The 60,021-nt window shown below is 45.6% G+C and overlaps 1 protein-coding gene across 1 annotated transcript; it reads left to right on the plus strand.

Annotated features, from left to right (window-relative positions):
* Positions 1 to 26,399: 26,399 nt before the first annotated feature.
* On the plus strand, positions 26,400 to 59,462 carry LOC149306648 (substance-P receptor-like). The gene is made up of 5 exons (XM_089538110.1): positions 26,400 to 26,884; positions 42,571 to 42,765; positions 55,102 to 55,252; positions 55,612 to 55,808; positions 56,564 to 59,462. The coding sequence occupies exons 1-5, from the start codon at positions 26,502 to 26,504 to the stop codon at positions 56,853 to 56,855; spliced, it is 1,218 nt and encodes a 405-aa protein (XP_089394236.1). The 5' UTR covers positions 26,400 to 26,501; the 3' UTR covers positions 56,856 to 59,462.
* The last annotated feature ends 559 nt before the right edge of the window (positions 59,463 to 60,021 follow it).

Here is a 60,021-nt window from a genome sequence, read left to right on the forward strand (position 1 = left end):
GAATCCTCCATTTGCTTGCTTTCCCTGCCTTTCTTTCAGGCAGCACAGCCTAATGGGCGATGTGCGCATCCAGCTTATTCCCCGCATCTGCCTCTTTCCAAAGCACCAGAGAAATCACCTGAGAAGAAGGAAAGGCAGTTTCCATCAGCATTAATTTGGCTCAGCTGAAACAGTTAAGGAAATCATCTCCTCCTGGCAGAAGGCTTGCACTGGAAATAAGTTGTTATTCCTCTTGTTGCCGAGGGACGTTTGCACCGTTGCAATAATGACACGAGGCTTGATTTAGGGTGCGTTGCCTTTACTCAAACGTTGCCTTTGGGGGAAGAGAGAAAGAGAGAACGCAAGAAGGTTTCCTTTAATCAAAATGCAATTGCCGCTTTCAGTCGGATGCAAGGAGACACAAGAAGACTCACTTCCACTTTCAGGCAACAACAACATCTGAGGCCTTTGGACTGTAAATACTGGATGTTTCCAACAGCAATATTCAGTGGCTGCTTTGCCCTTTGTGCCAGGGCTTTAGCTCAGGGAAAAGTGTGGCCTGGAAAGGGGTGTGTGTGTGTATAGAGAGAGAGAGATCAGTACTGCCAACTGCCAAGACTCTTTCTAATTTTTGGAAAGAACGGATTGCTTCTCCTCGGGTGCATCTACACAGTAGAAATAATGCAGTTTGACACCACTTCCAAGAGCTGCATCTCCATCCTATGCAAACCTGGGTTTTGTAGTTTTACAAGGCCTTTCATTTTCTCTGCCAAAAACTACAAATCCCAGCATCCCGTAGGATGGAGCCATGGCTGGCATCAAACTGCATTAATCCTACAATGTAGATGTAGGAACTAGAAGCAATTCAGCTTTTAAATAGGTTGCTTCCACCAAACCAAGCTCTGTTTAAAATGCTTCAAAGTTAGAAGTTGAGATAATTTTGGGGAGAGGGTTAGTAGTCCATGCAGCTCCCATTGGTTCATTATTATTATTATTATTATTATTATTTCTTATCTGCCTCTTCTCCTGGATCAAGGCGGGGGAGCAACAATTAGACACATCACATCAGTCAAAACACATCAATTAAAATATACATCAATTTAAAAGGACACGCATACAGTTTAATCAGACAAGATATACACATATTAAAACAATCCACATTTAAAATCCATCATTTAAAATCGATGCGTTTAATTGTCATGGCTCCATCCTGTTGAATCCTGGGATTTGTAGTTTGGTGAGATATCCCTCTTGGTCGGTCAAAGAGCTTTGGTGCCTCACTGAACTACAAATCCCATGATTCTGTAGGTCGGAGTCATGGCAATTAAAGTGGTGTCAAACTGCTTGATTTCTGCAATGTGGATGCACCCTGGATGTACAAAATCTTTAACTGTTTGAGTGTCTTCATGACTCACTTTGAATCCCATATTTACTACCTTTACATTTCAGACAGTAGGAGTAGCATTTAGTTTCAGGGTAGAAAGGATAGAACGCAGTCTGATAATCTTAGTTTGGAAAGGAAAAATAAAAGAGGGAACGCTAAGAGATAATACGCCTATTAGTTAACCATTGTTGAAATTTCAGCTCTCTTGGCTGGCATTTTCTATTTCAGGTAACACTGAGGCCTGTTCCAGACTGCCAAAATAAAGCTGCTTGGGGTCTCTTTGGAGGTATGCTGTTTAAATGATGCATGCATCCTAAGAATCCAGAAGCTGCACCAAAGCTGCACTCCAGTGCTTAGGAAAGGAGTGTGGCTTTGGCACGACCTCCAGACTCTTAGGACCCATGCATCATTTAAATAGCATACCTCCAAAGAGACCTGAAGCAGCTTTATTTTGGCAGTCTGTAACAGGCCTGAGTTTTGCTATAGAAATTCTGGATATAATGCTCCGGATCCATTGAAATGCAGCTTATTGCATTAAATGTTGAGGCAGACTAACTGTTGTCTGAACTGAATGGCGCATATTGAGTTTTGTAAGCTCTCTGGTGGAATACAAGCGCAAGTGTGTAGGAAGGTGTAATTCTATCCAAGGCTCTTACTCAGTGCTCAGCCGCTAAGTACTGTTCATTGCAAGCATCCTCCTCAATATGCAAAAAGAACCAGCTCTAGCCTTTTAAATAGAAACACACTTGTTGTTGCTATTGCTGTTTAAACATAGTTTGCTCGCTGAAGGTTTTGCTTACTACGGTTGCGCCGGCACTGCAGAAATAATATGGTTTGACCCCACTTTAACTGTCATGGCTCAGGGCTATGGAATCCTGGGAACTGTAGTTTTGTGAGACATTTAGTCAGAGCTCTGGTGCCACAACAAACTACAAATCCTACAGCTCCATCCATAGAATTGAGCTATGGCAGTTAAAGTGGTGTCAAACTGGATTATTTCTGCAGTGCAGACACAGCCTCAGTCTCTTTGACTGGAATTGCTCTCAATGTTTGTGCTTTTCGTTGGACTGAACACTGGACTGGCTTTGTTTAAGCAACTCCTGGTCTAACTCCACTTTGGACTCCTGGCTTTGTGCAATGATTTCCAGACTGACCGAGACTTTTCCAGTGTCCCTCCATCCATCTTCCTGGGTTACCTGCGCATTACCTGGACTGCATTGACTTCCCTGCAGCCGCTTCTCTTACAATAATCTATCTCTCTGGACAGATGCCGCTTGGAGGCACAGGTCACATCGCAGCCCTCAAAGAAGCCTTTATGGAGAGAACCACCTCCTTAAATGTACAGCAATAAATGTCATCGCAAACCGCTAAGTGAGCCTGGCCTGTGGGGCTTATTGTGGACATCTATCCCTGCAAACAGCCATTACTGGACACCTTAAAGAAAGGAGTTATTTTCTCATTTAGAATGGGGGGCATTCAAAGCTAGGTCCCAGTAAACTGCCTTCCTCAGTCTGGCCTCCCAGGCAATAGCAAAATGAAATGATGGGCTTTTTTGGGAAGGATTTCACCCAGAGAAACATGGCATTAGGTACTTTATCCTTCGTGTGAGTTGCTCCTGAGAAGAAGATACTCCTTTGTCTGGTTTGTTTTGGGGTCTAAGCTTTGTCTAACTTTGCCTAACTCCCTCCATTGCTGTTTTTCCTTGTGCCTTTTTGCATTATCACTCCGAAGGCAGATCTATTTTACTACTAGTAATTGTAAGATGCTTACAACTTCAAACCAAACACTTTTCCAGCCCTGAATCCAATTGGGTTACTCCCGGTGTGGGAATGAGGGGTCTCTCCAGATGTTTTCACACTCCAGTTCCCAGCATCCCTTACCATCGGCTATTGCCAGTTAATTGTTAGGAAGGATCGAATCAGGGGAATTTAATTAGCTCAAATTTACAAGAGGCGTGTCCTAACAACGCACGCAGCGGATCGTGTCCCTATGTGTATCCCAGAGGTCATCTAGTCCAACCCCCAGAAACAGAGACTCCAATGCCAACGAGTTGCAATTAAAATATAAACATTTATTAAAGCCACACAACAAAAAGGGATCACACACGCACACACACATTCAATGCTAAAGCAAGGGAGGGGGAGAGTCTGGGAGTGAAGGAGAAAGGATAGAGGCACCCTTGGAATATTTACCTTAGGAGTCCTCTCCAAGCGACGGATGTGAGTGATGGTGGATGGTGAAACACAGCCGCTGGGAACGGGGAAAGCAAGCGGCGACCGCGGTGGCTGGGAGCTGAGTTCCGGCGGGCAAAGCTGACTTAGAGGCCTGAGAGAGGCAGTGAGCATTGGCTTAGCAGCTCAAGTGATTTCAGCGGAGCCCAAGGCTCAGAGAACTCAAGCCTGGAGCAGTAGCTCAGCAAGCAAGGTTTGAGGTTTGGAACTTCAGCTCAACAAGCCCAAGGAGGGCAGGAATCTAGGTCCTATTTATACTGCGAAACATATCCTCAGGTGATGGCTACCTGGTGAACAAAGGTCTTAATGGCTATCTATTGACTAAGTCTAAAGTTAAACAATGGACACACAAAGAGGAGTCTGCCACTTCTTTGGCAGAGGACCACTATCTAGATGGCTGAGTACTTAATGCCATCAATAGGAGAGGCAAGCTTCCTTTGTCCTCATTCTTTCAGGTTGCCTGCGAAACTTGTAGGGCAACTCCCAGAACTGGGTTCTTTAAGGTTTAAATTTACCTTTTCCTATGACCAGGTCCAGCAAGGCTGGCTGGCTGCATGGTCAGCTCGCTTTTAGGGTAATGGCAGTTTGCAATGGGGTCAGTCAGGGGTCATGATTTTTGATCGCTTGGCACCCAAAATTGATATAAAACCAAACTCGGGAACATAATGCTTTTGGGAACCGCAGTCAAACAACATCTGGCCAGCTGTCTGATTTGCACCCATGGGTTTTTCCCTAAAAGGGCAAGACTATTGAATTGAATGAGAGCCGGTTTGGTATGGTCTGAGTTTTGGACTTTGGAGAACTGGGTTCGATTCCCATGAAACCCACTGAGTGACTTACGGAGGCCCTAAGGCAAACGATCATAGGGTTTTCTTGGCAGGATTTGTTTAGAGAAGGGCTGCCATTGCTTTCTTTTGAGGCTGAGAGAGTGTGACTTGCCCAAGGTTACCCAGGCTGTTCTCATGGCTGAGCAGGATTCGAACCCTGGTCTCCAAAAGATGCAAAATCTCAGCCACTGACTTACTTTATTGCATCATTTCCCCATCCTTTTGCCAAGGACAGCGCTGGCACTTTGAAGCCAGCCTATGTGGCATCCACTCTCTCATTTTACTAAAAGCGTTTTGAGCAAAATTAATGTGGTTCACTTGCAGCGTCTGCACAAAATCTACTCTTCCAAGCTTTCCTTGCCTTTGCAGTTCCTCTGCCTTATTCTGCCAGGAGACTGCATTAGGAGAACCCAGCCACAGAGCTGACCAGTAATGTATAAAGATTTCTTCCACGGATGAACCATTTGTCATTTTTAGCAAGCGCCTGAGGATGGCGGATGGCAGCTTGTGAGCAAAACACAACAGAAATGGACGCACGCTGTCCCTGCCAAAGCACCTCCTGCGCCTTCCATGGCCAGGGCTGGGATCCAAGGGGTGGATCTGTTAAGAAAAGGAGCATCCTATGGGCATTCCCCAAATGGCTTCCGGAAGGGTCTTCTCGGCTGGAATGGCATGTGGTGGCTTAATAACAGGTTTGTCCGTATATGGCCTGTGACAGATTGCCATGCACCTTGTCCGATATGAAAATGTATCCCACCATTACCCCTGACTCTCTGACCCCTGAAGTATTCTCTCCTCGCCCCCTTCGTCAGCATGTTAGGCTGGCATGAGTGGGGGGTTTTGTTGTTTTTATTGTATAAGGTTTTAATGTTATGTTTTTGTGATTTTATATTGTTTATATTGTTACACTGTTATATTGAATGTTGGAAACTGCCTTGGTCTTAGAAAGGCGGTATACAAATAAAATTTTACTTACTTACTTACATTTGCAGGCATTCGGCTGAAGAAGTAGACTGGAACATGTGCCGCTGTTTGCACACCGTTACAACATGTGCATGGGATACTCCTGTGGGCACATGGGATGTGCATGAGATGTGAATGTGTGCAAGATGTGCAATCAGCTGTGCATTTGACTGCACCTTCAGCTGCGCATTCACTTGCACAACATTGCCATTGGACGCAAGGGTTGCATAGCACAATCAATGCATCACTTGTTGTTTGTTGTCATACACCTTCAAGTGGTTTCTGACTTATGGTGACCCCCTTATTATGGGGCTTTCTTGACAAGGTTTGTTCCAAGGGGGATTGCCCAGCTCACCCAGTGGGTTTCCCTGGTGGAGCAGGGATTTGAACCTTGATCTCCCAATGCCCTAATCCAGCATTCAGACCACTAGGCCATGCTGGCTCTCATTCAAAGACTATTTGCAGCTTGGGCCTTATTTGCACATGGCATTATTGTACAGAAAATATAATATCTGCACTCCAGATAACAGCATTTTTGGCTCAGCAAATAATATTTCAGTACATTTCAAATATTGAGATTTACTCTAAGAAACCTTAATGCTGGTTCTTGGTAAATAAGTTATAAAAACAAAATTATACATTAGTTTAGAGCCATCAATAAAACAGCGCTGAACCTGTTTGGGTCATAGTTGCTAATGCCTTCAGTAGTTGTGGCTCAACCCAGAACAGGGAGGTCCTTAGCCTCCTTTGCACTCTCCCTTCCAAAATAATAATGAGGATAGAAGCTCTTCCCAGACTGGATTTATATAATGCTCTGTGTTTTTTACAAACTAGGAGCAATGTTGGTGAAAACCAGTCTCCTCCGCTGCATCCTCCCTTTGCTCTCGGCTTCCTCTGCTCAGTTGTTAACCATCTTGATTGCTTCCTTCTAAACTGATTTTATGCCCTAAAAACCTTGGTGCCTTGAACCAGATGATGAAGACGGGTTCATAACAATCTCATTACAGGACAGAGCCAATGAGCTACATGCAATTAATTTGGGCAGATTAATGGCAACCGGAAAGGCAGGGCCAGCGGGAGGAAAGGGTCTGCAAAGGGCCATCGCAACTGGCACATAGGAGCTCAAGCTTTATATTTTGCTATTGGAAGGAAAAAGGCCCATCTCCCATTGCTCTGTGGATTGAGGAAGCCATAACCCATTCCTACTCCAAACATGTAGCATACATTCTTCAGTGTTGCATGGATACCTCTTTGGAGAGTTAGTAAAGTTTATTCACACAAGCAGTTTTCTATTTGTTCTCTTCCGGCTTATTCATTTTTAATTAATTCTTTCCCAACTCTTTGTATGTCTTTCTTTTGTTCTTTCTTCTTGCCTTCTTTCAGGAGGATGTTTGCACAATCAAAAATAAATTAGGGGGGAAAAGCCATCTTTTTGCAAACACTCGACGGGAGAAAAGGAATATTCTGTACACGGAAGAACAAGGAGAGCTGGTGTTTTATCCTCATTTCCAGGAGAGAGAACCAGATGGATGGACCCTCTCTGCTTTGAAAGATCTCATGCGACAAAGAACATCCTGTCCCTTCGTAAGACAAACGCTTCTTCCAAAAGGATGGCAGCTTCAGGTGAGATCATGGTTTTGTGCCTTTGGAGTGCATGGCGACGGACGGCCCAGGTGCGTTTTGAAAAGGCATTTCCATACAGTGCGCTTGATTGAAGGATGGCTCTGCTGAATTGCTGGAAATCAATAGCTGTCTTGGATTATTATGGCTGCCTTTGAAGGCGGCAGAAACTTCCAAGCAATTGTGTTGGTTACATGCAAGAGGCTTAGCAATGCGCTTGGAAACCGTGACGGTTCAGAGGGTTCATGAATTACATGAAAGTCATCTGAACATAGCAACTGAACCCAGCCTAACCTCTCCATAGGTTCAATTGAGGTTCTAAGGCAGAGAGGTGGAGAAGCTAAAGCTGGAATCGAGGCCCCCAGAGAGCAGAGATCCAGGTCCTTCCAGGGTTAGATGCTGCTGCAAAGTGATGCAAAAACTCAGTTGTGACTTCCTAGTAAGACCCGAAATTCTGGCTGCAGGGACATCGGGGGGGGTTTCTTAAAGACACAGAGAGCCAACATGATGGTTTGGGCCTTGGATTAGGATTTTGGAGACCATGGTTTGAATCCCCACTAAACCTCAGGGATGAGGGGAAGGCAATGGCAAACCTCCTCTGAACAACTCCTGCCAAGAAAACCCTTATCTGTGATAAGTTCTCCTTAGGGTCGCCATAATTGGGAAGCGACTCAAAGGCACACGACAACAAAGAGCATCAACGAGGAACATTAATCCAAGAAGAACCTCAAGGTCAAGGCAGCCGTATTCCCACTGCAGAGAAACTGAACATCAAACAAGAACACTGGGGATGTGTATCCTTTCTGCTTCCCCTCCCACAATGGGGCTTCCTCAGAGATAGATGGCCATCTCTCTGGGGCCCTTCGATTGTGTGTTTCTGAATGGCAAGGAGTTGGATTGGATAGCCTTTCAGTTCTCTTCCAGCTCTGTGATTCTATGTGCTTCTCCTCAAACAGGCTTGCAGATTAAGTCACTATTTACCTTCCAATAACCAATAACAAAGAAAGGCACGCTGAATGCGAGATCAGTAGGTGAGGAAAATCATATAGTAGGACAAATGGATCTTTCACTACCTACATAAGCCCCTCTAAACAAACAAGCAAAGAAACACCCCATACAACCTCAGCCTACAATAAATGGACCATCTAATTTAGCCTTCAGGAGCAAACTCTAAGGCCAGGAATTCCCGGCGACTGGGTTCCAGAATTGGTAGAATCCCTAGAGAAGTTGATACTAAAGCCTAGAGAGCCCTTCCAAGCCCAAATCTTGGACTACCAGGTTTGCAATATGAGATGGGGAGAAAGGCATTCATCCACTGCCTCCGCTCTGGATACTGGATCCATCAGCCTCCGCTCAATGGCCCTATTAATCTGTTAGATGAGTTCATTTGGTAATAAAACCCCAGTCCTTATGCCCTCATCTATAGTCGGCTAACGCCATCGTGAGAATAATCTTTTCATAAACTCATTCTGCAACTCGTTCATGTGTTCATTCTGATTAACGTTGAATGGAATTTGCACTCCAACGCCGTCAGTCTCAGCCGCTCCGTCAACACAGTCGCTAATGAGACGGACGCTGTTAATTCTGCACAACTCCTCTTTCTGACACAATTATTCACTGCGGGACACAATCTAAATATCTCCATAAAGGTCAGCCACAGAGTGCTGTCAAAAATAACACTGGAATAGTGTACTTTGTCCACTTAGCTTAGCACATGATTTCCCCCAACGATGCGACTTGCATTCACTTTGTATTGGGATTATTAGAAAGCAGACACATTTGCAAGCCTGAGGGTTGAGGGAATCCCTTTGTGGGAGAGAAAACAGGCCGGTTTCAGGGAGAACAATTTCCCTGTAATGTCCATCCAATGGTCAGGAAAGTGGGCCTTTGGCCTGTATATGAACCCCTCTCTGTAGACATCCGAAGCTCCCCAAATCCCTTTGGATTGTGATATTTGGGCGATTTTCACTCCTAAATACCCATAGGTGCAATGGTTTAGTTTGCACACCTCATAGAAACCCTCATACCAGTTTTCATCTGCAAACTGGATGGACACTACTTCTGCAGAATTAATGCAATTTGGCGCGACTTTAACTGTCGCGGCTCAATGCTATGAAATCCTGGGATTTGTAGTTTGTTGTAGCACCAGAGCTCTCTCTCACAGGGAAGGCTGACTGTCTCACAAAAACCACAAATCCCAGAAGTCCATAGCATGGAGCCATGGCAGTTAAAGCAGTGCCAAAGTGCATTGTTTCTGCAGAACCCAGACGCAGCCTGATCTTTGGGAGATCTGTAGAGAAATAACTCCGCTGTTGCTGCCTCCAGAGAGTTGCGCAGAAAGTGTTGTGTGTATGGTCCAGGGGCACAAATCACAAGCTTCATGTTGCAGTAGCCCTCAGAAAGAGGCTTTTTTAAGGCTGGCTGCTGGTATGTACATTTTAGAAAGGAAAACAGTGGTTGGTTTGTCCTGCAAAGCAGGCACAGAATTGCAGCCTGAGTAGGATGTACTGAAGTGCTTTATGCATCTTACTCAGGCTGCAATTCTATGCCTGCTTCCCTGGAATCAAATTCTTCATTTTGAGAAGATATACATAGGATTGCACACTCGATTTTGACTGACATTGAGATGGAAGGAAGATGGAGAGGATGAATTGTTGACACACTAGAAAACAGTAATAGTAATAATAATCATGGATTCATGGCAGTTAAATTGTTTCTTAGAGGGCCAGTGTGGTTTCCATAGTGGACTAAACCACTGGGAGACCATGGTTCAAATCCCTGTTTGAACATGGAAACTTAATGGGTTATCGATTTGGGCAAGTAGTCACACTCTCTCAGCCTCAGAAGAAGGCAAAGGCAAACCTCCTTTGAGCAAATCTTGCCACGAAAACCCCATAATAAGTCCTATTTAGGGTCGCCATAAGTCAGAAATGTTTTTAAGGCATGGAGCAACAACAAACACAAATGCAACAAATACTGTTTGTCACTCGGTTTTTGCAGCTTCTCTAGCTTTCTAGTATATTTTCCCTAACTAAACCCAGATTCCATCATGGATGGAAAATGCCGGAAAGAGAGAAGGAGAGGCTCTTCCTGATGGATGCTGAAGATCTGATCCGCTCGACATTCCTCCTGTCCAAATCGTTCTGTTTTAAAAGAGAAAGATTTGCTGCTCTTTGCTGCCGGCATTTTGGGCTGGAAACTGTAACTGGTTTATCTTTATTGGGAAGCGGATAAAAAAGCTCCTAAATACATAAACTGCTTGATGTCGCTCTTCCTCCATCAGAATTATTGGAGTGTTGAAATGATGGCTTTTTGGAAACCTTTCAGGGCTCGGAGTTGGTATCTCACAGGCGCAGGCATCGCCTCCGGCCAAGAAGGCCTCTGGAAATGTGGACGCAGCCGCCAGGCGCAACGTTTGCAGAGCGATGGGACGGCGGTTTTGGATCACAGCAAAAGGCAATGGGAGGAAAAGCCATTTGTATGTGTGTAGTTGGCAACACTCAGGTTTCTGGGCCTGTCAGAGCAAGAAAAAACATTTCTGCCTTTTCTGAGGGTTCAAGGAAAAGCAGAGTCCAAGAAGACACTCGGTCTCCTCTGGTTTTGGAAGCAAAGCAGAGCCAGTGGAAGCACATTGCTAGAGCCACCCACTTTGTAATCTCTTGGGAGACCAGAGCAGAGGAACAGGCCTTTGCAGGTAAATTGCCTCCGTCTCAGGTGCTGTCTGTTTCGGAGGAAGGAACTGGCAAAACCACCTCTGAGGGTTCCTTGCCTAAGAAAACCCTATGAAAAATTCATGGGGCCGTCATAAATTGACAGGCGACTTGGAGGCGCGCATACATGCACACTTTGCAACCGTAAATAAATACAAGAAGATAAGGTTGGTGTAACTTTGCAATCAGGTGTGGACCAAGCATGGCCCTCTTGTTATGGCTGGACTGCAGCTCCCAGCATTCTTCATTGTTGGCTATATCAGCTATATTAGGAGGCTGATGGGAGCTGCAATGAGACATCATCCTTTAGAGAATTGCACTTTGCTCACACCTTGATCCAGATGTTTCTGAAGAAGGAAGAGCAACCGGGAAGCCCTTGGGAGTGATGCAAAAGAGGCAGGCTCCCTCTCCTAGAAATCTTTAAACAGAGGCTGGATGTCTCAATAGGGATGCTTTGATGGAGAGTTCCTGCATGGCAGAAGAATAGGGTTGGACTGGATCAGGGCCCTTCTTGGGGTCTCTTCCAACTCTGTGATTCTACGATTCTTTTTCCCTACCTATCAAGAGTTTGTTAAGTGGCAGCAAAACAGGGAGATAAATGTGCCCAGAGCTCATAACTCTTCGACAGCGAGAAGGGTAATTAAACTGAAAAGAAAAACCATTCTGCCGCCTGCAACAATTCCCTGATACAATTAATTTGTTAAAAGGAAGCGGCGAGACTGGCCTGTCCCCCCCAATTCCTGCCACAGCGTTCGCTTCTGTCCCAGGTTTCCCCAGCAATGCAATTAACACATTACAATGAATAGGAGTTTATTGAGAAGGGCTGGCTTGGACCCAGAGATGCCAAGATGCCAGGAGGCTTGCTGGGAAAACCAGAGATGGAGATGGAGGCAGAGGAAGCGTCTGCAAGAGGACTGGCCTGGAGCAGCTGCAGGAAAGTAAACACTGGTTGGGCAGAGATCCTCAAACCTGAAATTTTAGCTTCTAATTCCTTATTTGCTAGTAGTAAGAGCAGTAGTAAGTAGCAAGAGCACTGGGGAGCTTCTGTCTCAGTGCAGTCATGTTCTTGCAATACAGGAATTGTGGAAACTGTTGCCTACATATCATTGTCCCTTTTCCTGTGGTTTCCATAAAGATCTGATTATTCCAATTTTTTACAATTTATAATTTTAATTATTTTATATGTACATAAAAACAATCAAACAAACACTCAAAGCCATATTTTGTGTATATATATATATACACACATTTCTATATCCTACTGTTTCAGAGTTCCATTCTTGGCCTTATGGTCCCTTTTAATTATCCGCATCTCTTCTTTCCAAACAGAGGTTGAAACCAGAATTAATGTTTTGGATTTGGGATTCCCCCCGAACCCTACCTGGAGATCCCTTTTTTGGTTTTCCTTGTTGTTCCCCATTGAAGAACTAACCAGGTCTGCAGCTGCTTAACTCTGAAAAGAATGACAATGTCAATAAACAAGGATTCAGAGAGTAGGCGGCCAAATGTTGGCTGGCGGAAAGATCCTTCAGGTAGCCCCAGCTCTGAGAAGTAATATTCCCTTTGGCCTGTTACAGACTGCCAAAATAAAGCTGCTTCGGGTCTCTTTGGAGGTATGTTATTTAAATGATGCATGGGTCCTAAGAGTCTGGAGGTCGCCACACTCCATTCCTAAGCACTGGAGTGCGGCTTTGGTGCAGCTTCCAGACTCTTAGGACCCATGCCTCATTTAAACAGCATACCTCCAAAGGGACCCGAAGCAGCTTTATTTTGGCAGTCTGTAACAGGCCTTTGTATCCTTTTTTATAACTTTTTTATAACTCTTTTGCTTTCCAAACCGCACAAGTCCGGAAGATAAAAACACACCGGCTGTGTGTGTAACTCTGTTGTCATGAGAACTTAAATAGCAAGAGTTGTGATCTCCGCTTGCAAAGGACTTCAAATGGGTCGGCTGTGCATTCGGTCCGGGCAGCATCCCTTCCTTTTGGTCCCTTTGCAAAGGAGAACTGCGGCAGGAAAGCTTTGAATTTCAGTGCTTGCTACTTTCTGGAAAACACTGCAAAAAACATACTAAGTACATCCGTCCTTGTAGTACACAACGCAAGCCTCTTCTTAGGAGCGTTGCTCAGGGATTTCAAAACATATCAGGTTGTTTCTTGCAAGATAAGTAAAATGGAGGGAGACATTTTAAAAAAAAACTTCCAGAGGTTTTAAAACATCTCCAGGAAGAGTCGGTTCCAAGTTGCAGGAGCAAAAACTGTCAAATCCAGAGGAGATTTTCCCATGTTGGTAACTATGGTGCACATTTCATATATTATGAGATTAACGCTGTGCAAAAGGGCTTGCATGAAGCCTGGGCTTATGTGCCTCCTTTTCCTTTCTCTCCTATAATGTGAAGGTGTCTTTAATGGTTCCAGGCCTCCATTACAGACACATTTGGGCTGAACCCCAACACTTTCTTGCTTCTTCTGCCTTGACGGACCAAGGCATTTCTGATGGACCTTCCTTCTAAGAGGAGTAGGCAGGAGCGATCTGGGGCAGCATCAGTTGGCACCCATGTGTTTATGCCGCTGATGTGAGAAGAGTGCCACTTTAATGTACTTGGTGCTTGCAGAAGAGGTTCTTAAGAGTGCATTAGCTTACTTAAGTGGATGCTCAGGTCAGGATTGTTGCCTGAAGTGATTGGTTTAGTTGCGCTCCAGGAGAGACTAGTATTATTATTACAATACTGCATTTCACCCAAGCGCCTCAGGATTTCTCTTGATCATAATGCAGTGTTGTACCTCACTTGCTTTCTTTCGGTACATTGAACATGGTTCTGCTCTTGGTGGAGAAACCACTGTCCCGCTGGAAATGGGATCCAAGTCTAAACGCTAAATTAATGTATGGTTCATTTGCACCTTATACACGTTGTTGTTGTTGTTGTTGTTGTTGTTGTTGTGTGCCTTCAAGTCATTTGTGACTTATAGCAACCCTAAAACCAACCTATCATGGGGGTTTTCTTGGCAAGGTTTGTTCAGAGGAGGTTTCCCGTTGCCATCATTTCTGTGCAGAAACAGGGTAAAACTGGGATTTGCCCAGCCCTTCCTCCTCGGATGCTACTTTTCTGGTAGATAGCGCCAGGCAGATGCTTTGGGCAGCCAGAGCCAGCCTCCGCCTGCCATGCGCCTGCCATGCACCTACCATTCCCTGTCACCATGCGCCTGCCATTCCCTGTCACCATGCGCCTGCCATGCGCCTGCCATTCCCTGTCATCATAAAGCCTTCATCTGGGTGGTTCCTGGGCAGAAGCAGCTCCATTGCAGAGAGAGCTGTTGGGAAGAAGCAACCACCTCTTGACTTTGCAGAGACCATTTGTTCCTAATGTGTTTGGAGCATCACTTGCTGGCTGCCCGGTTTGCTCAGCAACCAAATGGAGGAGAACCGTGCCAGACAGATAATGGCAGAATGGCGTGCTTCTTTTTCTCGTTCCTTTCGGAGCTTGCGTTCGGCTCCACCTGGCACAGCGTTTCAGGAAGAATGTCTGCCAGGTCCAGAGTCAAAGTGAGGGAACACTGGGAAGCCAGAGCGCACTTTGGCCCCAATGGCAGATTGCTCAAGATGCTGTAGCTCTGCATTGAAGAAGGGCTCCTCATCTGATCTTGCGCAGGAGAAACACTAAGCCTGCTTCTTATGAACAGTACCAAGAAGAATGCACCAACTGAATCCATTGTTGGGTGGTGTCCACACTTCTGTAAATCCAGTTGATCTGATGAGTCTACTCCATTTGGGACTAATGATAAGATCGTGCAAAAGCCCCTTTTCCAAGCCCACTCTTGGACAGTAAGACCTTCACTTTGTTAAGACTAGGCCTGAAGAAAAGAACACCTTCTCAAATGTTCAGCCATGTGAGGCCTGTCTTATTACAGCAAACAACATTATGCCACATAAACATAGCAGTCTGAAGTGAGGCTTCTGTAATAAAGACTGGATGCACCCTTTATTTGTTTGCTTTCCTCCGTGGAAAAGAGGATTCCCGTCCTGGATTTCTGATGATTTGCAAAGAGGGAGAATTAACCGGATTATTTGGCTCATCAGCACTTTCTGGGCTTAATTCCTAATGTTGTTATTTCCTTCTTCTTAATTAAAGGGGGAACAAAATGCCAAGGATCTGTGTCATGCCCAACTCAGGAACCTCTTTTTCATCCCAGCTGCATCAGATCCTGTTTGGTCCATTGGCACCAGATTTTGTGCCAAAGGCTCCAGAAGGACTGGGATTGGTTCTCAATACAATTCCAATGGCAGACAATTGCACTCTTTTGGACTGAAGCCTAAATACGCTCAAGGCACCAGATCCTGTCTTGTTTTGGAAGCTGAGCAGGGCCAGCCCTGGTTAGTCTTTGGATAGGAGACCACCATGCATACAGTTGTAGTCCAATGTGCAAACCATTACCCCACATTGGCTTTCGATGCACGATTGCCTGTCACATACAGTGCTTTTTCTTGGCTTCCTTCTTTCGAACTGAGGAAATTCAGATTTTAGTTTTCTGTGGGTATTTGGGCTGTTTCGCCTGCAGCAGTGGCTGGCACTTTCAAAGGGTGGCATGGAAGATTTTGTTTTGCCATCTCTTCACAGCACCCTTTTGCTATTTAAAAGGGATAATGGAATCGGAAGATGTGGGATTAATTATTATACCCTTATTTGCAGCTGCATGCGTCTGCATTTCTAATGACGGGGAGCTGGGAAATAATCTCCTCCTCTGAAAAAGAGAGAATGGAGATACAGGATTTGGGGCAGGGCTTATATGGCAAAGCTGATGGATTTAATTAGGGACTAAGGAGAAAGACAACAAAGCAATTATTTTATGGGAAAGGGGTCTGTATTTATCCATTATTAAACAGTGAACATGGTTGTGTTGAAGGAGGTTCAAGATAAAAACAATCCATATACAGTACGTTAGAATTCTTCCTCTTGGTGTCGTCATGCGCCTTCAAGTTGTTGCCGACTTATTGCATCCCCAAAGTGAACTTATTACAAGGGTTTTCTTGGCAAAACTTGTTCAGAGGGATTTGCCATTGCCTTCCTTTGAGGCTGAGAGAGTGTGACTTGCTTAAAATCACCCAGAGGGGATTCGAATAAATTCTGTAACATAATCTATATGAAAACATTGATCCCTGTAATGCAACATATCTGGAAATATTGGTGAAAGTTTGCCTGTCCGCTTGCATCTCTCTCTCTCTTTGGTTGGTGTTTTATAAGTAATTCATAATTTGGTTATTCTTATGTTAAAAGGCACTGATCTTTTGTGTTTCCACTAGTGGAAAAAAAGGCAGAGCATAATGCTTTCTTTTGTATATTGCATTAATTTGGGGCTTTTTGGTACCCTCTTTCAGCCCCCCCCCCCCCCAGGGCCCTTAACTGCATCCTAAATCTAATTGTAAACCAATGCCTAACTCCTCTTGCAAAGATTTATGCTGCGCATCCCTGACAGAGACACCAGGCTTCATCATTTGCTTTGGGGACATTTCTGAAATAAAAGTAGTGGACAAATAAACCCTTCCTGCAAAAGGGTCTCATCTGTTCTTGCCCTTATTTACTGCAAGGGAGAAAAGGTACAAAGGAACAACCGCTTAGAATTACTATTTGCAAAAAGACTCCAGCAAAGCAGTGGCATCTGTGCATCCAAATTGGAGCATCTTTGGCAGCTCTGCCTTCTCAGCCCCAGCATCGCCATCATCAGTCCAACGGTGCACTTTTGGAGTAAACAAGGTGAAAACACTTCCCTAGTAATTATTGGGAGGGGAGGGGAAAGTATTTGATGAGCAAAAAGAGGCCATTAGGCTGCAAAGGCTCAAGAAGATTAAGCGATAAATCAAAGCGTGAGGCTGAGACGGAGGATAGGTTTCCAGGCAAAGACTGCAGGCAAAGGAAGCAGAGGAAGAAGGGGACTATTTTGCACTAATATGTTGAACTTTGTGACTTTGTATATCAGCACCAGCTAAGGATACTCTTCACTGAGGGCCTTTGGCTTGTGTCATGTTCCATCAAGACGCACACTTGTGATCCATACAACGCCCTTCTCTATTTGGCTTGTCATTTTCCTTGGGGCTCCTTTCTCTCTGAGCCAGGGATGTCAAAGAACTGGCCCATGGGCTACTTTAGCATCAAGGCCAGAGATTCACATTGGTTGGCAAGGCTGCAGAAAACAGGAACCCTCAAAATGAATGCCGGCTGCCTACTCTGCCATGTGTCCAAAGTTCAGGAAGCAATACTTGTTTGGGCTGCAGCTCACAGATTGCTAGGAGGTGGTGTTGCTAGTGGAGTGCACTGGTTGTGCAGCACACCAAATAGCAACCATCGGAAGCGTAGACTCCATCAGAAAGGTGGCACCAAGGTGCTCCAAAGACCCAAGGAGACCTTGTCCTGGCATCTCTGCTCCCTTTCCAGCAGCTGAAGCCTTGTTTTACTGCTCAGGTAAGCCTCTGAAATTTAGATTTTGTAGCTGTAGCATGCATGAAGAGTGGTGTGCTGTTGTTTACTCTTTCATTTTGCAGTTACGTTTTAAATGGGCTTTTAATTCTTCAGAGATACAGCTGTGTTAGTCTGTAGAATCAGTACATAGAGAGATCTTGTAGTGCCTTTGAGACTCACTGAAAGAAAGAAGTTGGCAGCATGAGCTTTCCTAGACTTCAATCTACTTCCTCAGATGCATACGGACTTAAGTCTAGGGAAGCTCATGCTGCCAACTTCTTTCTTTCAGTGAGTCTCAACTTGCTTATTTCCAAGCCTACAGTACCCTTTCTGGCCATCTGCAGCGGTGGCACTAGAGAGCAACAACTCTGCCACTCCTTCTTCTGCCAAATTGTGACAATCGGAGCTTGGAGCAACCCTCCGGAAAAGGCACTTGTTGTGTTGCTCCCTATCTGTGGCAGCAGCCAGGCTGCTATTGTGACCATGTTACATGCACATTATGTATGTGTTAATGTCAGAGTCACCTCATAGGCTTCAAACGGAGGGAAATAATTGTTTGGGGGCAAGATCATTCTACCTCAAGGAGCTCAAAAACAATGGAGGAATCCGCTGTGAAATAAATTAACTCTGCAAACGGAGCCAGAGTTGAAAGGAGGAGCAAATGCTGCTTGCTTCTTGCTTCTTACCCCGCGGTGTGTGTTTTTGCTCACATTTGAGATCAAAAGTGCCCAGACTTGTTCCATGTGATTTTCAGCCTCCTTCACTCCTAGGATGAAATTCTCCTCTTTGTTGTTATTCCTTAGGCTGTATGCCTTCTACCTTTCCAAGCTTTATTGTCTTCCCCAGTGAGTCATGCCTTCTGGTGATGTGTCCAAAGCATTGCAGTCTCTCTCGTTTTATTATCATGGCTTCTAGGAAGGGTCCGTGCTTCATTTGCTCTAGGACCCATTTCTTGGTCTTTTTAGCAGTCCAGGTTATCTGCAGAACTATTCTAAAGTATCACATTTCAGATGAGTTGATTCTCTTCCTATCCACTTTTTTCCGCTGTCCACCTTTCACAGCCATAGACAGAAAATGGAAATATGATGGCATGGACAATTTTGGCTGGAACCGTTTCATATTTGTTTCTTGGGTTTTGGAATGAATTGCAAGTAATGTAGCTTTGTAAGAGTGATGCATTCAAGTCTTTTAGCCCAAGTCTTAAGTCTCAAGTCTCAAATTGAGTCTCAAGTCCTTGCAAGATACTCGCAAGACATCTCTCAAGTCAAGTCTCAGAAGAACAGCAAACGCAGGAGGCAATGGGCTTAAGGCGAGGATTGAGGTCTGCTCAGCTGCCTGTTTCTGTGGCACATCAGAGCATCCTTCTATAGCATTTCCAAAAAACCTTCTGCCTCAAACCCGTTGCCTAAGACATTTGCTGCTCCCTTCCAAGAAATGCACTTTGGGGGATAGTCTTGCTTGCTGCTTGAAGTGAATGGCAACAGCATCTCAGTCCCTAAAACATGCAAGTCTCAAGTCAAGTCCATGTGTCATTTTGCCAAGTCTAAGTCCAGGTCGTTGCAGTGACCTAAGTCAATGGACACAAGTCTGCGTCGCTGCTTCATAATGTGTAATTTTATAATTTTGAGCAAGGTGATATAGAAGGTAAAACTCTTGAGCCTTAATTCATGACAGCTTGGGCCTTATGTTTGGGATCTCTCTCTTGGGGAAGATAGTCAGAGGATTTGGGATGAAGATCTTCATCCAAGCCATGCATCCCACTGAACCCAGGAGAGAAAGAAAGCATTCAACTCGGCCGCCGCTGCGTCGCGTCTCCCAAATACTCCACTTATTGCTTCAAATTGCTTCCTCCCCTCTCCTTTGATGAACATGACCTCCATTTCCTCCTCTTGCCTCTCCAAGAAATCATTTCTCAAGTGCTCCTTTTTTCTGTCTTCAGAAGCAAAATTCCACTTGATCTCATTTTCTTTCTTTCCTTCTCTTTATTTTTTTGAAGAAGGGGGGAAATGCATCTCCATTGTTTTGCCCTGCAGTTGCTCTTCATCTGTTCTGCTTTGAATGCAAAGGCTGTTTTGTTTCTCACCTCCCTTTTCATCCTTTGAATTAATCTGTGGTTGGGGGGGGGGGGGTCTCCCCTGTTACTGTCAGAAGACTCATTTTAGGCACATTTCTTTTCCAGACTCCCAAAAATGTGAGCCTGGTGCATTTCAGGAGGAGGCCCTGGGGCTTGGATGCAAAGTTTGAAATTAATTTAATGGGGATAAACTAGCTGGAGATTTAGCAAAACTTGCTTGCCTGTCGCTCTGAGTTTCCGTGAAGAAAGATACCTGGGCTTTTCCGACGCTCTTCCCCTAAAGGCACATTTCTGTCCTACTTGCAATAGTTTCCACGCTTTAATTTTTCTCAACTTGGAATTAAAATTCATGATGGCTATGCTTCACTCATGCTGCTTTGGAATAAACCAGCATTTATTGGGGAAATCTGGTGGAAAGGGATTGTTCACTCTTCCCCAATTCCTCACTTTCCTCTTAGTATGGGTTGAACCTTCTTATGTTGCCTTAAACCAGGGAATGGGAATGCGGTGCCCTCCAGATGCAGCTAGACTGCATGTCCCATCATTCTTCATCAATAGCTGTGATGGGAAGGATTGCTGGGGCTTGCAGTCTGCCAACATCTGGAAGGACACATGTTTTTTTCCCTCTCTGCCTTAATGTTGTCTCTTTAAGGACTACTAAATAGATCCGCAAGCTCTTCCAATCCAAATGTTGCTGTGAAATGCCAAATGTTCAGTTACAGCATTTGCCAGCAAAGGTACTGCTTGCGTTAAGGAATTCTTTCCACGGTTGGCTTTAATAGGAAAGAGGTCAATAATATCTAAGACTGTGGGGTTTTTTTCTTAAAAGGAACATTCAAGAGCACCAGCATTTCATTAAATTCATGGAAAGCAGAATAAACCGCAACGGAGGCTGCAAAAAGGACAGGTCTCATTAAAGGGCACTTTTTCAGCCCCAATGAGAACATTGTTAGTAATTTAAACAGCACTAACTCACATGATGTAGTGGTTTGAGCATTGGACTATGACCCTGGAGACCAGGGTTCAAATCCCGGCTCGGCCATGGAAACCCACTGGGCCACCTTATTATTGTTGTTCTTATTATTGTTTATAGTATTTATATCCCACTCTTCATCCAAAAGGCTATCAGAAGTCACACTCTTTCAACCTCAGAGGAAGGTAATGGTAAACTTCCTCTGAACAAACCTTGCCAAGAAAACCCCCATGATAGGTTCATCTTAGGGTTTTTCTTGACCAGTCCTTAACTCACAACACCAGACCATCAGATGACCAAAGCCATAAACAAATGTGCTCCATAAATTCCATGCAACCACAGCAACCCTCCCAAAATGTTGCTGGACTTCCCAAAACCTTGTGGCCTCCCTCAAAAAACATCCCTTGGTCAAGGTGTCCTTCGCTGTCTCTCTGGGGCCCAAGGCTTTTGATGGGAATGGAGTCGACTCACCGCCTTTGCTTCCTTCCTTAATCCAACAAAAGGTTGGCACCAGAATGGCAACGCCTTTGATTTCTGTGCCCTGGGGATGGAGTTTGACTGGAAATGGCACTTCATAGGGATGCAATGCCAGTGTTGAAAGGGAAGACCTCCCTTGTTCCTGAAGGCGGCCTTCCTGTTTTTGTATTTGGGGCTTTTAGGAGACACATTGGTCGAACATGTCGCCTTTCCTAGTTGTGTATCCACACTTTGCTAAAACCAAAACTTAGCAGTTTCTAGTCAAGCCAGGCCTCTGAGTGGCTCTTGAGGGAAGCCACAAACGCTCTCTTCCAAGGACGGCATCTATCTGGAGAATTTCAAGCATCCTTGAATTCATATCCAGATTTCAGGTCACTGGAATATTTAGCAATATGCTTTGTAAACACATACGCAACACATACCTCCAGTGACAATATTCTGCCTACGTGCCCAGACATAGCATCAACTGGACAAAAAGTGTGCATAAATTCAAAGTTGAGATGTTTGCAATGTGGCACTTGGCAGACCAGCGAAATGAAATGGTTCATGTATCAGCTTAGCATTTGATCCAAAGTCCTTTTGCCCCTCTGCAAACCTGTCAAAGAGCTTCCTCTGCCAGATTTATGCTCCGTGAGGTTGAATAACTCTGGATCCTCCAGGGATTTAGCAGGAAGTCAGCCCCAAGACCAGCTTCCAGCATTTTTCCAAGGCCAGGCCCTTCTGTTGCGCCATTGCGCAGGGATGTGGCCAAAGGTGTTGAAAAGATCTATGGCTCTTTCTGGAAAGGCTGATGTTGTGTCCGCCACATTGTTTTTTGATCTGCTGTTTGTGAAAATGTTGCGCACTGAAATCTGAGATAACTTGTTTCTTAAAATACAGAAAACAGAGGAAGTCAGACTGGAGCGGTTGCTGGGAATGTTGGGTGAGGACCAAAGGAAAACACAGAAACCATGCAACAGCATTCTTAGAGGAATTGTCCTGGTTGGCGCTGGGCTTGACTCTGAATTCAAGGTGCTTTTGGCCAGAGGGAATCATACAACTCTCTCATCCAAAGTGGAGAATGCAGTGTTTTAAAACTGTCTTTCCTATTGTTCTAACCTTCATGGCACACTGTTTTGGAAGGTCCCACAGGAGCAAAATTTGAGAGGTTGGAAGCACAAAGCACCCATTGGCAACAACCCTTTACCTTTTAAGTTGCTCCAAAGATTTCCAACCAAAATGGAAAAATGTACACTGTGATCCTACATTGAGAGGACAAAGTTGATGCAAAGTTACGCAATGCTGCCTCATTAGAGAAACACAACATTGCAAGACCAAATGTGCACACTCACACATAAAGGGTCACCACTAAACAATATTCAGGGTTCATCGGCGCACCCTTGCAGACCCTTCTGCATCAAGGTGCAATGCACATGCACACCTCTCCACAATGGTGCCACAAGCAGATTTACATTTCCAAAACCGTGGCTTGAATGCAGACATCCCACGTCAGACAAACACATCCAACTACTACTATAAGGGAACTTATGCATGCGTAGGATGTGAACAGGTTTATGGCTTTACTATTAGCCTGTCAAAACAAGGCCCTGACGGGGCTGTTCTCCGGGGGCAGCTTTGACGCATTCTTGATCCAAACTCCTCTGTTTAACATTCACTTTGTCTGCAGCCTTGTTTGTAATGCAATCATTCCAGTGACTCTCGCAAGCTGCGGGGAACTGTCCTGGTTGTTATGCCATCATTGCGCCGTTCTGCAAAGTGCCTTGGACATTTACAATGTTAGGTCAATAAATGAGCAGAAGGGGTTGTAACACAGGGACTGAGCGCACAGTGCGCATGCAGAAGCGCCTGGCTTCAATCAGGTGCTGCTATTAGGTGAGATGATTCCTGCTGCGCCAGTCAATATCGATGATGCTGAGCAAAATGGACCCATTATCTGGACTGATATAAGGCTGTTTCTTATGGCACAAGTGCAGGGATGCGTGCACCAGCTATTATGGGACTATATGCTTTGTAACTTCTTGGGGTTTTTTATACATTGTAGAACTGGGAGTAATGCTTTGACTACAACTCTGGAGACCAGGGTTTGATTCCCAGTATAGCCATTAAACCCACTTGATCTGGGCAAGTCACACTCTCTCAGCCTCAGAGGAAGGCAATGGCAAACCTCCTTTGAACAAACCTTGCCAAGAAAACCCCATTACAGGTTTTCCTTAAGGTCGCCGTAAGTTGGAAATGACTTGAAGGCACACAAAACTCAGACACACACGTGTGTGTGTGTGTGCATGTATGTATATGTAAGACTGAAAAGTGGGATAGAAGTGCAATACTTACATATATATGCATACATAGATATATACAAGTAGTCTGCATACCAGGCCTGAATTTCATTCCAAGTAGGGTGGGCCCATAGGTATGTGTAATATATTTATACACCATTCAATAATTAACATATTGAGTCTCCTGTACTGGGCCAGAGCTCATGTTCGGTGCCAAATCTTCTCAGGCCAGAGGTCAGTTTCGTGCACAATCTTCTAGAACTCGTTTTATTGCAAAACTTTCTCAGGCTTCAAGCAGCTTCTTATCTCCAATTGCCGATAGGAGATAAGAGCAAACAGTCGGCAGCAGCAGAAGCAACAACAATAGCGTCAAAACTTGCTATCTGATACCCCAGGAATTAAACTAGATGGTCCTCATTAAATTAAAAGTAGAGTTGTTCCCCTTGTTTTTCTTAAACCCAGAGGATCAAAGTAGCCCACTATGGATCTTGTCATTTCCTAGGTATGTTTCTATGGTGGATCTCCCCAGTGCTGAAATCTGCTTTCTTGATCCCTAAAGACACCACAGTCAGTCTGACACATCTTTTTAAAATGCCTCTTGTGTGCCAGACTGACTGTTGCCCATTTTGAGCCGACGGATGTCTTTCTAGAAGTCCCATAGTTCTGGTGCTAATCCTGAAAGAGCGATGGTTGTTGATATCTTTTATTCTTGTGTGTCTGTGTATGCATTCAGCAAAATCTCCCTAAGCATAACTCCTTGGAACAGATCTGCTCAAATACCTTCCTGCCGAAATACAGACATATATGTCCAAGGCTGCATCTGCACTGCAGAATGAATCCAGATCGACACCGGTTTAACTGCCATTGCTCCATGCCATGGAACTCTCAGATTTGCAATTTTGCAATAGATGTAAACTTCTGTGGTGCCACAACAACCTACAAATCCCATGACAGTTAAAGTGGTGTCAAACTGGATTATCCCTGCAGTGCAGATGCAGAGCCCCAGGCAGTTTTGTGCCTCGGGGGAGATTAGCACCCAAATCTCCCAAGCCCAGCATCCTAACCATTGCACTGCATTGCCTGTCTATTGAAACACCCGCAACGAAAACAAATCAGAGCAAGTGATGTGTTATACTTAGCAGCTCTAGAGCGAAGGACGCTTCCAAATGAGGCTTAGCTGGAACTGGCCAAACTCTCCATTGATTCCAGCCTGTCTTAATTCTGAGTAAATATGTCAGGGACGGAGGCCTTCTTGGATCCCTTTTGTGGCTCATCTCTCATCCCAGCCATGATGGGAAATGGCTGGCGAAGAGGCTCCTTTTATGGGTAGGAAACCCAGGCTGGGAAGAGCAAGTTCTCAGAGGCTTTCCAGAGACTTAATCGCCCATCTTTCATCCAACGTCCTCAGGATCATCCAAAGTCAAGAGGCTCTTGGTGGGCCAGAGGGACCTCTGCTCCAAAACAACTGTGTGCGGCTGGTGCTAATGCAGGGCCATAGTGCTAATACTATGGACAAAAGCCCCACCGCTGCGCATGCTCCTGGCAGGGCTAAGAGTTCGAGGGAATGGCTTTCCTTGGATTAAAGGGGTCAGATCTGGTTTTGCAAGGGAATGGAGAGATGAAGGTAGACAACGCCTGTATATGTCGACTCTCTCACTAGTCTAAATATACGACCAGTTAAACACAGTCGCTTTTTTCTGTTCTCCACTCAGTCTTGAAAGGTTTGCATACTATACTTGTCCTTCCATATTCACCAGGGTTAAGGGCACAAGATCCCCATGAATATGGAAAAACCACAAAGAACAAAAACACCCTGTTTTTACCTGAGAGGACACCTCTCTAGGAATCTCTAGGTCCTCCACTGGCCATAGAACTGCAATGGAGGCCTAGTGGAGTGTCCTCTCCAGGAATCTCTAGGTCTTTCAAGGCAACTTTTCGTTTTAAAGTTGGCCATAGAGTTGCACTGGAGGACCCAGAGATGCCTAGAGAGAACGTATTTAATGAAATCCGTGAATAATCAAATCCACAACTATCAAAGCCGCAGATATGGAGGGATGGGTGCATTTGTTTAGACTGGGGGTCGTGGGACCATCACGGCTCCAAACAGTTGGGTTGATGTTTTCTGGGTCTGCAAAGTTTTGATAACAGACCTTCCGCCTGAGAGATAATCTTTGGTGGGAGATAAGGTCCAGGGAGGCGATGCTACCTTCTTTCTTGAACTCTTGCAAGATAAGGCCGTTGGGTTGTTTTCAACCCCAGTTTGGAGAAAGAGACAGACCTGCTTTTGGGAGCCCACCTTTTGCATTGGTCTTCACCAGGGTTATGATATGTTTCTAAGAGCCCAATGGAAGGATTAGGAGGAAAATGTCACCTGCCAAACCTTCCCAACATTCCTGGTCCTTTGAGAATGACCCCATAGGAGCTCAGATCTGAATACTGGCTCAGTCTCCATGTTTGAATTTTGGGGTCAAATGCAGAGCATGCGACATCTCCGTTTGCAGAATCTGGGATGTCTCCATCCCTTTCTGGCACAAGCATTTCCCCTCCAACTCTTCTTATCTCAGCATGAGTCTTGGTCCACAGAGAAATGCAGAGAAATACAGTCTACTCCTATCTGGAATATGACTTGGAAAGCAGAGGCCAATGTTTACTCCTCTCTCTCTCTCCTCACTAACTAAATGGGGCATTTATTCATTGACTGGACATGTATATGCCTTGTCCCTTTGCCCATGGGTTGCTCTGAGCATCCTACAAAATTTAGTTTAAAAGGGGCAATAAAACTGGTATAAAACCAACGCATCGCCATAAAATAGATATAGAAGCCCCAACATTCATCATCATAAAGGAAGGAAGTGATATTACAAGCCATTAAAAGTTCAGCGTAACCATATAGGCTCAGGTTATGGGCGCTTGACCAGCATAGTTGCGTGAGAGGAGAGCGGCATGCGGTGGGACCCAATGGCTCACCTGGAAGAGGAAGAGGAAAAGGAAGAGGAGGAAGGAAGGAGAAGAAGAATAAAAAGAGAAGGAGGAAGAGGAGGAGGAGAAGGAAGGGGGCTGAGAAGGAAGGAGGAGGAAGAGGATGGTGGTAAGAATGCAGGCAGGAGAAGTCCAACTGTGAGCTTGCCATTTCTTCGGTGCCTGACTGAGGAGCCTTATTCCCAGCCCAGGTCCCAGGGAAAGGCAGAGCCGCCTAATGGCACTTCTCTGTGTGTATGTTGTGTGGGTTGTGGGTTGTGTGTACTCCGCCCCCGGTGCCCACCTTCCTTCCCTGACGCGCTGCGGCTGAAGGGCTATTAGAAGGGAAGGAGCAGAAGCAGGAGCAGAAGAGGCAGAAGAGGCAGCAGCAGCAGCAGCCTTGGTCCATACAGGGCTCTCTGCGAAGGAGAGGAAGAAAGAGGAGGAAGAAGAAGGGAGAAGGGGAGGAAGAGGAGGAAGGAGAAAGGGAGGAGGAGGAGGAGAGCGGAGGCATCTGAGCCTAAGGGCTGCTTCCTTCCCTGCCGGGGGATGATGGCCCCGGTCCTCCTCCGCTGAGGATGGAGGGCAACGGCTCCTGGCCTTCCTCCTCCTCCTCCTCTTCTCCCCCGGCGGAGGAGAACCCCTTCCTGCAGCCGGGGTGGCAGGTGGTGCTGTGGGCGCTGGCCTTCGGGGGGGTGGTGGCGGTCTCGGTGGCGGGCAACGCGGTGGTCATCTGGATCATCCTGGCCCACCGCAGGATGCGGACCGTCACCAACTTCTTCCTGCTGAACCTGGCCGCCTCCGAGGCCTCCCTGGCGGCCCTCAACACCTTGGTCAACTTCACCTACGCCCTCCACAACCACTGGTACTACGGCAGCCTCTACTGCCGCTTCCAGAACTTCTTCCCCGTCGCCGCCCTCTTCGCCTCCATCTACTCCATGACCGCCGTCGCCCTCGACAGGTCAGGACCCCCTCCTCCTCCTCCTCCTCCACTCTTCTTTTCTCCCTCTCTTCATCATCATCATCTTCTTCTTCCTCTTCATCCTCCTCCTCTTCATCATCTTCTTGTTCTTCCTACTTCTCTCAGTCTACTTCTTCATCTTCATCTTGTTCCCTCCTTCTCCTCCTCTTCACCTTCTTCCTCTCCTTTTTGTTCTTCTTGTCACTCCTCCTCCTCCTCCTCTTCCTCTCCTCCTTCTTCTGTGTCTTCCAGCCATTTCCACTTGTGGCAACCCTAAGGTGACCCTGTCCTGGGGTTTCCATGGCCAGATATGTCCAGAGGAGGCTTGCCCTGGCCTTCCCCTGAGGAGGAGGAGGAGGAGGAGGCTGAGAGAGTGTGACTTGCCCAAGGCCCCCCAGTGGGTTTCCATGGCTGAGTGTGGATCCGAACCCTGCTCTCCAGAGCCATAGGGCCCAGTGCTCCCAGGGAGAAAAGCCTTTCCTCGGCCCCTGTGCCCATTCCACCCAGGAAGGACTCACACTCTTTGGCACGGAGTGGGGCTCCCAGCGCATGCCGAGTGTGCCTTTGGGTGTGCATTTGAGACACATGTATCAGCCTGCATCCCTGTGCAGCCAAAGCAGCCCCATGGCCTTTGGCCAGGCTTTGCTCCTGGGCAGAAATGGCAAGCATTGCATGGCACTCCTAAGCAAGCCCTGGCAGCTGTTCCTGCTTTCAGGGCTCAGGTCCCAGCAATGGCCAAAGGCAACACGATCCAGCCCTCTGACATTGTTCTCAGGTCCGCTTTGGATTTGGCTCAGCTTTGGAATTGCAAACATGTGGAACCATTGCCTTTCCTTCCAGCCCCTTTTTCGGCATCAGAGGTTGGTGGGGTTCAAAGCAACAAGCAAAGCCAGTCCAGGACCGGCTCAGATGGCATTTGGCAAAGAGGCAAAGGGTTGCCCTCCAGCTGAGATGTTTTGGCCACCAGCTTAAATAAGAATTGTTCTTGAAAGAGGTTCTAAATGATTGTTCTAGAAAAGTGCTCTTTTCAAGCAAGTGGCTTTGGTTGAACTTAGGTTAAAGGTTTGTTTCTGAATGGCGTTTCTTGCCCTATAAAATAAAGTGGCAAATAAGAAGCAACAGAAACACTGGATGCCAAGAAACCGTTAATGTTGAAACGTTTCCATTCAAACAGTCATTACTGTTCCAATAAGCGAGTTGGAAAATAGCAATAGCAGACATCTATGTATATGAATAACCAGTTTTAAAAACCAAGAATGTTTTTTAAGTCATTTGTTTCAAACCAAGGTTGAAACCAACCTGGTTTAAGCCAGCTAACCCTTTGCCGCTGTGTATCTCCCATCCATTTTGGCGAGGCTTGTACCCAAGAAGTCCCATGGGGATTGGGTCCCAAAGTTACTTTCTCCCTCCTCCTTAAAGTAACTATTGATAGGCCAGGTTGGTGTTGGTGGGAACCATAATGTAAAGCATCCGGTTTACTCACTCCTTAACCACCCACACTTTGTAAACAGCTCTTTTTAATCTGAAGGAACTCATGTCGCTTTGTTTTGCATCCCTTGCAAAAAGCCCATTCTGGATTTAGAGTGACTGCATGCAAATACAGGAGCTATCTCTTTTCACATCGTTTCTTGTGTCTGAGACGCATGTTTTCTTGTTTCTGGGTGTCTCTGTGTGCTCCGAAATCCACAGTCATTTCACGAAATGAAAACCATCTGTTATTACAGCCGCTGCAGCACGGCACACGCTTTGCCCTTTTCCCAACCAGAGAGAAATGGGGGGAATGTTGTGCTTTTTCCCCTCTGGACTCTTCCAAAACCTCCCAGGGTAAACAGTGAGGAATCTGTGTTTCCTCTGGGAGTGGGAAACACATCTCTCAGTCGCTGCTTCTTTGGGTCACGGAGTTTATTCCAGTTTTCAGTTGTAAATTGAAACCTGGCTGGGAGAGGGTTCTCTGAACTGACCCCAGAAGCCAACTAGGAAGATCAACACTGACTAAAACCTGGAGCAGATTCACTGATCTCCATAGAATCTCAGAGTTGGAAGGGTTCCCAAGAGGTCATCAAACCCAACCCTAGACTTAGTGTAGGATCTCCAGCAAAAAACATCCCCAGCAGATAGCTCTCCAGTCTCTTTCTGAGGACTTCCAGGGAAGGAGAGCCCACCGCCCCTTTCTGAGAAATTGGTTCCAATGCCAAACCGCTCTTACTGTCAAGACGTTCCTTTAATGTTCAATGGAAGGCTCCCTTCTAGTAACTTCAACCTATGAGATCTGTTCTTACCTTCTGGGGCTGCAAGAAACAGGACTTCTCCTTCCTCTTTATGGCAGCCCTTGAGGTATTTAAAGATGGCAACCATGTCACCTATCAGCTGTTCTATCTCTTTGTTGAATGTGGCTTCATTTCAGGGTTAAATGAGACAATACACTTGGCATATTTTTTAGAAGTGCGTCCTGAATTGGTGAACGTTGTCTGTTTGTCATAGTGCATACTTTTCCTCGCCTATGTATCTTGCATGCAGCATGCTTTCTTTCATGTTTGCTTGTTGGAAGGTGAACAGGAGCTTGATCCCTTTGCTGAAGGGAGGTGAATGGGCACATTGCAGGGAATCCACATTTACTTTGATATCTGGTTAGACCCTCAGTGAGACTACAAAACAAAAAGCAACTCTTTCTGGGTGTGTGTCAGGGTTGTTGTATCCATCATGTTGTAACACAGAGCTTGCAAGGTTATCAAGAGAGTGTACACTCCTCATCCAGTCCTTAACACTACAGCCAAAATGCCTATATGATGCTCAGGCTTGCAAACACATTGGTCAGATTCACATTTTTAGTTGTATGTTGACAAAGGCTTTGGAGGGTGTGGTTGTTGTGTGCTTTCGAATTGTTTCTGACTTCTGATGATGTACTTATCACAAGGTTGTCTTGGCAAGATCTGTTCAGAGAGGGCTGCCTTCTGGGGCTGAGAGAGTGTGGCTTGCCCAAGGTTGGTTTCCATGGCTGAGCAAGGATTTGAACCCTGGTCTCAAGAGACCTAGCCCAGCACTCAAACCAGTAAAACCCACTGGCTCACAGATCTCAAACTGGTGAACAATCAAAGGACAGAAAAACAAGGAGAGCAATCCAGAGAGGAACAGAGGAAATAAAGACCGGAAGGCTGTTAGAAAGGGATCTGTGTGCGGTTGCATTTCCTGTGTGCGGTTGATTGTGGTAGAAATGATCGCCAAGGCTGCGATAAAACCCAGGTTTGCACATGAATGAATTCCCATGCGCACAGTGGGACTTACTTCTGAGTAAGCAATGCCTAAGACTGCATTGCAAAACGTTTCATTCCAGCGCAGCTGGTGAGTCCCTGCCTTTAGCTCTGCCTCAGTGTATCTTTCGGAGCAAAGCAAGTCCTTTCCAGGGAGAATCCACTCGGAGGGAGAGGATGGCACTGAATCCTTTTTTAATTTGCTACCCAGCAAGATATGGCTGTTTCTGAATGTCTTTGGTTCTGAATAAGCCATTAAAATTTCTCTTTAAAGAGCGTTCTCAATGGACTCTCTCCATGGGGCTGCTTTACGCATGCATAGGCTTCGTTGTTGTTGTTGTTGCTTGCGCATGTCATGGTTGAAATCCTACCATGGGGTTGCTGATGGTACAAGACTCCAGGTGCAGTTATGCACTGGTTGTGCTACAAAACCCTTGCGTTGGATGGTAAAGTTGCGTAGCTGAATGCACAATGGGAGGTAGACACATCTTCATGCACTTCCATAGAGTGGCCTGTCTAATGGCAGTGTACGCACAACACTTGCACTAAATGCCAGACATGCCACATTGGACAAAATTGGACACCTCTTACTGTCAGGAAAGTCCTACAAAAGTTTAGGTGCAATCTCTTTTCCTGCAGCTTGGATCCATTGCCTCATGTTCTAAGACCTATTCTCTAGAGCAACAGAAAACAAGCTTGCTCCCTCCTCAATATGGCACCCTTTGAAATATTTAAACAGGGCCATCATGTCACCTCTTAACCCAACTCCTTAGGTTGCTCCTCAAAGGGCATGATTTCCAGACCATTTCCAGACCTTTCAACACAAGAGTGGCAGCTGGGAGTGTGAACAAATGTGGACTGTAGGTTCTCCATCCCAACTTTCTAGCCAGTTGTTGTTAATCCTGGGGAACACTTTGACCATTAGCAGCTTAATTTCCCACCAAGCATATAATAGAAACCTTCCAGTGCAGCCAACACCAAAGTGCACAACAACGTCTGTGAGGCACCCATTCCAGCAAATGCAAAGAAAGGAGATTGTGGCAATCTGTGGATCTGAAATTGGCCCCAGCATCCAAGGGAGGAAAATGTTCCTCAGTTCCAGAGGTCCTGGAAGATTAATCCCTTGGATGGGTCTAGAGAAGGAACAGCTGCCGAAAAGCTCCGATGACAACCCTGCCTAATAACCAAAGACAACTGCATTTGCAGTTCTTCCTCAGCAGGGGGAAAATACCGCAAAATACGAAATATCATGTTGCAGCCATTCTCCCAATAGCAGTGATTCATCTCTGTCAACACCGGCCCTGTTTGCGTCCTGCGCGTTTCTTGGAGTTTTACTCACCATTCAGACTAATATTCCCTTTTGGAGAGCTGGGCAATTTTATGCCTTGGGGGAAAAAAACCCTCCCTTCTCTAAACAATCCATTATAGTCCATATCCTGAATTACTCCTAATGATGACACAAACAAATTACTTAATCATGGAGTAATGTTCGCCTTACGTAGAGTTAGAATAAGGTGCATATGCATGCTTTCAAGTTGCCTGTCGACTTATGGTGACCCCATGCATTTCATTGGGTTTTCTTAGGCAAGGAGTCCTCAGAGTTGGTTTTGCCGGTTCCCTCCTCTGAAATAGAACCTACATCAACTGGGATTCCCATCCAAGTACTAACCAGGGATGACCTCCTTAGCTTCCTTCTTCATGGTAACAACTGTTTGATAGTGAACCACAGAAGATGGTTGACTCTCATTAACTGAAGACTTTCTTTAGAGGGTAGATGTTGTTCTTTTGAGAGTGCTTTAGCTGTGGATACCCTGCAATGTCAGGGGGTTGGAGTAGATGGCCTCTGGAGCCCCTTCAAGTCTATGGTCCTATCATTCCCGATTAGGCAGAGCTGAGTGCATCCCAATAATTTAACCATTTGTGCCCATTGTGGTGCTGAGATGAGAACATTAAACAAAAGCAGGAGTTTGCAGAAGGACCCTAGAAAATATGTGGATAAGGACCTGGGTGCTGTAAGGAAAGAGACTTTGGTCGCTGAGTAGGCTCCAGACTCCATATCCTTTGGAGTCTCCTTCCCAATGTTGGGCAAGGGAAGAGGGAAAAGCAGTGCTCCTGTGAGAACTGACAGCCACTGAGACACTCCTCAGGCCATCCCCATTAAAACCAGGACCTGGGCTTTCCTATCAGTGAGATTGACAATTTGTGATGAGTTCTAGGCTGATGGAGTTCTCCAAGGTTCTAGACCTCTCTGAAGGAAACGGCTGAGCACCTTGGACAGCTCCAGATGGACAGCCATTGAGGGTTCTCCATGACAATCTGACATGGAACACGGAAGCCACCAGCCTCCTCTGAATCCTCCTCTCCTGGAAGAGGAAGCAGGACAAGGGGCTCCCAAATAGCTCCCAGTGACAGCACCCACAGCATTGTGCATGAGCAGTGAGATGCGAATGGGAGATGTACAAGCCCACCTCTCCTCCCAAGTGACATTTCATGGGTTCACAGCTTTCTAACAAGTGTCCGGATAATGTCAAGAAGAAAGTGGTTCATCCACCGTGAACAGATGCCATGCCTCAGCTGGCTGCACACAGGAGTCCTGCTGAATATCAAATAGCGAGGGGTGGATTCCCAATGGAAAGAGCAACTGTGTTGTTAAATGGCAGCCAAGTCTTCGGTGGGAGTGTTAACCCTGTATGCATTTGAACCAGGTAGCTCTACAATGGGTCAGCATGGTATAGTGGTCTCAGCACTGGACTGGGTTTGATTCCTTCTCAGCCATGAAACCTACTCTCTCAGCTTTGGGGAAGGGCAAAGGCAAAGCCCCTTTGAATACATCTTGCCAAGAAAACCCTGCGATAACTTCACCTCAGGGTCACCATAAATCAGAAATGACTTGAAGGCACACTACAACCCACAATTTTCATCTGTGCCCCCCCCCCCCAATATATTGAGAGTCATAGGAAAAAGATAAAAAAGGAAACTGGTGAATTTGGTTGATATTCTGTACCATTTTGGACAAATTTAGGGTAATTTCTTTGGCCTGAAAAATTTGAGGGGGGGGGGGGAGATGGACTTTTGGGGACTGCAAAAGAGGATTTGTAAGGTGCAAATGGTGTTTACATTCTAAGATGCTTCTTTGGGATTTCATTGATACCTCGGATTGATTTCCTTGCAATACAAGAAGCAGCTCAGAGAGAGTGGTTTTCATTGGGCAAAAGGAGAGGAATGGGTTAAAGCCTCCCCTTCATGCTGTGATCCGATTATTCTCATCTCTGCCCCTCCAGTGGCTGCTATTTGCATGCCTTTAAAAGATTCACCTCCCACACAAAAATGCCTTTAATGCCATGCCTGATTTTGCCCTTTGACTTTCAGATGCATGCCTGGTGGAGGCTGAGGTGCCCATGGCCGCCTCCCTTTGTATGATCCCTGAACACTGTTTGAGCTGTTTTGCAGGCATCTAACACTGCATCCACACTGGAGAGATAACCCAGTTTGGCACCACTTTAACTGCCCTGGCTGAAGGCTATGGGAGTTGGAGTATGTTGCGGGGCCTTCCTTCCTTAAGCTACGCTCTGCTCTGGGCCCCACAACATACTCCAACTCCCATAGCCTTGAGCCAGGGCAGTTAAAGTGGTGCCAAACCGGGTTATTCCTCCAGTGTGGATGCACCCTTAACCTCCACCTTCGCTGTTGCTTGCTTTGGTTCTGCTCCTCTTTGGTCTCCCTGGTCCATCTGCAGCCCTGGCTGGCCTTTGTCTCTTCCTGGATTTAGGGGAAAGGGCTAGTTTTAGGAAGCTTTGTGTCCTCTTGTCTGGAAAGAGGAAAGAGGTCCAAATGGGATTATTTCCCCAGCCTTCAAAGCAGAAGGAAAGCAGGAAGGAAGTGAGTCATGTGAAGGGAAAGGAAAACCATCAAGACGTGATGCCTTCCGGAATAGGTCTTGTCAAGTGAAAACTTCCCTTCCCTCTCCCAGTCTCTCTGTATCCTTTTAAAAACATCTCCAAAGGGTGAATGCGTCCTGAAGTGAGACCATCCTCATATTCTCATGCCGTGGGGATCCAACTCTGGAAATTATTCATCCTTGCATTTGAGAGCAAAATAACTGAAGATTCGCATCTCTGGCAGGTGGCAATCCAAACCCCGCGCAGCCCCAGTTCTTGGGCTTGCACAGTCTTGAATAGGAGTCCACCGTGGTGCAAGCTCTGAGAAAACCCATCTGCCTCTTTCAGATTAATTATCCTGGTCCCCAAGAGGAGTCCAGTCTCTAACCGCTATGCTACACTGCTGTCCCTTCAAGTCCTTTTCTCTTTTAATGAGTAGCCTTGCTTTCTTCCGTCAACTTGGTTTCACCCTCATGAAGCATCCTGCAAAGGCAGTCTACCTGAATGAAACCAATTCTCTGGGGCTGAATATAGAACGGAGCTGTTTGTTTGCTAGTTTAAAACATTTATTAGCTGCACCGAAGCGGAAGCTCTCAGGATGGCATTTGGAAATAAACCAGTCAAATGCAATAAAAAGGCTTAATAAGAAAGCACTTCTTTGAAACATGAGGCTGCAGTATCTTTCCAGTCTGATAGAAAGCCCACCGGTTTAAAAGTATTGACCAATAAAAAAAGTAATCAGTTGGGTCCTATAGGAAACCAATGGGGAAAAAATGTTGGTGCCTAGTTCCAACTACATAAGAGTACTTTATTATTTAGAGACAGACAGTTTTGTGTAGTAGTGGCTTGAGTTTTGGACTCCAGAGAACAGGGTTCGAATTCATGTTCAGACTTGGAAACCACTAGGAGAAGTCACACTCTCTCAGCCAAAGAAGAAGACCATGGTGGCACATTGCCTCTGGATAAATCTTGCCAAGGAAACCTCACATAGGGTCGCCTTAGGGTTGCCATATGTCAGAAACTTTTCTGGTTTATGGCAAGACAAAGGTGGCCCTATCACAATGTTTTCTTGGCAAGATTTGTCCAGAGAATGTTTGCTCTTAGTTTCCTCTAAGGTTGAGAGAGTGTGACTTGCACAGTGTCACCCAATGGGTTTCCATGACTGAACAGGCCCTGTGACCATTCAGTAACGCTCCCTGCTCCCCTTGCCAGAGCACTAATGCTCCAAACATCTCCAAACAATCCTTGGGCTTCCTTTAGGATCCCACAGGCATTGGCTGGAATTTGAGCTTTCTTGGCGTGGGCACCAGAGGGACCAAGCTGAGTACTTGACAACCCCGGTCTTCCAGCCAGTCTATTGCTGCCTATGAATAATTTTATTACCTTTAGAGTAATGTTAAGTCCTCCCAGCAGTCCTTTTAACGATCCGTCTGTGCACAGAGTCTCACAGTCGAAGTACTAACAAGGGACAGGAGGGGATAAATTAGGGATGCTCTTTTCGTATTCTTCCAGAGTTCCTATTGTAGTCTCCTTGGTACAAGGAAAAGCAAGGGTTTCTGTGCCGCTATTGAGAATTGTTCGCACTTTGCAAAGTCTTTTATGGATTATTCTGCACAGAAATGGGTTTGGTTTTTCTGTGGGGGGAAAAACCTAATGCATCTACTTCTTTGAAAACTACCCTAAGAGTGTGAATCTCTGCAATAGAAGCATCAGAAGGCAGCAATCTAGAGGCAACTGGACTACAAGGCAGCATCCAGAAACTGAGATCCCAGCCTGGGATTTTGGGCACTGCTGTGTTTTTCAAGGGCTTGGCAGGGAAGTGGGAAATGCTGCGGGGTTCAGCTGTGCGCTGTGACTTCTCCACCCAATGGAGTTGCGTTATGGCACATGCGGAGCATGTTTCAGGCAGCAGATAGATCTCAACCCATCCAAACCAGTCATTAAACATTGCACAGCTGGCGTGGGATCCGTGCCCCATGGGTGCTTGCACTTCCTCATGCATTTGCTTATGAGCCGGTGCCATGGAATTCAAGGGGACATTTACTATACTATATTTAGGAGTGGGCATCCAGAATCCTGTTACGAATCTCTGCTCCATAGCATTCCCTCTTTGACGTGAGAGTAGAGCTGTTGAAGTCTTCCCAGGGGGTTCAAAGGCCATCTGTGACTGCTCACTTGGTTTCTTTCATTCACACACACACACACACACACATATATATTCTGTTGCTTGCACACATCAGAAAGCAATGCCCTATTCCACAGTGAGTCAGTTCTGTGACACATTAGGTAACCATTTCTTCATTGTCTTTTTCTTTCTTTCTCTGCACATAACAATCTCAGATGTTGTTTCTGACAAGCACCATGCGTTTCCCTCCTGAAGAGCTATGTGATTTTTTAAAAAGGAAGCAATGTATAATTCCAAGATTAATCAGGCAATTGCGTTCCATATCACAAGACAGGGAAGGAGAGATGTTTGCTGAATTTCGGGTGAAACCCTTTCCTCCTCCATCTAAGAGGCTATCTTTGCGCACGCTTCGTTGGCGGTGGCTGGAAGGACATCTGTCCACTCCAGAAAGACCAGTCACCACCAGATGGCCCCCGATGCTTTCCTTCCAGTTAATTAGCTGTCTCTTTTGCTTCTGGGCAGATGAGGAAAGGAAGCGGCCATGGAAGCAAGGAACAAGCCACAGGCAACAATGGTGCGCACAGTCAGCCATGAACGCCTCATTGGGAGTGACGTTCTGGCCCTTGGCACAATGGAAGTCCCTACATTTTGCTCAGGGAGGTTAGAGGGGACATTGTTGGCAGTTGGTGGAGTGTTCAATCTGCGCCAGGATTTTACTCCAGTCCATGAGTCCTACCCCAAATATAGATCCAGTGCCTTAAATTTCAGGATAAAACCCAGAGCAGATCCATCACCCCAATGACATGGAAGCCACCACTGGGGACAAGGGGTATGTATCTTATGTGCCCAGGTGGTGCTGTTTTGGCTGCATAAATATTGGCCATAGGAGAATGGAGACATGTGTGAGGAGCCACTAAGGAATAAGGACTGTGTGATGGAATGGGACAACTTGACTTCTTTCCTACCTCTCTGAGGAAAGAGGAAGGTGGGATGAGCTTTGGTGGATGCATCTTTGTGTATGGGGTTGTGGGGTTGTGAGAAAGTTGGGGCTTTTCTGCAGGGGTTTCCTTTAGGCTGTGGCAAAGGAACCCTTGGACATCCTTGCCTCTCTGGTTCTGGCCTTCTCTTTCTTCTCTTCAGTGGAAGTGTAGAAGTCTTCAGGGCATGGAGCTGGCTGTTGTTACTGTTGTTGTTGCTGTTGCTGGTCAAGTGCAAGGAGGTTCTCTGTGGTCAACTGTTGAGTGTATGGCACTCGATGCCTGGAAGGGAGCATTGGGGAGGGAAAGCACTACCTTTGCAGCCCTCTCTGTGGAGTTCCCTTTCTCAGTGGGAAGTGATCCAGAAGACAACTGTTTCTTACAGAAACTGGGGGCAGGTGGGTGACCCCCAGTTACTCCACTTCTGACTTAGCAGGGTAGTAAGGGCAGACAGTCCTTTCCACAATAGTAGCCCTCATCTTCATCTTAGTAGTTGCCCCCTAAAGGCACCAGGTCTAATCTGATCTTGGAAGCTAAGCAAGGTCATCCCTGGTTAATACTTAGATGGGAGACCACAAGTGAAGAATACCAGATGCTGTTAGGCTCTGTTTCAGAGGAAGGAATTGGCAAAACCACCTCTGAGTATTTCTTGCCTAAGAAAACTCCATGAAATTCATGGGTTGTCATAAGTCAACAAGCAACTTGAGGGCACATAGACACAGAGAGTTGTAGAACACCTATTAGTAGGTGTTAATACTTCTGTTAGTGATGCCACAGCTAGTATTACTACTGCTACTCAGTGGTGGCTGGTTATTCCCATGGGCCTGTTTTGACTTCAGGATTCAGCACTATTAAAAATTCCTACAAAGCTATCCAAAACCTTGGGTAGATTCACATCCCCACTGACATGGGAGGGACCAACCATCCTGAGTAGGTGGCAGTACAACTACTGCTACTGCTACTAGTAGTAGTAGTAGTAGTATCAGTGCTATGCTGACTACTCCTAATTTGGAAAGTGTGGGCTCTCCTTGCTTGCCTTCCCCTGCGATGACAAACTTGTTTTCCTTTCTCATGGTATTGAGAGCCATCTGGATGCTAAACCTGGCACTTGAGGGACACTCGGTTGTCATGGAAATCTGCAAAAGCACAATAAAATATTTAAATAAGAAAAAGTGTTGTCGCTGGGGAGTGATTCCTTTTTCTTGAGGGGAAAATATCTGGCGTATTAAGTTTCTCAGCTTGGCGTGAGGCCTTTTTCTGCACTGGAGCCGGGCGATAAATATAACTTGGCGCACTTTGTCCGTCAAAAACTCCAGCACTTCAGGAAGAGCCATAGCTTTGGCTGACCTTTCCAAAGGGATAAACTGCTGCCGGCAGCTGGTTTGGGGTGTCACAGAAAGGCAGCAAAAGGGTTGTTTTGTGTCTTGTTGTGGTATTTTTCCTTCAAGGGAGAGAAATGCACGCATGGCTTTTTCCGCCTTAGGCATCGAAACAACTATGGCTAGCCTTAGGGACCGTCTTGGCCTCTCCGCCTGACCTCTCTCCTCCAGAAGAAGAGGATGCTTTACAAACAAAAGGACATAGTTTACTTTCCCAGCTCCGACTGGTAATCCGCTGCCACTATATCCTAAAATATCCCTTCCTTTGCTGCTTTGACAAAGCCCCAGAGAGCCAGGCCAAATAAACAGGTGTGGCTGAACAAATAAATTATATCAAACAATGTGTAACGTCAACAAACTGACTGAAACCGTGTTCCTGTATATGCATGGCTCCCGTTTCTCATTCTTTATACGTCTCAAGAAATTGCTTTGGAGACATCCCTACTCCAAATCTGTGCCTATTCTGCCCTGGATGTGGGAACCATGTGCCCCTTGGGCCAGAGGTGACCCTTTGGGGGACCTGGTGTGGCCATCCAGACGTCCACTGACCTCCCAAAAGCCCCTCCTGCAATTTATGGCAGCCCCAAAATGTCAATCTTGGTTGGAATAAAATGTTGAAATGCTTTCTTAATAGAGTCCATCCATGATGTGTCTCGCGATGTGTCCAAAGTACGACAGCCTCAGTTTAGTCGTCTTGGATCCCAGGGAGATTTTTGCCTCGATCTGTTCTAGGGCCCATATGTTTGTCTTTTTGGCTGTCCATGGCATCCGCAACACTCTTCCCCAGCCCCACATCCCAGATAAATTGATTTTATTCCTCTCCGCTTTCTTTATTACCCAGCTCTCACATCCGTACGTAATGATAAGGAAGGTAATGGCTTGGGTGGTTCTAACTTTGGTTCTGTGGTATATCTTTACTCTTTATGACCTTTTCTGGTTCTTTCCTGGCTGCCCTCCTCATTCTTAGCCTTCTTCTGATTTCTTGAACGCAATCTCCGTTCTGATCGATGTTTGATCCAAGGTATGGGAACTCTTTTGCTGTTTTGATTTCCTCATTGCCTGGGTTGAATCTGTGCAGATCCTCCATGGTCCTTATTTTTGTTTTCCTCATGTTCAGCAGTAAGTCTGTCTCTGCACTTTCTTCCTTGATCTTCCTTAGTAGTTGTTCTAGGTCTGTGGTTCTAGGTTTTCTGCTAGTATTATGGGGTCATGTGCATATCTAAGATGGCTGGTATTCCTTCCTCCTATTTTCACTCCTCCTCCTTCTTCGTATAATATTTCCTGCATATAAGTTGAACATATTGGGTGAAAGGACGCAGCCTTGCTTGACCCCTTTGCCAATTGGAGACTAGCCTGTTCCTCCAGTTGGCAGTTTGTCTCACATGGCAAAAGGCCCAGATAAAACAAGCTATCTAAAATGCTGAGCTTCATAGCATCAGAGTTGGAAGGGACCACAGGGGCCTTCTAACCCCCTTCTGCCATGCAGGAATACACAACCAAAGAACCCCAAAAATTGCCCATCTAGGCTCTGCTTAAAGACCTCCATCGAAGGAGACTCCGCCATCCTTTGAGGCACATTAATACCTTGGACAGCTCCTTGAAAATTTGGGCTACACATGCAACACAAAGTTGGTTAAAGTGGTGTAAAACTGCATTAATTCTGTAGTGTAGCAGCAACCTGAAGCAGAGGTTCTAAGACATGGGAGGAATATGTAATTTCAGGGTGGATGGAGCTAAGCGCCTCCCAAGAAGCACACAGACTTTGGAGCCGGTTTGCAGAAGCTGGAATACAAAAAGCAAAAGCAGAAAACAAAACGGGCGTCTTGGCTGTGTATAGGAATGATGCAGGGAGATTTATGAGGTTGTCAGATGTTGTCCTCAGGAAAAAACCCAGAGCCCAGATGTTTTGAGGTGTAGAAAACAATGGATAATTAACAAGATGGATTAGCTGTGAGCTGCTGATAAAGGGCAGAATGAGCCACAATGTCTTGATCCCAGTTTGTGTGTGTGTGTGTGTTTCTCCATTGGCTCACCACTTCCAGTGCCCGAGGCTAGCTTCTCACACAAGCGCAACGCATCACGCACACCGTGATTTTGCAAGAGCAACATGAACTCCTGTCAATCAAGCCGATGTGCTAACTTGGTTAGCAAAAGCGAGGCAAGCGTTCGGCTGAGGCTGGCCAATGTTACCGAGAAGCGTTTTCCATGTCTGTCTTGTTAAAAACATATGCTCTTGGCATCACTTCAGGGCCGGGGCAGGGAAGGACAGCTAATGGTTGCCAGAGTTGCAGCTCCTCTGCTAAATGTCTCCTCGTCTGTAAAGTAATTTTGCTGGTGCAGTTCTGCAGACCCTGGGATTTTGCTGGGATCCAGAAATCTGGACAGAGTAGGGAGGAATAAGAAGATGTGATTGCAAGAGAAGGGGGAAAAGAAGACAAGAAAAGGGTCTTGAGTGGGGTGCATGAATAATAGGGTTTTATAGAAATTAATTGATTGATTGATTGATTAATTATACAGCTGTTTTGTTTTGTTCTCTCCCAAATTCAAGGGAGTGATAAAGGGCTGGGAAGATCAAAGTCAGCTTCATTCTGGTATGACTTCTATTGCAAGCACTTCATCCCATTGGTGTCTTGCACATGTATACACTTTTCTTCAAAGCAGCTGGACGTTCAACGCACAATGTCTGTATTAGGTTCAGGTTCACAGAATGGGAGATGTATGTTCATCTTGCAGATGCATCTGGTTGTGCATTTGGCTACACATTTGGTTGTGGATTTGGCCAGGCATTTGGATAAGCAATGTTGGCATTCAACACAAGGGTCATCTAACAAGACCATTATGCCACAAGTGCATCTATACTGTAGAAATAATGCAGTTTGATACCTCTTTAAGTGCTCCAGGTTCTTCCTATGGAATCTTGGGACTTGTAGTTGTGTGAGGTCTTTAGCCTTGTCTGGATAGAGCAATGTTTTCCTGACCCAATTTTGCCACTGCTTGGCAAAATAGGGGCATACCAAGAAAATGCTATTGCGCCACCCTCCAACCAGTTGCTATCACCCTCCCTCCCATATCTCTCTGTAAGACTCTGGGTAGAACTTTATGCTCTGCCAGCTTCCGATTGCATCGTAGCCTCAGATATTATTCATGGTTTCTTAATTTGCACCTATATATAGAAATCAGCAAATGCAATTTTAATGGCGCTCCTGTGTGTTCGTGGCTGGCGGTGCATAACTGACCATGCTAATGGGATAAGTCTCTTGCTCTTTCAAACCGTTGAGACACCGCTTTAACTGTCATGGCTCCATCTTCTGGGATCCTGGGATTTGTAGTTTGTTGTGGCACCAGAGCGCTCCGACAGAGAAGGTGAAATAGCTCACAAAACTAGTGAATATCTCAGTTAGTGGGAAATCTCAGATAATAGCAAATCCTACATTTCTGGTGGACATTGGTCATAGGGTTGCGCTGGAGGACCTCCAGATTCCTACAGAGACCATGTTTATTTGGAGGCGGTTAGCAAAAAATGTGGTGACTGACCCCTGGTACTTGCCTTCAGTTCTCCTTTTTAAAAATTAAGTGGAATTCCTTTATCACATCTGATATTATTTGGTCTGAATTCTCTATGGGAAACCCTGGGTCTGAATTTAAAATATAGTGGCCCAGCTCTATGTTTCCTTTGATTTTATCTCATCATGCAGAGATAAATGGGGAAGACCTCATCCCCATTCCACTTTTAAGAAAGGCATCCTGTGGCCCTTGAGAACCTGCTGGACTACAACTAACATTATCCCCATCCTGACTGGGGCTGATGGGAGTTGCCACTGATCTCATCTCAGTAAGATGGCGAAGACAGAAAGAAGCCTTGTCTTAACTCCTTAAAAGTAGAGGTGGGTTACTTATGCTCTCCCTGCTGCTGGTCTCCAATTCCTATTATCCTTGGTAATGCTAATTGTGTTCATGGGAAGTGCAGTCCAAATATATATGAAGCGCCACAAGTTGCCCAGCTCTTGGGAGATCCATCTTATCTATTCCAGTGTCTTGCTGCTTCATTTTGCCCCTCTCTTTCCCTCTCTTTGTTACAGATACATGGCCATTATCCACCCGTTGCGACCCAGACTATCAGCAACAGCCACCAAAGTCATTATCTTCATCATCTGGGCCTTCGCTTTGCTGTTGTCGTTTCCGCAAGGCTACTATGCGACGACAGCCGACCTGCCCGGGCGCGTCGTATGCTTCGTGGAATGGCCAGAAAACACCACCAAGGTCTATGAAATAACGTGAGTCTGGGTTTTTTAATAGTCAGTGCATTGTAGTATTGTGAGATATTTCACCTTCCCCATCAGAGAGTTGCAGTTCTCAGAATGCCACAGCACTGAGCCATGGCAGTGAAAGTGGTGTCAATCTGGATTACTTCTGCAGTGTGGATGCAGCCTGAGGGGTCCCTCGGGGCTTGGTTCTGTCCTCTTGATTCAGTGGGGCTATTCTACCCAGAATGAACAACAGAAACAAAACCATTATTGTTTGCAGCTCTTCAAGTGGCAATGGCCAAGATCCTGCATTGTTTCAGCGCAGCATAAATATTTGTGGAGCCATGTTGTAACAGCATTATGCAATCTCCATTCTGAATACTACTATAGTGCATTGTATCAGGAACAGTGAATGAACATAGCAGTTGCCCCATTGCACAATGTGCAATGTGAACATAATGGTCATCCCAATGCACAATGTGCAATGTGAACATAATGGTCATCCCAATGCACCATATGCAATGTGAACATAATGGTCATCCCAATGCACAATGTGCAATGTGCAGTGCACAGAGACAGTGTGCAGTATGGATTGTCACACAACTCTGGGTGCATCGTTGCACGACCGCAGTGATTTCACATGCAAAACTCTGCTCCTGTTACCACCAGTTGGATTACATTATACACTGTCCAAAAATTACACATTACACACTGTCCAAAAAACTCAGTCTGCATGCATAGTCCAATTTCCGTCAGCATCACCGGCAGGATTATGGTTGTAGTTGTGGCGTGGCTGTTGTGTGACGAAACCTGACTCTGGGAGGCCAGAATGTCCTGTCCTTCTGCATGGAGGTTAAAAAAAGAAATTGTTCCTGTAAATGCTAATTGTGTAGTAAATTGTCTCCTGTCGAATATGGCCCTTTGTCTGCTGAGGTTGGCTTGTAACCTTTGGCAGCTTAATCCAGTCCTTGGGAATCTGAATAATAATAATAATAATAATAATAATAATAATAATAATAAGCCACCAAGAGGGCAAAATAGCTCCTGTTTGCAAAGAGATGGATCTATGCTTTGCCCCTAAGGGTTGTTCTGGATCATCCGAGATGCCATCTGCTTCCATGAGTGATAACCTGTGCATGCAATGCATTTCCATACATGTCCTTTAAAGATGAGGTTGTGGTGGACAGTGAGTTCATCTCTGCAGTGACTCTTGTGTGTTTATGTGGATTCTAGGAGGCTTTTATGTTGGGTCTCTGCTGCAATGACAGCCATCAGGATCTGTAGCCAACTCTCCCGTAATGCGATTTCCCCGTCTCCTTTGAAGTCCTTCTGGGAGGAAAGATAGTTGCTTTGATTAATGCCTTCAAGCTCCTTTTGTAGTCCTTTGGCTTCAGGTAATGCTGAGTCTTTCACAGCCTTGTTTGTCGGTGTGCGTTTCCTACAGCAAGGAAGCCTTGTAGAGGAAATCTGATAGAAACATCAGAGTTATCTGTTTCTCTGTGCCATCCAAGGGATAATGTTGCTCTCTGAGCATCCTACGTTCGGAAAATTTAGGACTGCATGGGATTCTTAAAAATGGCTCTTGGTGGCTCATGACTGAATCAACCTAGATAGGATTGTGTCTTCTCTTACAGCAGTGAATGTTTTTTCACAGTCAAAGGGGGTTGCCAGACATTATCTTCTCCCTCCGGGGATGTTGCTGCAAATTCTGCGATAAGTATCTTGATGTAAAGAAAACACTCCTTCACATTTTTTCAGATGTTCCTTAGGGACATTTTCACTGGGCTAACATTGGAGCGGATGCTGACATCTCTCTTCTCTGCACTGTTGCTGCCTATGGAGGTATGCATTGATTGTGAGACACCATCCTTGCGTTGAACAGCAAAGTTGTGCAAGCCTCTGCCATGGCCATAGGCACCACATCTGCACACAATGGCTCCCACTGCACAACTCTGCTTTTGCAACCTTGAACTGTATGCAGGTGTTTCACATCAGCAAAAAATAAAGCCCAGCTACTTCCATGAGGGAAACTGTGTTGTTGTTGTGTGTCTTCAAATCATTCCAGCCTAAGGTGAACATATCATGGGGTTTTCTTAGCAAGAGAACGAACCTTGGGATTGCTGTGGATCATAAGTTGAACATTTCCTATACCTTGTTGGTGTTGGTGTTGCATGCCTTCAAATTGTTTCCTGACTTATGGTGATCCTAAGGTGAACCTATCATGGGGTTTTCTTGGCAAGATGTGTTCAGAGGAGGTTTGCTATTGCCTTCCCGAGGCTGAGAGAGTGTGACTTGTCCAAACTTACCCAGTGGGTTTCATGGCTGAGCTGGAAATCGAACCTTGGTTTCTAGAATCATAGTCTCACACACAAACAACTACACCACACAACTGCCATCAAGTCAATAATTTATGAGGACCCTATGGAGGAGAGACCTCCAAGTCATGCTACCCTCAATTGCCCTGATCTGTAGATCATCCAGGGCAACCATGGCTTCCTTGGTTGAGTCCATCCATTTGGTATATAGTCTTCCTTTTCCCCTGCTACTTCTACTTTGCCAAGCATGGCTGTCTTTTCTAATAAGTCATGTTTTCTCAAGATATGGCCAAAACACAACAGCCCCAATTGAATCATCCTGGCTTCAGAGTTCAGGCCTGCTTTTCTCTAGGGCCCATTTGTTTGCCTTTTTAGCAGTTAAGGGTATCCTCAGGCCTCTTCTCCAGCATCACGTCTCAAATGGGTTGATTTTCTTCCTATCCATTTTCTTCACCGTCCAGCTTTAGCAACCATACGTAGAAATAGGAAATACATTGGCATGGGCCAACTTAACTTTAGCATTCAATGATATGTATTTACTTCAGGGTCTTGTCTAATTACTTCAGTGCTGTCCTTCCAAGTCCTAGCTTTCTTCTGATTTCTTGACTGCAATTCCATTCTAATCAATGACTGGAAGGTATGGAAAATCTGCAACTATTTCAACTATTTCAAAGGGGGTTGGATTGGATGGTCCTTGGGGGTCTCTTCAAGTCTATGATTCTATGCTTCTAGGAATTCCACACATCCCTTGACCCCAAGATTTTCTTGCTGTAGTTTAATAATTGGAGGCCAGCATGGTTTAGGGATTTGAGCATTGGACTACGACTCTGGAGATGAGGATTTAATTCCCTAATTAGCCGTGGAAACCCATTGGTCACACTCTCTCAGCCCCAGGAACCCTATTATATGTTCCCCTTAGGAACATTGTAAGTCAGAAATGACTTGAAGGCACACAACAACCACGACAACCATTTAGTAATGGAGACATGACCAGTTCTTTGCTTTTGTTTGCTGTCTTCATCTTCTTTTCCCCTTATTGCCTCAAAGGCAATAGATGTTCTTTCTTTGTGCTTTCCTTCCTCTTTCCAAAGCATCCCATTTTGATGCACGCTGGCTTCTCTCCCGGGCAGACAATTGATGGCGATCATGATCCATCTTTCTCTGATTGGCAAACATTGCGCTCATCCCCAATCTGATTATCAGCGTTCATTTCAGCATTTTAGGGAGTCCAGGGGCTGCATTTGAAATGTTTTAGAAACCTTGCTTTTTTTATGAAGCGTGGGGATTGCACGCTTTGCAAATGTCATGTTTTCTGAATTACTTGCGGTAGTGAAGCCTGACATGAGTAAAGAGACTGACTGATGGAGACAAGGGAGTGCTGCGGCATAACTATTAAATGAATCTAATTTTTGTTGTTGCTGTTAAATAATTCATCAAGTCTATGGACATTTTCTCTAGTGAAGGAATGGGCAACCTGTGGCTTTCCAGATTCTATGGGACTTCAACACCCATCTTCCTTGTCTATTTCTAATTGTAGTCAGACAACTCCTCCTCCAGAAACTTTCCATTGGTGAAGTATTGCCTTTGCTCTTTAGCCTTCTCTGTGCTCTCAATATATATATTAACTGTTTGTTGGGTTTTATGGGGCAAAATGGGGTTGGAATGGATGACCCTTGGGGCACATTTCAACTCTATGATTCTTTGACTCTGATTTCTATCCTCTGACTGCTTCTTCTTCTTCCACAGTTGGGGTCTCCAAAGGTCTGTCCATTGCCTCTCAGTTTCCCAGTCCCTAAATCAGCGTCTGGTTTTCCTTCTCCATATGGCTCTGTTTCCCCGCACCCAGCACCGCCAGTCCCCTTTAGACTTCATTATATATATCTTCTGGTTTTGTTGGAATGCCACTGGTGTTCTTCCTCTGTTTTGTTATTATTCTAATCAGTGCCTCTTGCCTCATTGCTAGTTCCCCCGCTTTGGACGGTTCAGCGTTAAGTCTGTTGCTTTTCCCCTGTTGGGAATCTCATTTATATCGCTGTAGGAAAAAATCGTGTTGAGAGACTGTATGTACAGGAGGATTACTTGTAGAGACAAGCGCACAGAGCAAAAAGTAGCACTCCCAGCATCTGGTGGCAGTTGCCTTCCAGGTGCACAGATGCTCAGCTGTGATGGAGAAGACGCCAGCAGCATCCTTTGAGTCTTTCTGGGTCAATCTTGGATGGTATTCTCCACTTTGCAAAATTGTCTAGGGAATTACTTTGTGCAGAAATAATATAGGTGCAGGAAGCGGTAGGTTCTGTGCAAAACACACTGCCTAGAATCCTGTTGGTGCTGTACACATACAGTTGTCCTTTTGGGGCCAATGTGCAGTTCATGGTTGCATTAATATATCAACTTCTGAAAGCAATACAATTTTGTGCGGACCTACATTCTCTTGCTAGTTCTATATAGAGCTGAGCCATTGATCTATATGTTGGCTCACCCTTCCACTAGTAGGACTATCCCACAGGACTCCAGCCATCCAGTTGTGTGTTGCTGGATAGTGTGTAACACTGTGCTCATGCATTCCACCTGATTCCCTTTGAATTGCAAGAACCACCCCTGTATATTCCCTTTTGCACATAGCAACAATCGATAGGCAGGCATGCCATCAATTGCACAATGCTGGTACTCAGCAGAAGGATTGTGTAAGGCCAACCATCATGCAACAACATTAATATAGATTTATAGTTCACAAGAAGGTTGCAGAATCCTTGTGTCTTGCAGGAAATGTGTTTTCTGTGCATAACTGGCTTGTTTAGCTTTTTCTGTACATGTATGTTTGTGCCAAATTATTCCCTGGGAGTCTTCTCAAAGTGTGAATCTTCTTGCTGCTGCTGCACTGTTTTTCTCAGTGGGGCTTTCCTATGAGTCAGGAAACCCACGGTTCTCCTGAGAAATGGAGAGTAACACATCTTCTTTCCATCCCTTCTCTTGATACTCAAAGGCAGATCAAGCTCATTGCTGATGCCTTGTAGTACATCACCTGCTTGCTCCTTCATCACTTGATAGCTCTTACCTGAAGGTGAGTGAATAGCATCCGACTGATGCTCTGCAATTTAAAATTACGCGAAGTGATAGGAAGCCTGCCTGCAGCTTTTGATGGGTCATCTGATGATGCTGGTCAGTCACCAGGGATGGACCAGGGCAGCAGCACATGAGCCCTTTGGAGAGGCAAAGAGGAGGAACAGCGGAAAGAGAAACTCTGGCCATGACTCACACTTGAGACTGGATGCAATCAATCATTGCTTCCGCAGAGGGCCAGGTTAAGGAGACGCCTGCAACACGGAGGCTGCTGAGGTCACTGCAAGAAGCTTCGTTTCGGTGCATATTGATGAATGTAAACCATAATTACTGATGGGCTGATTAGCCACTCAGCTCTCCATTTGCCGGCTGATAGCAAGTATTAGATATGCTCTCTGACTCTAAGCCCAGTTTGGTGCCTTTGTGGACTGACTTGCAGAATGCTAGAAAGCCTCTTGGCTTCGTTCAGCGTCTGTAGGTGCTTGCGATTAAGGCAGAAAGCTGGCAGCAAAGTGTGCCAACTGGGCACTCGATAGAAGCCATGCGCATCACTGGTTTAGAAAACATCAATCTGTGGGAACAGATGCTTCCTTTTGGCTTTCTCTTGTTTCTTCTGCCCCTTGTGGGATCCGTGGCAGTTTATTGGGAGCAAATTACGGAGGAATTGGTGGCTGTGGTTCAAACTGGAAGGAGGTCCCCAACGCTTCAGGGATCTCTCCTGGGGAAGATGCTCTTCGGTATTTTTTATCAGTGGTGGCTTAGAAGGGAACCTTATCAAGTCTGCAGACGATGCAAAACTGGGGAATGGAGCTACATTGAAAGACAGAAACAGAATTCAGAAAGACTTTGATCAATTAGAAAATGGGGCCAAAACTAAGATTTCAGGAAATTCAAAAGAGACAAATGCACAATTGACCTGTAGATCCCTTACTGTGTGTCCAGGAAAGTTGCAACGTTCTGCAACAGTTCAAAAGTGGTTCCATGTCACTTCTTGCCACCATTTTGAGAAGGGCTACAGAGGACAACAGAGGTATCTGGGGCCAGCATAGTGTTCTTGGGTGCTTGGGGTGTTTCCACATGTTTTCATAGATTTGGAGGTTTCCAGTCTGAGTTGGGAGCAAGAATTGCACAAAGATCATGCTGATTTTTGAAATGGGGTTGGAGAGAATTGGGGTCCAGGAGTCACAAATGGGGGTCCATGCAGCCGAATGCGACTTCTTCTGTGGAGAGGCAGCTACTGCAAGATCCACTCTCCTTGACTTCTCACACTTAGTCCATTAGAACAAAACTAATTAATTCTCATCTCTTCTTATCTCTTGAGATGTCATGTCAGGGCTAATAGATTAATGAGCCATGGCACTGATGGTTATCCACGAACGACAAGGTTTCCTGCCCATTGGAGGCTGTGCGGCGGAACTATTGGGAATGGCGCGGGATTTTGAATGTGGTGCCACTGTATATTACATATTCTGTTGGGCATTCAGTTTTACATTCAGCTTCAGCTTCTGTTGCACATCCAGTTGTGTGTTCGGTTGCACAATGTTGGTTGCATGCAATGCAAGGGTTGCATCAGCGCATAACTCCACATGTTAAGGCAACCTTGATAGAGGAGCTTACAGGTTCTGGATATTCCCAGGCCCTGAGATTTCGGGGAGAAAATCTGAAACCTCAGAAAGGGCCCTGGGGATGGCATTAAGTGCTTTAGGCCATTTATCTTGCTAAGAAAACCCTGTGAGTCATTTGCCTTAGGGTTGCCATAAGTTGGAAGCAACTTAAAGGCACACAACAACAACAACAACAACAACAACACCATAGGCAAACCTATCTTTGGGTTTTCTTGTCAAGATTTGTGCAAAGGGGTTTGCCTTTTGCCTCCCTCTGAAGCTGAGAGTGTCTGACTTGTCTAAGGTCATTCAGTGGGTTTCCAAGACCCAAGCATTGATTCTAACTCTGGCCTCCAGAACCACAGTTTAATGCTCAAACCATTGCGCCATGCTGGCAATTTCTTTCCTTTTCTGCTCTGCTTACTATTCCAGAGCAGGTAGCATAGTCATCTTGGCCTCTTTAAGAGCCAGGGCCCATTTTATCACCCCATTGCTGTCACTTCCAATGAGCTTTCCTCCTCAGCCTCTACCTTCTGATGCCTTCTATTATTTTGTTATTGAATGCTGCTGCCTTTTAAAGTCTGCTTTCTCATTTTTCAAATGGAAGCCTAATCTCTCCCAATTTTATTAGCTGATCAGAGGGTTTTTGGTGCTCAAAGCCAGGGCCTCCCTGTTTTAGCACTAGCCTTGCTCCAATTAAGTTGTGTTTTTTCCCTCAGTGTTCATTTGCGAAATGAAAAGTGTGCATCTCGGTGCATCTATCATGTGCCATTTTATGAATGCCAAACGACGTGATTAAATGATGCTCTGCTATTTGCCCCCCTCTCTGTAACTCTGCAAGCTGCATAAATATACCAGTTATTAAAGATAAGGCTGCTAAAGCTTTGAACCAGATTGCCTTTCGCTCATGATGTGAGACTGAATTATGAGGCTGTAATTCCACAGGTTTTTGTTTGTTTGTAATGCTTCCTCATTGAGGACTCTTTCAGAGAGGAGAAGCTCTCTTTTCACCAAGGACTGACTCCCATCAGCAGCAACTGGTTGACTGTGAAACTGAGGGATAATGGTGAATTAATAATAATCAATGTATTATTAAATGTAGGATCGAGGTGCTTACAATCACAATAAATACCATACAGTAGTACAATAATAAAATCCAATACACAAATAAACTCTAATAAAATCATAAAAATAAAAATAAGACCCCCCTCCTCCCCTCCTTCCTTACATACACTGTATAACATAAGTTCTAATATAACAATAATGACATATAAAATAAATAATTAAAATCATTAATTAAAAACAATCAAGACAAGAAGGAGCAGATGTCTTAGATAACCAGTCAGGAGTGACCAAAGCGATGGTCAATATTGGTGGGGTGACCAAGTGATGGCTTCCATGTCAGGGAGGCAATGGCTCCACTCCATGTTTTATATAAACTCTAAAGATGCTTAATCCCCTCCAGCTGCGTTCATAGACTAAAACGTGGCATGGATTCGCTGTCCCCACTGACATGGAAGGCAACTCTCTGTCCAAATGGCAGCCGCTTCCTTCCTGCCTTTGAAGGCAGACTGTCATGGAAGATGTAGCACCATGCGCCGTGTGCGGCCGCAGATCACAGCTCTTGCAATTCCAACGCTCTTCTTGATCCCAGAGTCTCAGAAGAAACCTTGGCTCCTCTTTCCGTCCCGTTAATTGGAGCGTATTTGTGGCGTACAAAAGCGGGCGAGAGGGAGGAATTCCCCAGAGCTCCCAGGCTGCTATTATGTCTGTATAAATATTTATAGCCAGGGATATAAAGGAATCCTAACTCTACTTGGTTCCTAATCACAATCAGAAGCACAGTCCCCCCCCCATGCGCCAATGGAGATGGAGGCAGACATGTGGCGCTCCTTGGCTCAACACGAGCCATCGCTAAGCTCTAGTCCTAGTCCAATGCTCAGGCCATTTACCATGTTTATTAAATATATTTTTAAAAAGAGATTCAGAATACTTTAAAACATCAGAGAATAGCATAAACCATGAAATAATCCACAGAAAATGACTCCAAATGTGCTTTGAAGTACCTTAATTTCAGAGTGCCTTAATTTTATCATTAAAAGGAAAAAAACAACAACTAGGAATGTTTCTCATTACATTGACATAATAACCATCCCTTGTCTTCACATTGATTTTTTGCTGTCCAACTTGTTACCCGCTTGTTCCTGCTCTGAAGGCTCATTGCAAACAATTGCATCCTTTGTAACCAGTTAATTCAAGCTCTGCTCAGTACAATTGGTTCTTATCATCTGCCAAAGGCAGACAGACATAGAAATGAGAGAGAAAAGAGCCCAGGCTGAAAATAATAATAATAATAATAATAATAATAATAAGGCAGATGGCACGGAGCAGGAGTAGACCGACATGTTCACAAAAGCACAAGGAATGCCCCCAAACTGGCCGTCTGGAGCCCAGTCTGTTAGATCCTACACAGGCGGAATATTCCTCTATCAAAGCATATTAAAGAAAGGTTTTGGGGGTGTCCTAACTGTTCATATGACAATCCAAGGGTGGCTAGCTGGGGTAAACCCAGAGACCCTTTTCCGCCACCTGTTGTCTTACTCATGTCTAAGTTCCCCTTGCAAGCAGTTGGAGATGTTTTAATCCAGTGCAGAGCATCTGCCTTCTATTCAAGTTTATAGAAAGAGAGGTGGCTGTGCAGGCCCATTGCGCATGGGTATGCATGTGCATTTTGCTGCGAAATGAGTTGTGCATTTGCTACCTTGGTTCCAACGGACAGCATTACCGTTGTCACACCATTAACAAACGAGATTTGCACTACACAAGCCTGACGTTTTGCACTCTGGGATGGGAAACAAGGGAGACAATGTGAAAGAGAAAAAGGGTGCACTCCTGATTTTCAGTTGCTGTTGCTGAATCATCACCAGTAAGCTGTTGTTCCTCAGGAGCACTATAAGTCATTGGGCATGACTTGGGCACATTAAAGGTGCATGGAGAAGCAAAGTGATGTAGAGGGTTGAGAGCTAGACTACAGCCTTCCTTCAAAAGGTACTGAACTGTGAAGCTCTTTGGGCAGCCTTGTGCTGATCGTCCTCTTCCATCCTACCTACCTCACAGGGTTCTTGTGTGGCATTAGGTGGGCCCTGAGCTCCAGGGAGGAAAACGGGGAAACCGCTCTGCTAAATGAATAGCAATGAGACATCAGCATTTATTTACGTATCATTATCTCAGCTGTTCTGCAGAATCAGTTTCAGCGGCCATTGACAGATCAGATCATAAAGCACATGCGTAAAAAACAACAACACCATCGTAAAACAGCAGGAACATCCATTTAAAACACCATGAAACACAATCTAGGATGTTTCCAGCCTGGCGCATAAAGAAGGATTGCAAGGGCACTTGGAGAGGGTTCAGCAATTGGGTCTCAAGGCAGAGTTTGGTGCAAAAGTCAGAGGGCTGAGCAGATGCATCGGATGGAGCAGAATTAAGTCTGTGCAATCTCATGCTGCCAACATCTTTCTCTTGGGTAGCCTCAAAGGAGCAACAGGTTCCCCTTGCTTACTGATTCAGATAAACAGGGCAATGTTTCTGCAATTCTGTGTCTTTAAATGAATGAGAGTAGGCACAGCCACAAATGTGCTCTTGTATCCCTCTTCATTCATTTCACTGTGGCCAGCATGGCACATAGGTTTGAGCATTGGACTAGGACTCTGGGTTTGAATCCCAGCTTGGCCATAAAAGCCTAATGGGTGCCTTTGGGAAAGTCACACTTTCTCAGCCTCAAAGGATGGCAATGGCAACCCACCTCTGAAGAAACATGCCAAGAAAACCCCATGATAAGCTTTTCTAAGTTGGAAATGGTTTGAAGGTACACAACAATAACAAAGCACATTGTTGAACTATGTCCCTGGTATATAGAAAATGTTCGTAATTCCATCCTCTGCCCTACCGCCTTTGTTCGATGGGGAGGTTTTGCATTATGTAAAATATATAGAGATGTTTGCTGTCCTCACATATGATTAAAGTTTTTGAAGACGGGCAATTGCAGCCAGCAATCCTGTGCCACTGAGGTCACTCTGGGCCACTTTTCACTTTGACTGTGATTCATATAAAGGGGGGCATTGACTCTTAAAATATCTATATCCCAATCATTCCTCTGAGGAGCATGTGAGCATAAGAGCACCCAAGGCAAATGAGCCAGATAACTTGGTTGTCGATACAAAGGATTTCAGGGCTGGAAACAAACAGAACATCATTTAGTCTTCCCTTTGTGTGAAGCCAGAGAGTTAATCCTCAAGCCCTGGACACAAAGAGCCTTCCATAATTATAATAATTTAAAAGGGGGTCAGGTTGGTCCCAGAACAAAAGGGATGCAGGTTGCTTCTATTCAGTTGGAGAATGTCATCCTTTGTTGGCTCAGGTTTTGTGTGATGTTCTTGGGCAATATAGCTGTGAAGGCTTTGGTTGCAAGTAGGAGATATGAAGTGCGGTTTTTTAGGGTGCCTTCCTCTGATGTGCTGCAGGGCCAGCCAGGGTTGGAGAGCCATGTTTGGATGAGATGCTGGAATGGATTGCAGGAAAGAAATCTCTCGCCATTGGTAAAAGGCTTTCATGGGGAAGCAACCATTGATGTTCTTGTTGTTATGTGCCTTCTGGATGACTCCAGCTGACTTATTGGAAGGGTGATGGACTCTACATTTTTGGAGGTCTTCAAACCTCCAAAGGGTTTGGATGGGCATCTTTCCTTTGCATGGCAGAAAATTGGAGCAGGTGGTCCTTATGCCTCCCCTCCAACTCCAAGATATTCTATTTCTTCCATCTTGTTTTCCCTGCCAAGGAAAAACTGTAAGGAAGAAAGATAGAATGCTAGGCCTGTGAACTGAGAGCAGTAACACATACACACAAATGCACACATAATCTGGAAATGCTCCAGCTCTCATCAATTATCTCAGTTTTTCTCATCCCGGTCACAGGATTGGAACACATTCCTAGCTTAGGAGATCATTTGAACCATTGCTTCTGCTCCTCTTATGGAAAGGAGAAGCTGCAGAATAACACTTTCTCTTGCAAGATGCAAATGAGCAGCTTCATCAAGGCAGCGGGGGGGAAGTACATAATTAAAAATGCCATCACAACTTAGTGTTGCATTTGTCTTCACCCACAGCCATCAGACAAACTATTCCCACGCAAACCATTAATTTACAATACAACTGTCAAGGTAAAGTTTCAGACTCCTGGATGTGGTGAAAGCCAAAAAGAAGGGTGACCAGGGGATGCTCTGTGTGCAAAGGGACCGTGGGGTGCTAAGTTGTCTATCCTACCCCACATTGCATAAACCCAGCTGTTCCACAGCCAGAGACTTAACCCTCCTCCTCAATTCCTTCCAGGTACCACTGCTGTGTGACTCTGCTGAATTACGTTATCCCTCTCATAGTGATCGGCTATGCCTACACCGTGGTTGGCATCACGCTCTGGGCCAGCGAAATCCCAGGGGACTCCTCCGACCGCTACCATGAGCAAGTGTCTGCTAAGCGCAAGGTAAGTGGCTTCAGATGATTGGAGCTGGAGTCTGAGCTGAGAAATGGAAGGGAAAGAGCAGCATTTTCTCAGCCTAGGGCAGGTTCTAAAATGGCAATGCATGAGGAACCAGTAACATGAGAAGCATGTTGGCTGGCAACTCCTTTTTTGCTGCTGGGGTTAGGAGTGGGATGGCTTATGTTAGATGAGTATGTGCAAGCCTTCAAGTTGACTTATGGTGACCCCATGCATTTCACAGGGTTTTCTTAGGCAGCTCCTAGCAGAAAGCCCACCCTTCTGCTAGCTTTTGCCTCTTTGTTTTTGACCTTCTGGAGTCTACTTGGTAGCTGTGAACTTACAAGGCTCTCTTTCCTGGGCAGGTTGTCAAGATGATGATCGTTGTGGTCTGCACCTTTGCGATCTGCTGGCTGCCGTTCAACGTCTACTTCCTCCTGCAGTATTTCAACATAGATTGGTACCAGCAGAAGTACATCCAGCAGGTCTACCTGGCCATCTTGTGGTTGGCCATGAGCTCCACCATGTACAACCCCATCATTTATTGCTGCCTCAATGAGAGGTAAGACTCTCCAGTTCTGGGATGGGGTGCTAGGGCAGGGTCAACTGGAGCTCATGTTTGAATTATACCTAATGGGCAAGATCCTGCATCATGCATGTGGAGAGTAACATTTCACATATACTGCTGTTGAACAGCTGCTGCAGCCATGCATACACATGATAATGAGAGTCAGTGTGGCACAGTGTGCCCGCGTTTTATGCAGGCATGCCATACGCGGCTTTTAGCATATGCTGAAAGCTGCACCGGAAGAGCCCCTTGCTGCCCCGGAAGAATTAATGGGGCACACCACCATGCACCGTGTGTGTGAGCCCCATTACTTCCTATGGAGCTCCACCGTATGCTGATTTCCCCTTACGCAGAGGGATCCAGAATGAATCCCCACGTAAAGGGAAGGCTCACTGTATTAAAGTTTGAATGATGGACTATGACTCTGGAGACCAGGGTTCAAATCCCCACTCAGCCATAGAAGCCTTTGGGCAAGTCACATTCTCTCACCCTCAAAGGAAGGCGACGGAGGTACATTTCGTGTCATATTTAGCCTTCTCTGTTGGAGAGCTCTGGTGCCACAACAAACTCCAAATCCTAGAATGCTATAGCATTGATCTGCAGTTCAGATGCAATCTAAGTCCTTCCTCCTAAGGTTTGGTTCACAGAGCTTGGGCCCCTTCCATCTTAATCTGGGCCCATGTCTATTGTTTTTCTTTCAAAGAAGGGTTTTAGAGCTGCCTCTCTGTCTCCCTAATCCATCTTCTCAGGTTCCGCATGGGCTTCAAGCACGCTTTTCGGTGGTGCCCTTTCATCCACGCCGGTGAATACGAAGGACTGGAGATGAAGTCGGCCAGGTACCTCCAGACGCAGAGCAGCATGTACAAGATCAGCCGGATGGAGACCACCGTTTCCTCTGTGGTTGGCAACCTGGAGGAGGAACTCGAGGACAGAAGCAAAATTAAGCGCCTCTCAGTAGATCTGGCCTCCAACGGTTCCTCCCGCAGCGACACCAAAACGGTCTCAGAGAGCTTGAGCTTCTATTCAAACACGCTTTCCTGATCCACCTGTCCATCTGAGCAAACTGCCATGGTCAAGCGTGTGACCGGTGTATATGTCTCTAGCAAATATTCTGCTCTTCCTTTGTAACAACAGTGATGACCACCTCTTTCTCTTCTCTCCTTTCTAATTCTGGCCATTGGTGGTATCTTGCACAATGTCCTGCTGCCAGACTTTGGCCGGTCAAATGACTCCAAGAGGATGCTCAGCTTTGGTTCTAATGTTGCACACTGAGATGGATGCCTTTCCCAAGGGCCACACTTATCCCGCACCTTCTAAGAAAAGCTTCTCTTTTGCTCCAGCTGACTGTGTAAACTGGCTGCGATGTGTCTTTGCCTGGCATGGAGTTCTCTCATCTACCTGGCTTTGTGAGACAGAGGCTGTTTGGCAGGAAAAGGAACTCACCTGTGGGCTACGACCCAACTGCCTATGGATAGACAGACACCATTAATGGTCCCTCTCTTCTCTCTTGCTGTTTGCAGGAGGAGTGGCCGGGATTGGCAAAGGACCAAAAGCAAAACAAGGGTGTAGTCATCCCCCGTGGCAGAGATGGACGGATGCTGCCTTTAAATGAGATTAAGCTGAGTGGGATATGTCAAGGGAAAACAAACTTGTAAAGAGAAACGGGACATGCATGGGACTGAAGGAGAAGAGTGTGTGTGTGTGTGTGTGTGTGTGTGTGTGTGAGAGAGAGAGAGAGAGAGAGAGAGAGAGAGTATGTTGCAATCCTGCTTAACACAAGTGTAACATAAAACTACCTGTGTGTTGACACGGAGGGAGATGGTGAAGGTGACCACAGGGGTGAGGTCCAAGTGGCTAGTGGCTCCTCAGCCATCCACTTTGGCTGCCCCAAGGAAGTTCCAGCAGTTTCTGTGCAGACCTGGGGCCTTGCGCCTTGTGCTGCAGGTGGCTGGGAAACAGCTTACGTGAGAGTATAACTCTGTACACAACTTCGGTATAACTGCCAGTGCAGCCAAATTACACCACTGTCATGCTCTGAGAGTGTTCCTACAGGGTTTATCAGGTGCAATCAGCCCTCCCTTCCAGAGATAGAAGGCTGGGGATGATGCGGAAGGGGTCTCATGGCCTTCCCAAATGTCCCAGGGGCTGGGGACGCGAAAGGGCTGTGGGAGGGAGAGAACAATGGGTTTGATTAGGGCCGAACTTTCCGCAGGGGAGGCGGGACTGTTTTCTTCGCTCATTAGTGAACGCTTCTCTAACGAGGGGACAAGAGAAAATAAAAATGATTGAGTGACATGTGCAGAACACTAAAAGACTGCAGGAGCACATCCTCCTGCAAAGCCACCCTAACAGCCACGTGGCACCTGTGGGATGTGTTGTTTTGCACTCACAGTGGAAAGTGCTGTCCCACTGGCACACTCACTGACCGTTCTGAACAACAGGGGAAAGAACAGAGCACCCAGCTGCAATGTACACCGGTGGCATGGGGCTGGCACAGCTAAGCACCATCCTACCCAGGATTGTCAGGACCAAGGACAGTGACACAAAGATGAGAATGATGTCCGAAGCATGATGTGAAGGACAGAAGACTAATTTTGGACGACAGGATGCTTGAACATCTACTAGACTCCATGCCCAACATTAGACTCAAGGCCCATCTATTCCCAGTTGAGTCCAGCAGAACATGGGGGCCTATTAGCCCTCTCCTATTGAGGTTGCCCACCAGTGCATGCTCCCCAGTTGTAGAGCATTGTCAGACCAGTGAAGCATACCTTAAGGCCGGTTCCCATTTGCATATGCATCTTTTGATGGTTGCAGAATCAAATGGTGCCTTTGTGTGCAATTGGGCCGCTCCAAGGAACATTAGGGACACCTCTGTCCCCCAATAGTAATTCCATTGAAACGTGAAACATCTAGTGTTGAACCATTCATTGAGCAATGGAAATTCCACGTGTGAACGAATCCTAAAATTCAAGGGCCTTAATCCTATGAGTTACTCCTAACTAGAGTAAACCCATTGAATCAATTCCTGACTGAGGAGCCAACCCAGAGGTGAATCCCCTTGATTCCTTGGGTATCTGCTTCATTTGGGAGTAGGGTTGGGAGGCCAAGACGTCTATGGAGGACAGAAGAGTATTATTTTGAATCTTGAGGACAGAAGGACATATTTTGCCTATCTCACATTATATGTAATTTTTTGTGCATATTGTACAACTGCCAAGACCACTTTGTATGTGCCAGTGTGTTTCTACTTAAATTTTCAGCAAGGCATCTGTAAAGAAAGAATGTGTAGCTTTTGCTGTGAAATGAGGGGGAAAGGAGAGGATGGCATACTTGACCTGTACGCTGTTATTGTTCTAAATATATCTGTATACTCATACTGTTTGCAAAGTGTTGACAAGCCCAGATCAGGGATTCTAATTCAGCCGACTAATGTACAAACATTGTATGACATTTGATGGGTCAGAACCTTAAGTATGTTTTATCTTGAGAGGCCTTGAATGGTTCGGGTCTAGGAAATTAAAATAGAAGCTGGCTTTTAAAAGGAGAAAAACAGATCCCTCCCCGCACCCATCCCACCGATGCAAGGCTGCCATGTTTTCATGAATCACCTGCCCAAGAATATCAGGTAAGAATTCAACCCTAGAAGTAAATCCCTTCCCCTAAGCTAGTGAGGCTAGAATTACAAGAGGAACGGATAAGGTAAAAATACATCTAGTTAAAAGTGAGAATGGCTATGTCTCCACTGCAGAAATAATGCATGCGTTTATATTTATATTTGTGTTTATAGCTTTTATTAGGCAATGTCTTAGATTTCTCTTGAATGCCCTACATTTTATGCTGCCTTCTCCTCCTTTGCTGTTATGACATCTGGTCACCCTGGGAAGAAACAAAACAAGTCCAGCACCATGGACAGCTCAAACCCAAAGTAGATGGATCCGCTCATTGATTTTGGAGCTCCCAGCCTTTCTTTGGGTTCCCAATACGCACACCAAGTGCCTTGCCTCTCCTCCGCATGTCTTCATGCATAGAAATAGCATTTACTCCTCATTAGGAAGAGATGATTCCTATCCTGCCATGCGTCCTGCAATCATCTCTGGCTGATTATCAATTAGGTTTTGCATTAGCCAGCCTGGGTCTGCTGAAAGAAACATGATTGGGATCTCTGACAACCTTCAACGCACACCATCACTGCAATGTTGTTCAC

This window comes from Sceloporus occidentalis, unplaced genomic scaffold (genome assembly GCF_023333645.1).
Source record: "Sceloporus occidentalis isolate IW3139 unplaced genomic scaffold, rSceOcc1.0.p SCAF_9, whole genome shotgun sequence".
Lineage (NCBI taxonomy): Eukaryota > Metazoa > Chordata > Lepidosauria > Squamata > Phrynosomatidae > Sceloporus > Sceloporus occidentalis.

What these genes read in the sequence shown, in the direction of transcription:
- LOC149306648 (XM_089538110.1), top strand. Translation starts at nt 26,502, where the DNA reads ATGGAGGGCAACGGCTCCTGGCCTTCCTCCTCCTCCTCCTCTTCTCCC. An exon ending in ACCGCCGTCGCCCTCGACAG is followed by an intron (nt 26,885 to 42,570) that starts GTCAGGACCCCC and finishes TCTTTGTTACAG; the next exon opens with ATACATGGCCATTATCCACC. An exon ending in ACCAAGGTCTATGAAATAAC is followed by an intron (nt 42,766 to 55,101) that starts GTGAGTCTGGGT and finishes AATTCCTTCCAG; the next exon opens with GTACCACTGCTGTGTGACTC.